We start from the raw sequence: 61768 nt of genomic DNA on the forward strand, positions 1-61768 counted from the left end.
AGTTTTCTGTCCAGTATGAATTCTGTGATGGCCAATAGGGATTGAGTGCCTGGTAAAGCCTTTGCCACACTCCTTACATTTGTAAGGTTTCTCTGCAGAATGAATTCTGAGATGTAGAGTAAGGTTTGAGTGCCTGGTAAAGGCCTTACCACAATCTTTATATTTGTAAGGTTTCTCTCCAGTGTGAATCCTGTGATGTCAGGTAAGGTTTGAGTGCTGTCTAAAGGCCTTACCGATTCTTTACATTGGTAAGATTTTTCTCCACTATGAATTCTGTGATATTGGGTAAGGTCTGAGTGCCCTTTAAAGGCCTTGCCACATTCCTTATATTGGTAACGTGTCTCTCCACTGTGGATACTGTGATGTCTAGGAAGGTAGGAGTGCCTGCTAAAGGCTTTGCCACAATGCTGACATTTGTCAAATCTCTAATATGGATTGTCCCATGTCTATTTAGTAACGAGCAGTCCTTAAACGTTTTACCAAATTCTTCACATTTGTATGATTTCTCTCCAGCATGCATTCGCTGATGTTGAGATAGTGCTGAGTGCCAATGAAAGACTATGTCACAGTCCTTGCAAGTGTACCTTTTCTCTCCAGGACCGATTGTCTTATGTATATTTAATCTTGGTGACTGACAAAACATTTGCCCAGGTTTATTACATGAGTATGCGTTTTTTCCCTCACAAATCGTCTGATGATCACCAACACTGGAGGACTGCTTCAGATCTTTCCCACATGCATTATATTTATAAGGATTTTCTCTCATATGCGTACTCTTCTGTATAATATGTTTAGATCTTTGAGACAAAACTTCCTCACCTTTATCACATTCAAAATGGTTGTCTGGCAAGTGAGTATGCAGACATTTGTTAACATTTGAGCCCTGGTTAAATTTTTTCTCAGATTCACTGCAAGGGGCAATTCTGTGTCCATTGAAAATACTCTCGTAGGTTTGTAGGGTTGACTTCTTTGTGATGTGCCCCTCAAATTGACAACCCTTAACACTTTGTTCTTCATTTTTAAATCTATGATTTCCAGAAACAGTTGACTGAAAGGTCAATCCAATCCTATTTTCAAATTGGTTCAAATACTTATTTTCCACCTGAATGAGGTAACTTTCCAGATTTTCCAAATTTGCTTTCAACAAATATTTGTATGAGTTTTTGTTTACTGAAACACACTGCTTTGTAGAAGTAGCTAACTTAAAGAGGGAGGTTTTGCAAAATGCTTTATACCCTTCACCATATAGGGAAGTGAGATCCTCCTTATGGGCAGTTGTCTCCATTTGGATATGTCCATCAAGGTATGTTTGATGCCCTTCACTCTCCCCATCGTTATCCCAGTCTATCATTAAGTGTAAACTCTCACGGGTACTATGTTCACCCATTGACACTTTTTGAAGAGAAGGTTCTAAACATGGCTTTAGCCTGAAACTCTGGGTGCATTGTGAAGATACAGCTGAAATATACTAAATAACAGAAAAGTAAAATCATCCTACTTACTACTCTCAGATGAATATACTGAATATTTCTATTATACAACCTTAAAGTCAATCAGAAAACGTCAGCCAAATGTTTGAGAAGGAATCATCAGGACTTCATTCCTCCATGGACACATAAACTTGCACACAACACACTGACCATATAGCCTAATCGATAATTCTGTAGTATTGTCAGGCTATAGTGCAAATCATTCTCCTATACCTCAAATAATCAGGAAAAGTACCACATGAGTCCCAAAATTACCACAGAAGGAAAGTTAAACATCAAACTGAAATCAACAAAATAGAATACAGTAAAACTAAGACCATGTCAACCATAGAAAGTGTTGGCTTCGGAAAAGATAAAAAAAAAAAATTGATAGTCCTTTCAATCAAGTAAGAATGAAAGAGAAAAGACCAACTGAAGTCGGCAGTGAAGTGACAGCAGACACATTATAACTGATACCGTTGAAATAAAAATAAGCATGAGAGGCAAAAATGGATAACTATATGCCCACAAACTGATACCAATAGATGAGAATGAATGCGCAAAAAGGTATAACCACCTACACTCCATCATGGAAAAAATGTAAAAAAATCACTCCTGCCTATGACTAAGTCTACTGAAAAATTAAAAACAAACAAGCAAAAAAAAAAAAAAAAACTCTAAACAAGGAAAAGTGCTATGTCCGATAAATTCAGTGGATCATTCAAACAAGCATTTCATGAGAAAGTATTTTAAATCTCAAGTATTTCCAAGGAGTGAAGATAAGGGAAAATATGAAAATACTCTCTGTGGTACCAGCATTACCAGGTTACCAAATGAAAGGAATAACTACTATAGAGAAGGCTACAAACTCCTAAAAAAAGTTATCTCTGTTCACAGATGACACGATCTATAGAAAACCCTAAAGGATCCTTATTTTTATTTTGTATCATTTTGGTCATCGCTTGAGTTATTTCTGCTAAGTTTTCTACTGCTTTCGAGTTTTCTATTTTTTAATGCCATAAATACTTCAGTTAAGAAAAACATTGAAATTAACAACATTACACAAAAGGAACTAGAAAAGGAAGACTTAGCTGAAATTTAGTAGAGGAAGAAATTACAAAGCAAAATCTGAAATTATTTTATTTAGAAGGAAAAATCAGAAGAATATAGAGACCAGAATAAAAAATAACATAACATTCAAAGTAATGCCCAGTTTAATGAGAAAATAACAAAATTTTTAATGCTTCAACTACATGTACAATTATATCCTAACAAATTAAATAACTTATAAAAGAAATCCACTGGTGTGCCTGGGTGCCTCAGTCACTTAAGCGTCTGACTTTGTCTCAGGTCTTAATCTCAGGGAGAGTGAGTTGGAGCCCTGTGTCTGGCTCTGTGCTGACAGCTCAGAGCCTGGAGCCTGCTTCCAATTCTGTGTCTCCCTCTGTCTCTGCCCCTCCCAGGCTCATGCTCTGTCTGTCTGTCTGTCTGTCTCTCTCTCAGAAATAAACATTGGGGCACCTGGGTGGCTCAGTTGGTTGGACGTCTGACTTCAGCTCAGTTCATGATCTCACGGTTCATGAGTTCAAGCCCTGTGTCAGGCTCTGTGGTGACCGTTCAGAGCCTGGAGCCTGCTTCAGATTCTGTCTCCCTCTCTCTCTGTTCCTCCCCCACTCACACTCTGTCTCTCTCTTTCTCAAAAATAAATAAAGATTAAAAGATTAAAAAAAAGGAATAAACATTAAAAATATTTCCACTTAATTGCTAAAAATGCACAAGTTACTAAGATTGAAATAACACCCTTACACCCAAGAATTCAGAAAACTTCTTATACCCAAAGAAGAACGAAGTTGAATTCAAAATCATAAAACTCTCACCACAGAAAAGCCCAAGATCACATGCATTCATTGGTCAATTCTAACTAACATTTAAAAAATAATAAAGATAATCTTTTCAAAATCCTACAAAGGGTGGAAGAGCAGGAACACATTCAAAACTATCCTGTGAGGCCAGCACTACTCTGACACCAAGCAGGATAAACACAGTAGAAGAACAAAAATGTCTGGTTTGTCTGATACAAGTATTGCCACTCTCACTTACTTTTGACATCTAGTTGTATGGTATGTGTTTCTTCATTTCCTCATTGTCATCCGGCAGGTATCTTTATGTCTATGAGTCCTTAGAAGTGCATACAGTTTTTTGGTTTTTTGTTTTTGTCTATTTTGATACTCCTGGATCTGGAGGTCTGTTTCCTTCCAGGATTATGGAAGATTTCTGCTAATATTTCTTGAAATAATGGTTCTTCCCTCTTTTCTCTCCCTTTTGCTTCTGAGACTCCTATCATGCAAATATTACATTTGATGGAGTCTCTGAGTTCCCCAAGTCAATACTGTTGCCTGATTCTTTTCCTGTCTTTTGCTTAGATTCATTATTTTTCTTTATTATTTTTCTTCTAGGTGACAAAGTCATTCCTCTGGTACTTCCAGCCTGCTCTTCACTGCTAAGTCTGTTTCCAATCTTTTTTTTCTTTATGTAAAACAAAAAACAAAAAACAATTTATTTTCTTAGAGAGATACAGAGAGTGAAAGCAGAAGAGAGACAGAGAGAGAGGGACAGAAAATCCCTATCAGGCTCCATGCAGTCACTGCAGAGAACAAGTTGGCACTCTATCTCCCAAACCTGACTTCATGACCTAAGCCAAAATCCAGAGTTGGATGCTTAATCGACTGACCCACCCAGGTGTCCCTCGATCCCCTTCATTGCTTTGTTCATCTCTGTTTGATTCTTTTTTAACTTCGTCAGCTCTCTGGTAAGGTTCTCACTATTCTTTTCTCAACCCAGAGAGTATCCTTATGAATGTTGCCTTCAATTCTCCATCAAGTGTGTTACTTATAACCATTTCACTTAAATCTCTCTTCAGGGCCATATCTTGTTGTTTAACTTTGGGTAAGTTCTTTCCTCTTGGCATTTTGTCTAAGACTCTGCCTTCCTCTTTATGTTAGAAAAGACAGTTATGTCTCCTGTAGATCATTTAGGCCAGTGGCCTGCAGATGTTCTCCTTGACTGTTATGCAGTGTAGGGTCCCTAGTCTGAACATGGTAAGCTATAGCTAGGTGTGCTGTGAACTGAGACCTGACATCAACTCCACCAGAACTGAGGCCCTGCAGAACTGTCTGGTCAGCAAATGTGGTGTGGGCAGCAGCTTGTGCAGGTCTCTTGGGGCAGGGGCAGACCTTGCAGGGAATGAGGCAAGCTTGACAGAGAAGGACAGCCCCAACAGAGCATAGGGAGGTGGGAGCTTGGAGTAAGCAAGGCGACATCCAGGGTCTCTACTGAGCTACTTCCTACAGGTGGCTCTGTGTTTATGCTGAGGGGCAGGGGAGAGAAGGGGCTCCAGCTAGGTCTTTAGTTCCTCTACAGGCATCTCAGTGAGCATTGCCTGTCAGGGCACTGCTTCTAGTGTAGTGAATAGTCTCCCGCCTTATGTGCTCCAGGCATTCTTAAGATGGCTTTGCCACATTGACTGACCTCAGGTTGTTTGCCTGTCTTGTGTCAAGAAGCAGCACACTACATTCTTGACACTATCCTGGCCAAGTCTGATGATCTTTAAAACTCCAGGCTTTATGACAGGCTAGCTGCCAGAACTCACGAAGTTCAGTCCTTCTCATTTTCCCAGCCAGTGGCTTTGGGGAAACTTTCACCATATGCATTCTCATGTGTGCTCCTGTCTCACATGACCTTCTCCTTGACCATTGCTCCCTGTCTTCTGCAGCACTGCAATCCTTCTCTCCTTAAACCATGTCTCTAAACTTTCTACCATTTTCAGTGTGGCCTCTTCTCACCCTTAAATTGGGGATTTTGTTCTGTCAGTGTTCAGGCTCATTTCTGGGATTTTTAGAATGATTTGTCAGTTACCTAGTCGTATTCATGAGATATGAGGAGCCTAGGGTCCTGCTACTCCACTGCCATTTTTCTCCTCTCTGAAGAATGCCTATTATAAAACACACACAGTTCACAAATTTGGAGAATACAAACACAAAACATAAAAATTAGCTGTGTTTCTCTCCAAAAATATGCTTACAATTCAACATAATGATCGAAGTCAAAACTAGTTTGATTAACACTATGAGATATTGTGCAGGAATTGAAGGAAGAAACAAATGGAGGCTTGTGGACTGGAATACTTATTATTATTGAGTTGTCAATAGTACTCAAAGTGCTCTACTCATTTAATGCACTATCAAAATCCCAATGTCATTTCTGGCAGATATATCAAAATCCATCCACACATTCACATGGATGACACAGGGTAACATATACCCTGAATAATCCCAGAAGGGCACCTTGGTGGCAAACACTTCCTAATTTAAGCATACTACAAATCCATAATTATAAAAATAACATCCTACAGATATAAAGACAGGCATAGAATAATGGACAAGTGATGCTGAGCTAGATGTGTACTTCACCAATGTTAATGTGTAGGACAATGAACTGAAGATCTCATTAAATTCATATTCTGACTTGGATTTCAGGCTGAGGTCTGAGTTTCCACATTTCTCTCAAGTTGCAAGTGATGCTAATACATTTATTTTAAAGACATGCTTTTAAATTCTAAAACAAAACAAAACAAAAGAAACAAACAATAAAAAACAAACAAAAGAAAGAAAACAGAGAAATCATGATGACTTTGAACTTAAAGATTGCTGGGGAAATTACAATTTGTAACCTCAACAACAGTAACAACAAGTGTTCTTGAACATTTACTACACACTACAAACCATTGTAACACTTTTTCATAAATTCCCCCATGAATCCACGGTGACTAATGAGAACGTTAGATGTGATTTTCATCTTTCCCAAGAAGGTCTTGGAAAAACTGTAGTCATAGTGGAGCTTGAGTTTTAGCTCAGATTTTCTGACTTTGCATTTGTCTAATGGAACACACTGACCACTATACAGATGAAACCCTAGAAGAAGGTTCAGAGCAGGTCTCAAAGTGAAAAAGGTAATAGAAACACGACCAAATCACACAACTCATCAACTGAAAGAGGGGAGTAAGGAAACACAAAATATGAAAATTACAAGTCTAATAAAAAAACAAATGTGATAGAATTAAACTGTTTTGGTCATTGAAACCAAGAAATGTTTTCAGGGGCTTAAAATGTACAGATCTATTTGTGGTGGAAGCTTTTTGTGTTCCCCAAACACACCACAGAGAACAACACTCACATTGATATAACCCACATAGCTATTGTTTGTGAATTCCCTAGGGTTTTCAAAGTTCTCGCCCCATTGATCTTTTCTGAATTATATTTTACATATTTAAGACAGTTGCGTATATATGATGCTTTTTTTTTTCTAGAGCAACAGAGAACTGATAAGGAACAATATATCTGTGACATGAGTATAGAATCAAATGGAAGCTTTCAGCAGCAAGGCCTGATTTACAATTTCCACTTCAAACACTAGTATCTCCATCAAACATAAGAGAGAGCCTTCATTTTCTAAAGAGACTAAAAACAATATGACATAGAAGCAAATTTCCAGATTAAATGGGGTGATTTATGCACATCTTTCAGTAAATCCTCCCAAGGAATTTAATGTTGTACGGGAAAAAAATATTAACCTATCGTGGAGGGAACTTACAGATAGCACAGAGAAAATGAAGTGCAGGGACCCGTGATGATTCACAAAGGTGTCAGGTGCCTAGCATTCTTGAAAGGACATATAATAACTGCTGGGAAATACATGTCCAGAGCCGCAAGTAAGTAAATCACAATCTAAAAGGAAACAGGAAAACATGTTGACAGGAGCCCTAGTCCTCCTGCTGACTGATGTCCTAACTTTTTTTCTTTCAAGGATGATGTTCTTGTATTCCTTCCTGAGAGTGCCCAGAGCAAGGTACCTCTCCATACAAACGTTATTCATCCAGTAAGGTAGAAGAGGGACAGGCAGAGTCCCCTACCCCATTTATCTCTAGGAAAGAATGATAAAAATGTGAATCCTTTCGAGGTGGTAGAAAAAGAGAGGGAAGAGGAGGCACACCTCAAGTGGGAACCAACAGGTTGAATCAAGTGTCCACAAAATCCAGCTTGAGTTCAGTCAGAGGCACTAAGTGTATTTACAAAATGAAACAAAACCACACAATACTTCTATAATCGAAAGCACACTGACCCTCCTAGGCTGTAGAACGTATGCCCCAGGTAAAATTCCAGGCCTGCATCACAGGAAATGAACAGTTTCAAAGGATGCTTAAACACGGGGAAGAGGACAAAATAGGTGAGCCTAAGGCCCTTCTCTCTCCTCTTTTCATTCAAGCTGCCTCCATCCTTGCATGGAGAACTTGGTCAACCACTTTTATTTCTCCTCCTTCTAGTCACCATGCCAAACATATTCTTGGAAATAGTTGCCTCTTGTACCTAGCAGTGCAGGTACAACAGCTTCTGATTGCAATGTTGCATTTCTTAGCTTGGAGCCCATCGATTCCATAGCCTTTAAAAATATCAAGTTTTCTCTGTCCTTTTAGTAACTCCCACAGCTTCATGCTACAGGATGTCTTGTGTTTTCAACTCAGGTTTCTTCCCAAAATCTGACTTTGACTAAAATGAGCATAGACATGAAGTTTAGTTGCTCTTTGGCATTTTCCCAAAAGGACCCACTTATACAGAAAAGCCTTCAGAAGACATGTACCCATTATTACAGGCACTTTAGGAGAGCAGAGATGAGACAGAGCACACGTCAGGGCAAGCAGTTTGAGAAGCTCTCACAGAAATGACTGTTCTTCATGTATCTCCTGGGCTGATCAGCCAGTGAGGACTCCAGACTCCTCTAGATGGTCCTATTCACCCTTCCACTCAGCTGCGCACAGTCTCCTCTCTCCCATGTCCTACCTTTCCTCCAGTAATTTACCTTTATCTCCATTTTGATAAAGATAAATTTGCCTTCCTAAGTCTGCATCTTACTATGAACACCTAGGATGAGCATGATTTGGAGAGTAGGTCAGCTTTCATTACAGGCAACTTCTTAACAAAATAGTTTAACCTATACATGTACATTTGGATTGGTATCTACTTTTTCTCTTCAAGTATACTTGACGCACAATGTTACATCAGTTCAATATACAACTTTGTCATTTGACAGCTCTACAGGGTTAATTATGCTCACCACAAGCGAGCTGCCATCTGTCACCATACACTGCTGTTATAATACCACTGAATGTATTCCCTGTGTTGTATCTTATATCACCATGACTTATTAATTCCCTAACTGGAAACCTGTCCTTCACTGTCCCATTAACCCATTTTGCCCACTCTCCCTCCCTGTTCCACCATGGTAACCAGATGTTTCTGCTTTTGTTGTTCTTTCTTGCTTTTGTAACAATGTAGATAGACTTAGAATGTATTATGCTATGTGACATAAGTCAAAGAATGATAGTATGTGATATCACATAAATGTACTAATAAATAACAAAACAAATGCACAAATAAAAGGAGAAGCCAACCCATGAATATCTACTTTATTTTGATAAAGTCCATGGATACTCTCAAGACCTATAAAAATTGTATGATTCTGCACATTCCATTATGTAACAAGTTGGTGTGTAACATTTTTCCAATCTTGGCTGAAGATAGGAGACTCCTAGATCAATATCCAATGATCTTATGGTTCATGACACGGCAAGTACCAAAACTTCTTGATCACTCTAATATCACTTGTCAGCCCCCATCCCCAACTCCTACAGGTAGATGCTGCACATACAGTGAATTTGTGAGACCCTGGACATAGGAAACCCCAGTATGAGTATGTTCAAGGAATATCTAGCATATCTGCTCAAACCTTTGCCGACAAAGGAGACACGTGTTTTTGTGTCCAAGAAACCAATCTGTCCTGTATCTAAAAGCAAGATACTATCACTATATTCCAAAGATTTTTTTATACACAAATATAAGTGGAATGGCATAGAATAAGAACTTTCAATGCTTGTATCCATGACATATGAAAAAACTTACACCCGTAGAGAATCATCTAACAATATTTTCAGCCAATTTGACCCTGGTTTGGCTCCTGCCTAATTTTCCCTTGTGTCCACCACCTCGTCAAAAGCTCATGAATCAGACACAGAAAATGGAATAAAATCAATTCATGTCAGGAAGTATTTCTAAGGCTATGATTGGCATGATTCAATGCAGAAAAATCAGGTGACCTGTAGCATTCACTTCTGCAATGTCCCTGGGGGGGGGGTGTCTTACACTCAACTGGGTAAAGAAATCCTAATACCCATGATGGTCTACCTTAAATTTTTATAGTGAACTTTCTAAGGGAGATGGGTGAAGACACACCTAAACTGTGCAAAAGCGTATGATATACATGTATTGGAGAGGATTGTGTACTCCCTACCCAGGCAAAGCAGGTCCTGGATGCCATGAAATCACAGCTCATTGTAATGAAAGAGCTGCTAATTGAGAAACGGGTAGGAATTAGGTATTCCAAACCATCAACAAGGCATATTTAAAAGGGCAACCCAGAGATAATAGATGGAGGAGAGTATATAAAATGAAACAGAGGGGTGATCACAAGGACAAAAATACTGTGGATGGCTCTGAACTTAAGTGAAGGTATGGAGGAAACATTGATCTTATGAATGCATGTGACACACTGCTTGGGCCTGTACTTGATGAAAATCACAGAAATTCTGGTCCAGATCATAAGCTGACACAGTGATCTCAAGAAATAGTAACAATGCTGTGTAAAGCAAATGTATGATTTCATTTGGATATCCAGAACAGTACCCAAAATATGTGTGCCTTCATGACGTTTTGCTGCTCATTTAGCAATGACATACAGAGGAAAATTAAAAAATGTATCTAGAAGCTTTTAGTTTAAGCTCCTTCCATACAGGGTCCATGGGGCTAATATGAATGGTCTGGAAGTCACCAAAGATGCACATTGTACCACAATGGATATACCCCTGACCATTCTACAAAGAACCCAAAATTTGTGTATCTAAAGTCGTGGCAGAAATCTTTTTACCTAAAAGCTATCACTGTGATTGAGACTCCTTTAGAGACAATGACCAGTTAGTTGGCTATACTCATGTGTTTGGCAAAAAAATAAAAAAATAAATAAAAAATCTGTAGAACTTACCCTACACTCAGTAAAGAGAGAGATAATGGGAAACAGCTATCAGCTTGCCAATATTCTACATATGCTACAGTCTGTAATATGAAATTATTGCTATTGCCAAGACCCTGCAGGCCTTTTTGCTATAGAAATAGAGGAATAAGCATTCATCTGAGCACAGAGGCACCTTGAAGGTTTTTGATATCAAAACTGACATTGAGGGTGTAGTCTTGTGAGATTTCTCAACATCACTAGAGGCAGAAAAAGAGAACTGACATAAGTCTGTTCCAAGATAACAATGAGGTTAATCCATGTGAAGAAATGACTTGTTCAAGCAAATGAAAAGAAAGCATGCTAAAACATTTTCAGAATACACTGCAATTTGTTAGCCATGTTGGGAGAAAGATAAAGAATAGAAATCTCTGTACAGAAACCACACTAGGCAGATTTTTTAAATACATTTCTGATTGGAATTGTAAAGATAATGTTTTGAAAAAGAAAAAGTTTTGTGCCTGTGGTCTCAATATAAGAGAAGATTTCTAAAACAGCCATGAAAAGATAGTATAGAGGACCAGCATTTGTGTTTCGTGATCTCAATGGCTTACCGAGATGTGATCAGTTTGTGAAATTCCATTGAGATGTTCCCTTATGACCTGCACATGTGACTTCACTAAACAGAACGAAGTCCTCATAAAAAAAAAAAACAGCAGTAAATAAGTATCTATGTACATATAGTGACAAATGGAAATTAAATGTAGAAAGTAATGTCATGCCATGACTAGATTTTAAAAGCATGCTTCAAAAAAAAGTATGTTTTAATTTCTACCTAAAGAAATATGTTACTGAGTACACAATGTCCACAGAAATAGAAAGAAATGTACAACTTCTGAATATGAAGACGGAAAAACACAAGAAACAAATAAAAAATAGGTAAGGCATAAGGAAAAAACAAACATGGTAAATCCAAACCCCAATAACTTCATTAGAATATTAAACATAAAGAAAAATTATATTCCTGGTAACACGAAACTTTGCTTGAAGATAATACTTTGGAATTTTTCTAGAACTCTACCTAAAAGAGGGTGACAAAACTGGAAAAACAAAAAACAAACAAACACCATGTAGTCATAACCAACCAAGCAAACAGCATGGCAATATATCATATAGAATAATCCTTAAAAGGAAGGACTTAATGTTATTTTTTTCAATATCAAGTTACATTATTTGAAAATTCTCCATGGATAACAATTTTAGTGTGTGTGAATATTTATACGCACACATATATTTGTATATAAGTACCCAAATATAAATACATGTATATAGGGAAAACTTTCTTTTTTAGCTCGTGAGACATAAAAACATTCATCATGGAGGATTGACAGATTGGTATCATAAAGATGAGAACAGAGGTAGTTCCCACTTGGTACTTCAGAGTAAGCTCAACTGGCAACTATTCATATTAGACATCACTGGGCAAATCTCAATACCCCAAAATAACAAGTAGTGAAAATGAATTCTTCTCCTTCCATTGAACCAATGTAAAATGTGAGTAGATCATGCCACCCTACTTTATCTTATTGGGTTCTACAACTGATAGAAATCCTCTTCCCACTCAGGTCCAAATGGGTTTAAGGACAGCCTAGGCCATGAAACAACATCGGGACATCTAGCCTAAAAACTGGGCAGGCTGTTTTGAGCAGAAATATGCTCAGGGCCCATGACTGGTGACCAGATTCCAAGGAATCAGTGCTGTGCACACAGTTCAGAGCAGAGGACTAGACTTATCATAGGGCTGTGTGGATGTGAGGGAGGTCTCTGCCAGCTGTGGAAGGTCACCCATCAATACTGGACCAGACCTATGTTGGGCTTATATTCCTCTGATGCCAGTGCTTTGAGGAACTTCCCATACACCCTGCTCATTCTATCAGTGTCCAACAGCCTTCTTCACCTTCAACCCCAACTCTGTCATGTGACGCCTTCAAGCAATGCCCACAATATTCCCCTCCCCATCAACTTCCACAAAACTGGTCCTGGGAAAGTACAGATATCTATGGCATCCAACAACATCTGGTCCACAATATCACTAGGGAATTTAATAAATCATGAGAAAAGGATCTGACTTCCCTCGATCCCAGAAAACCACCAGGTTGGTTCCCAAGTCCCCATCTCTGTCACATTTGTTTATCACAAGAAGTTTTCAAAGACCTTGCAGTGACCAAAGGGAGCTTCTTGTCAGAGCTTTCATCACATTTCAGGAGTGTCCCATATTTGCTTTCAGTAAGACCTATCTTCCTCTCAAAGTGAATCATTGGCATGTCTTCAATGATAGTAAAACAGGAAAGTATTCATTAAAATCATCCATAAAAGTGGGAATGCAAGCTGGTGCAGCCACTCTGGAAAATAGTGTGGAGGTTCCTCAAAAAACTAAAAAACACTACCCTACAACGTACTAATTACACTACTAGGCATTTATCCAAAGGGTACAGGTGTGCTGTTTTGAAGGGACACATGCACCCCCATGTTTATAGCAGCACTATCAATAATACCCCAAGTATGGAAAGAGCCCAAATGTCCATCTATGGATGAATTGATAAAGAAGATGTGGTGTATATATACAATGGAGTATTACTTTGTAATCAAAAAGAATGAAATCTTGCCATTTGCAGCTACATGGATGGAACTGGAGGGTATTATGCTAAGTGAAATTAGTCAGAGAAAGACAAAAGTCCTATGACTTCCTCATAGGAGGACTTTAAGAGAAAACAGATGAACATAGAGAAGGGAAAAAAAATAATATAAAAACAGGGAGGGGGACAAAATATAAGAGACTCACAAATAGGGAGAACAGAGCATTACCAGAGGGTTTGTGTGTGTGTGGGGGGATGGGCTAAATAGGTAAGGGGCACTAAGGAATCTACTCCTGAAATCATTGTTGCACTATATGGTAACTAATTTGGATGTAAATTTAAAGAAAATTAATAATACAATTTTAAAAATGTAAAAAAAAAATTAACCATACAAGGCTTTAATGAAAAATTTTACAATAAGCACTTAAAAGATATTAAAAATATATTATTTTCTTAATATATTCCTCCTCTTACACAGAGTGTAAGGGTATAATCCAATCTTTAAAACCAAGCTAACAAAAAGCTTTCCTTTCTGAATAAACAAACAGTGCCAAAGTAAAATATACTGACAATCACTTTATAAACAAATAAATACTTGGGATCAAATTCAGATACGTTCTAAGCAAAGTAGAATGATCTTATGATTAATTTTTTTCCTGAAAAATTACATTTATGAACAATCCCTTATTATATATATGGAATTTTACTAATTATCTACATTACTTCCTTCTTTTAAAATGTTTATTTATTATTGAGAGCAAGAGAGCACATGGGCAGAGGAAGGACAAAGAGAGGGGACAGATGATCTAAAGCATGGTTCCACCTGACAGCAGAGAGCACTATACTAGGCTCAGATTCACCAACCGTGAGGTCATGAACTGAGCCAGTCCAATGCTCAATTGACCGAGCCACTCAGGTGCCCCTATACCTCATTTCTTATAGGGCACATACACATGTCATATAGAAGTTTTGATTCAAAACAGAGATGCATCTCCTATACAATTAATAGAGAGTGAAACACATATGAAAAAGTCACAGGAACTTCCTACAAGATAAAATTACAAAATGATGCAATTACTAGGAAATAAAGGTAATGATGGAGACTTTATTATAGGTTGTGAAATCTAACTTCTAAAGGTTCTAGCTCCCTTATGGCATTAATATGTAGGAATGCTAGGATACACATAGATACATTAAATTATTTCACCATTGAGCAATGGAACACATGGAGTGGAATTTTCAAATTTAGTTAATACAAAGACAAATTAACTTTTGATGTGAAAAAAAAGGATTATATTTTCTCATTTGAGGGACGTGTTCTGTGATCTTATGAAATTACTGAGCCTCAATTGTGCACAATTCAGATAAAATCCTCTGGAACTTTGGAAATCCTAAACCAGAAAACATGCGATCTCTGTCTCCAGTGTTCCCAGGACTTCTGCATCAAACCCCAATGTGCCCACCACTACGTTGACACAATTGTCACAAGAAGCAAAACAGAATTTAGAAATGACTTAGCATAGAGTTCCTCAGAACTACAGAGAGATCCTCTAGGGCTCTCACAGCAATGGAGAAGCTCTCAGATTATGGAGGTCCTCACCGTGGATATGGCAGACCTTCCCTGGAGCTGAGGGAGAATCCTTGAAGAATCAAAAAGCATGATGTGTTAGTTAGCAGATGTCCCTCTGTGAGAGGGAAAGACATAAAACTCGGCTTCACAAATGAATTTCTATTCAAGGAGAGCTACATGAACAACACTTTAAGATCTATCTTCCTCCTTCACATTTGGACCTCACCTGTGTCATGTGCTTCACTCCCACCTACCTGAGTGTGAGGCTACTGTCTCCTTTCTCTTCACACCCCACAGCTCCTTCTCTTGCTCCAAAACGATGACCAGGTCTGGTTTTGATACAAGGAGACCTGTTTATCAGAAGAAAGGAATAGAAATACTGCTGGAGAGTCTACCTTTCAACTCAGTATTGTACTCAGCAGACAAGAGAGGACAATGAAGAATTCTAAAAAACGATTTCCCAAACACTGTTGCGCAAGAAAGAGCCCCTTTAGAACATTCAGGAGGAGCTTTAAATATTCACATCGTGACCTGCCTTCCAAGTGCTACCAACAAAATAAGCAGTAAAAGTTGGAGTTTAAGATGTGGGCCATACTGTCTTCTGCCACTCAATGTTTAGAATTGCCATCAATCTACAGAAATGGTGATGGTATCTTAAAAAAAGGAGGCTGAAGCTGAAAAGGAAACATCCTGAAGATATTTCTCTATATCTACAAATCCCTATTTCTCTCCCTTATTACAGGTATATGAATACCAGTCATACAAAGAGGAAGCTTCCAAGAGAGACTCTTCAAGGGAAGGAACAAAACCCGAGCAGGGTTTGGGAAATGTAGAAGGAGATATCCTCACCCACGAAGAGGAGGTGCCCATAGGTCTCTAATATCACATCCCTGAACAGTTCCCTCTGACTGTGATTCAGGCATCCCCACTCCTCCTGAGAGAATTCGATGGCCACGTCCCTGAAGGTCAGCAGTGTCTGCAATGAAAACCACAGTTATGAAGTGGCCATTGGCAGAGTTCATAATGGTACCTAAGATGCAAGAGGGAGTTAATGTCACCAGCTAGACTCCAAGAGTTGTTCTTCACCGCTTACCTACTTGTACCCACGGACCATACTCCATCATTTTACTTCACCTCTTTTTTCTACCTTATCTTTTACTTCTGGCAAAACACCCTATGGGCACAGTCTCCTGTCATGGAAACAGAAAACATACAACAAAATGTAACGACCGCCCTAAGGAAGAGCTTGGGCAGGCCAACTTTGCGCGTAACCCCCGACTCATACCTATGCAGATGGATGACTGGGTTAACTCATGGAGTGAGGACTGTTACCTTGACCCCCGTGTAATACCAAAATCTCCACCCAAGGGGGAGCACAAACCTCATTTACATAACACACAGCCTATGTACGGAAGTGTTTTCTTAAGGCACGTGTGCCACCTTATGCCCAGTTCAGAGAAAATGACATGGCTCCACTTCCTAATTGTCCACCCAAATCTTAAATAAAAGGAAATGATCACGCCCCTCCCTCTTGCTCTGTGCATCTCTCCTTTGGAAGTTATTCCCTCTGATCTGCTTATTGGCTGCAAATCAAGGTTCCTGTGTGTGACAACCTCAGGTGCTGCACTTTCTATCTACGACTCTATTACATTTGAGGATTTTAACACACAAACATGTCAAGTATGTGAATCTTGTTTTCATTTTCTGAAAATATAAAGCAGTAAATAGAAGGGTATTTCTGTGACCAAAGTGTGGAGGTAAATACAAACTTCCTTGGGCTTTCTTTCATTTTTTGTCATTTTATCATGTTTTGCTGTTTTCTCCTTTTTTTCTCCACCTGGTGATGAGACCCTTTCAGTGGCAGAACTTCAAGGGGACAGATGACTCTTTCTAATCACAGAAACTCCCACATGTTACCAACTCTAAAGGCAGCTGCCTTGCCTTTCCAACTCCTACTAAATTCTCAACTGGCCAACCTTCACTCATCGGTAGGAACCGATTCAGCAGGAAGAAACTACTGAAGAGGAGACCTTCCATCTTTAACAACCTTAAAGATGTAAGGGTGTAATTTGTTCAAGCGGGAAATGTAGCGTCAATTAAATTTCCTTACACCTTGCAGCCAATGATAGGCACCTGAGACATGCAGAATATGCCCTTCCTCAAGGAAATAACTGCTTTCATGCCTCAAAGTTTACTTTTTATTAAATACTTGAGACATGCAGAATATGACATTCTTTCATCAATGAGCATCAAGGTAGGTGTAAGGATATTTAATTGACTCTACATTTGTTTTGGCTTTGTTCTCCTCACCAGAAACTACAAGCAAAGAGAAACCCAGAAGAATGAAGTTTCCAGCTAAAATGTGGTGGCTTCTGCACATTACTCAGTAAATCTAAGATCCTTAGCAAAGATAGGGGGGAAAAGGATGAACATTATAAGGGAGAGATCTGGCAGAGAGAACCAGGCCAGTTAAAGAAGTGAACACGAAGTATAAGGAAACAAACTGCTATCAGTGCCTAAGACACACCAAAGGACACATGATCCCTGGTGTGTTCTGTTGGCCCCCAAACAGTGAATCTGATTGTCAGTCTATGAGAGAATACAGTGGATTTATACAAACTTCAATCACATATACTTTCAGTAGAGGCTGCTTTGAGGCAAACAGGCTTGAGCACCAGGTAGTAGAGGAGTCCACAGGGCCCACCTGGCTGAAGAGAGGCAGGCCCAACAGGTGACCTGCCTTAAAATATCTATAGGCCCTAACGAACTAACAAATGGGTACTTACAACCAGGCAGCATTATCACATGAGGGAAAATTCCAAAAGTCACCATACAAACTCATCTTCCCCCAGCAAAATCAGCCCCAAGTCACTGCCTCAAGGCAGGAGCCTCTCCTCTGCTGTGCTTCCCACCACTCCCTTGAGGTGTATTCATAAATCTAATGTCTTATTCTGCTAGAGGTGAATTCTTTTCACCACTCATGCCCTCAGCTTCCACAGGACCAGTGACCCATATTTGGAAGCCCCCATCTGAATGGGAGAAGCACCACATTTAGACGGCTGTTTCCCTGTCCTGTATGTCTAGTATATTTTAAACAGAGTTTCTTTTTCACATTTTAAAAACCAAGACTTCCCCCCCCCCCCCCCCCCCCCGGTTTTTAACTTTCCAAGTTGTTCTGGGCCTTGTATCAAGGCTGTGTATTTTGTATTTATTTTTTAGTGCAAAAAGTTGGTTTCATTATGGCATAAGGAGAGGACCTGTGGGCACCAAGAGCCACAATGGGGTTATGAAGAGTGGCTGGTTATATACTATGGAGCTGGGGGAGGGAAAGGCAAAAGGGAGACTCTCATATGGTAAAGAGGACTCGTAAGATACTGGGGGCCTTGTATTTTTCATTTTCTTAATCCTGCTCTCCAGACAGGTACTAAATGGGGAAATAAGGGGAACAGTTCTCCTCGACTGAAATCCCACCACCAGACCCCATCAGCAACAGGAATCTTGGACTCAACACCTTCCCCTTTGGATCTGTGCTAAAGGGAATGTTTGAAATACTTTCAGTACTTTAAAGTAACAAGTGTTGATGTCCTAGTGAAAGCCTGGTTGGAGAATGTAGAGAAGACTCCTGGTTATAGGGGAGAAGAGTTCTAAAGACCTAACCTTGAATATCGTTCCTGAGAAGGTTTTAAAGCTTTGGTGAAAACATAAGGCAGAAACACCAAACACATAAATCAACATTTGCGGTTTCTAAATGCATGGAATTTTAGGGGGAAAAGATGACACGGCCTATGACCGGGAACACCAGGCTTACCTGAGAGCTGGCCATTTCTACTTCTTTCCCCTAGTCCTCTAGATTTCTTTCTCAGAAGGTATCGGTGGAGAAATCACAGCTGGATCAGGAGAAAATGCCCTTAAAGGCACCAACAGAACGTCTTCACCAGAAAAGTGCTCACTGGTAGGCGGGACTTTGAAATGCAGGAGGACCAAACTTCCTAGTTTTTTGTGTCAGGAGTTTTTCAGAAACGGAGACTACGTACTTGGAGCCCAACCTCTGAGTTTTCCTTCTATAGTTTCAGTGGCTTCTACTCCCACAGACACCTACAAATTCTGCTATAGCAGAACTGTAGGAAACTATAGGAACAGTGTGCTGGGTGGACCTAATCCTCCCACACTCATGTAGAGGAGACCTTGTTACCTCTCCTTGAGCAAAAGCCTGCACTCAAATCTCATAAATTAATGGGAAGCCTTGCCGACTGACTCTGGCCTCAGGGAGAATCACCTGGAGCACTTAATTAAGTCGACACTGTTGTTTCAATCCACACCAATCGACAGAATCTGAGGAGGGGGGCAACAGCATGGGTGGGTTTTGAAACTCCACACGGGATCCCTTTGGGAACCATTTAGAGCAGTAAGGAAGGCTTCGGTTATTAGCCAGGTTTAAACCTATTTCTTCTCCAGTGATCAGAGTTTCTGGACATTGGAAAAAAGAGACTTACAAATTTAAGAGCCAAACACACCTTCAGCTCTTTAGCCAGCCTTTTCCATGTCTTCCTAATTCCCAATGACAGAGCTCCAAGGAACCACAGGCATCTTCCTAGTCCCCCCTGTCAATTGGCTTGGAGAAACTACTCTGTGCCTTGGGCATAAACCTGTCTTTGTCCTTATTGACATTTGGGCTACACTCTTAGTGCTCAAACCCAGTGTTACCAGCAGCCCCTGCCTCAGAGAACTAAAACAGTTAAAAAAAAAACATGGGTCTCCCATAAATAGCAATGGGTCCCAGTCTAGGAACTTATTTTTTTTATCTAGGCCTGTTGAGCATTACACACCCATTTATCCTTAGTTCACTTGCCCCAATTCATTTACTAGACTGAGATTTCTTTGGAAAATGTCATGCCAGAAATTCTTTTTGCCACCAAGGGAAAATATCTAGAATTTGACAGTAGTAACCACATTTGGAAAGAAGGGGAAATAAATGACATTTCAACATGTTTTCTAAGCTCTGTCTCTGATGGCACTTTAGCTGAGATTAGTGGAACTGATCATTTAGTCCTATTGGATGAGCTACCAACCTTCTTGTGAGGAAGATGTTCAACTGATATTGGCACAATCCACAGTGCATCACTCATCAAGTTTCAAATAGGTCCTTCAAAATCTCTGCCCCGAATTACTTCATGAATATGGAAACCCAACAGGACATCAAGCACATAAGAGAGGAATACAAGGCTTAGGCCCTAGATCAATGGTCACACTCAAGCCATCTTGGGCCAGAGCTGCATCGAAGGCCAGGACTTCGGACCATGGCAGCCACGGGGGTCAGGGGCTGGAGAGCACAGGGTGGAGGTCCTGGGGGATAGGAGGTTCCTGGGAAGGAAAGTCCTGGCAAGGGAAGGGGATACCAGTCCCTGTATGACCCCTATTGTACCTGTGAGAAAACCCAAAGGCTGAGGATGGAAGTTTGATTAGGACCCTTGAGCAATAAATAACATTGATATCTATCTATATCTTTTGTTCCCAACATTCATGCCCTAGTGATGTCTATTCCCATTGAAAACCGATTTTTCCTTGAAACACCCATGCAGTCCTTTTCAATATAGTCCATTTGATAAGGATAGCCAGTATCTTTTTACCTTCTCTTGGGAGGAAAGGCAATACACCTGGTCAGTAATCCTCAGGGTTCCACAGAGGGTCCATCCTGTATGTGACAACCTTAAAGACTATATTGGATGATAGGAAGTTTTCTGCAGTGTCTCCCATGTTATAGTATGTACATAATTTCATTCTCTGCTCCCCTTCTGAAGGTTCTTTGCATGACACCAGTATACACCTGTGAAAACGTGTGGCTTTAAAGAGACATAAAGTGCCCAAAGAAAAATTTCAGTTTGCTCAAAGCCAGCCTAGATATTCAAGGCATCTGCTGTCAGAACAAGGACTACATTTCAAGACATCCTGAAAATCAAAAACCTAAAACTAAGTACCAATTTTGAGACTCTCTGGGACTGTTTGGTCATTTCTGAAGTTTGATTCCAAAATTCTCTCATATAGTTGAAAGTGCATATGCTTTATTTAAACAGGACAAACCTTACCCTATTATTTGGAAAGAGGGATGACAGAGTAATTGAGACTTGAATGCAAAGTCTAAATCTATATAAGCTTCTCAAAGTCAACACCCATAAATCAAATAACACAGTTAACAAATGGGCAAAAGACATGAATAGACAGTTTTTGAGAGAAGATAGCCAGAATGCTAACAGACGCATGTAAAGATGATCAACATCTCTCATCATCACAGCAACACAAATCAAAACACTGATGAGGTATCACTTCCCACCTGTCAGAATGGGTAAAATTAACAACACGAGAAACCACAGGTGTTGGTGAGGATGAAGAGAAGGGAAATCCTGTTGCACTGTAGGTGGGAAAGCAAAGTGGTGCAGCAGCCATTCAGGAGAACAGTATGAGGTTTTAAAATAACTAAAAATGGAATTAGAGGTGCTTGGGTGCCTCAGTTTGTGGAGGGTCTAACTCTTGATTTTGCTCAGGTCTTGATCTCAGAGGCATGGGTCAAGCCCCACATGGGGCTCCAAAGTGAGTATGGAGCCTCTCTTCCTCTCTCTGCTACTCCCACACTCACACTTGCTCACAATATCCCTCAAAAAAATAAACATTAAAAACAAAGAAAAACTTTGTGTCAGTCCATGGTGGCCAAAATAGGAAACTTGTATGATTTAACTCTTCCTAAATTTCTTAAGACGTTTTTTTGCAGACTTGGCACATCATCTATACTGAATGATGATCCTTATACGTCAGATGTTTTGCGTTTAGCACTCATTGATGGTTTCAGCTGTGCATGCACAAGCTGAGGGACCAACCTACTGATAGGAAAAGTATCACAAGTAGATAGTCTCCTGAAATAGCTACCAAACATCCTTGTCCTAGGGAGTGTCCTTTATACCCGGTAACTTTTTATACCCTGTATTCCATCATTACAATTTTTCTCTTTTTCAGTAGGCCACCTGGAAGCAAGTAAACAACTGGGGCTTAATCAAGGCATTCCCCCCAACTGTCAGGACATTTATCTTGAGAGACAATCACTATGTGTTCAGGGTTTTCTCTGTAGCCTGGAGAAATTACAAAACCTCCCCATCTCATGAGGAAAATATAGTCTGTTGTTCTTCCTGTCAGTGATTTATATATTCATGCCTCCAAGAGTGTTATGTTCAATTACACATCAGTGACCTTGTAAGTAATACTGTGAATAAAGTAATCTATTCTAGGGATGCCTGGGTGGCACAAGTCAGTTAAGCCTCAGAGTCTTGATCTTGGCTAAGGTCCTGTTTTCATGGTTTAAGTTCCAGCCCCACATCAGGCTATGTGCTGATGGTGTGGAGCCTGCTTGGGATTCTGTCTTCCCTTCCCTGTCTCCTCCCCCTCTTTGCGCTCGCTCTCTCTCTCTCTCTCTCTCTCACACACACACACTGAATAAATTAATTAAAATAAACAAAAAATGTAATCTATTCTAGTAATAAATAATAAATTACAGGCATAAAATAAAACCTTTTATAATTATCCTATAAACAGCTGTTCTATTATGTTGTTGATGGTCCCAGAAATAAGGCCAGAGTCTTATCAGTAATATAAGAGTTTGTCCTGTAATAATGAAGAAATACTTGAAATTATCTTTGAATGCATAACTTTCAATATGAGAGATTATAGTTGCCCAGCATTTATCTGGGCATGGGGTTTGAAGACTGTTGCACAAAGACACTTTAAGTGTCCTTCAAGAAATACGGTTAAGGGAAACTGTTTCTGAATTTTAATGTGACTGACCACAGGTGAAGGTGTAGGGAAAGCTGGGTTTTAGGGAATGCAGGCATTCAAGACCAAGTGTTGAACATTGTGCCTTGTGTCCTAGGAGAAATGTTGACGTCTTGACAGAAGAAATACTTAAGGAAATCCATTAGCATGCTTAAGTGTTTTCAGTTATAATTGTAATAGTGAACTGCCTAGGACAGAAGAAAATGCAGGTGATGTGTCAGCTGATACATATAAAAAGAATGGTGGTAGGTAGTCAGTAATGAATAGACATTTCCAGTCTGAGGAACTGAAATGGATAGATGTGCTGAAGTTCACTTGGTCTATATTGAGCTTTGATGTCAATTGACTCTTTTGAAAATAAACAGGTTACAAGGATTGTGTTTGCCAGTCTCAGTTTTATTAAAAATATTCACTTACTTGAAAGAGAGAGAAAGAGAGGAAGAGAGAGGGAGCGAGAGAGCAAGAGAGAGAGAGAGAGCAAGTGAGAACCAGGGAGGGGCAGAGAGAGAGGGACAAAGAGAATCCCAAACAGGTTCTGCGCTGTCAGAGCAGAGCCTGATGTGGGGCTTGATCTCACAATCCCTGATCTCACAAACAAAATCAAGAGATGCTCAACCAACTGAGCCACCCAGTCTCATGTCAATTTCTTAGTTCAGCCTGAACAACCGGAAAGGGACAGGAATTCTGACACCCCCAAAAGGGGATAGGACATTCTTGCTCCATGGGAGTTTCAGGAGCCAACCGATTCATCACCCTGCTTTCCATTTCTGAACATCTAGAAGTCAGTCAAGTTTTAAAAAGTAACTATACATAGACTTTGTGAAATGGAAAGAGGACCCAGCAGTGCCTTCAACTGTCTCTCTTTTGACCTTCGTCTGTACTTTCTAGCTGATTCCATTCTTCTTTCTAGGTCAGCATTTAGCTCAGGAAGAAGCCCCAGCAGGTAAAGCATCCCACGATGGGAAAGGAAACTACCCCCTCCAGCACCAGGCACTGCCCTGAGCCAGCAGGACCCCACATGCCTCACAGCAATGCAGTGATTGGCCTGACCTTCATCACCTGCATGTACCACCACCCTTCCTCCTACATTTTCTTTATATAAACCTGGAAGGATTTTCAGCAGGTTGGGGACAGTGTTTGAGATGTTAGTTACCTGTCTTCTCAGTGTTGGCCTCCGTGAAGAAAATCTCGTTTTATCACCATTCATCTTGCCGGTGTTCTTGCTGGCTCCGGGGGTCCCACACAGACCAGGTTTGGCCACTTGCCACTGACAAAATCCAAAGGCAGAGAGATGAGAGGTGGTGAAACATGAGAGGAAGTTATTTCAGGGAGGCTGACACTGCAAAGATGGCTGAATAATATCTCAAGGCCTGTCTCCAAAGTGCTGGATACACTTCCAGGTTTATGGAAGGGAAAAGGGGAGAAGTGGGTGGAGGGGCAAAAGGAGTCAGTATCAGCAGGTAGACAGTGAAGTCTGTCATTGTCCTGGAGTCAATCCAGGGTGGGGTCTTTCTGGCTCAGGGCAGTCCTTGAGGCTTAAGGGGTAGTTCCAGTTCCCCTGAGGGATACTTTGTCCTCAGGGTCTTCCTCCTGGGCCAGGAGACAAGCTGGAAGGAAGCCAGTGAGGAAGTTTGAGGTCAAAATTGAGGCAGCAAAAGTCCTCTGTCTTGCCCTTGGATTTGGTCAGCCATGAGTGGCAGAACTGGGTCTGTCTGGGGCCACTGGAATCAGGTGCTCCTGCACCCTTGGGTCTTGCTTACAAAGTCATTACCACAATCTATCCAATAAACATATCCCTCATCTCTCATAGTTAAGATTGTGTGTGTACGTGTGTGTGCCAAGAACACTTACAATAGCCTCTCTTAGCAAATCTTAAGGGTATAATACACTAGTATTAACCATACTCACTGAGCTGTAAACATTCACTGCTTACACATCCTGCATTATTAGTGCTTTTTGCTACTTGACCAACATCTAAACATTTCCCCCATTCTCAGCCCCTGGCAACAAACATGCTAATCTTAAATAATTTGCCTTTTTTAAGATTTGCATGTATGTGATTTCATACAGTATATATTTTTCTGTGTGTGGCTTATTTAACTTAACAAAATATCTTCTAGCAACCTCTAAGTTGCTGGAAATGGAAAAATGTCCTTCTTTTCTGAGGCTGATACATATACCAAGAATAAATTAGATGAGGGACCTCTACTAGGAAGGAGTTAATAGCAGAGACAAACCTTTAATTTTTATTTATTGTAAATTTTATTGATTTATTTTGAGAGAGAGAGAGAGAGAGAACGAGCAGGGTTGGAGCAGATAGGGAGACAGGGGATCTGAAGTGGGCCCTGTGCTGACAGCAGAGAGCCCGATGTGGGGCTCAAACTAACCAACTGTGAGTTCATGACCGAAGCCAAGGAGGGACACTTAACTGACTGAGCCATTCAGGTGACCCCAGCGATGAACATTTTATAGAGTTATCTGCCTGGCAGGGCAAACATATGTTTGATAAACATTTGCTCTTTCCTTTTTCTTTGAATGCACTTCCTACTTTTTGAGATGTAAATCCCTATCCCCTCCTCCTTAATTCAAAATGGTATATAAGTATCAACTGCCTGACTTTGAGTCTCATCATCTTTAAGTTTCTCATAACTAAGAAATTATTTTTTTTTTTGTCTTGTGACCATGCCTTATATCAGTTTAATTGATAGGCTGGCCAAAGAATAGAGAACAGATGAAGGAAAATGTTTTATTCTTGTACACATTCATTCTGCTGTTAAAAACGACCTCTGTTCTTCAGAGCTAAAATATAATGGGAAGACAGAGTTTGGGCAAAAGAGGAATAATAGCTTTATTGTTTTGTCAGGCAGAAGAGGCTGAAGTAGGTTAAAGCCTTCAACCTTGCAAGCCCACCCAGAAGAGGCTGGGGTGGGGGGCGTTTATAGGGAAATACACGATCCATAGATTTTGACAGGAATTGTGTTTGTGTTGCCAGCCTTTGTCATCATATTTCCAGTGTGGGCCTTGGTTCCTTAAAGAAAAAAAAAGGGGGGCGGGGCGTAAGAAGGGATAAGGAGGGGTTTCTACAAGAGAAAAAAAAAAAAACCCAACAGCAAGGCTTGCTGTTGGTTTCATGCCACCATTTTGTTCAACTTGATGTTTCTAAGGGGCTTCAGTTTCAGGCAACAGGACAAATGAAGTTAGACCACTTCATATTTTACTATGACAAACCAGTCAATATTTTCTAGGATGGCTACAATAAAGACAACAGGATAACACCAAATTTCAGTGAAAATAATGAAAAATTAGAAATCTCATATATTGCTGTAAGGAGTTTGAAAATACATTCACTTGGGAAAACTGGCAGCGACTTGCAAAAATAAGCTTTGCTACTGAAGGGGAGGGTTTTATCCTTCCAAAATGTGTCTTTTTGGCCTAAGGATTACTTTAAAGGAACAGACAAAGGAAAAGCTGTGGACCCAGTAGAGGTTTGCTTTTGAAAGAGCCATTTGCTTTTATAAAGAAAAGCTTCATTTGTGAGGGTGCCTCCCTCTTTTGCAGGGGAAAGAGGAAGAATGTGTAAATCTCCAGAAACTCTGGTCAGTGGAGAAGGCATGGATTTAAATCTGGAAAACGACCATAGCCATGATACTCTTTTTTTTTCTGGTCACCTCCCCAAAACCTTCCCAATAGGACCACTTGTGGAATTTCAAAAAATGATCAGATCTGGTGCCCTCCCCCTCAGATTCTGTCAATTGGGGTTTGTTGAAACGATGATGTTTTAGTTAAGTGCTCCAGATGGTTCTAAGTGAAGCCAGGAAGAAGCACGAAGATTTCCCATTAATTTAAGAGAGGTGAGTGCACGCTTTGACTCTAGGAGAGGTACCAGAGTCTGCTCTATGGGAGCTGCAGAGGATCAGGTCCATGTAACAAAGTGTGCCAATGCTGTAGCAGCATTTGTGGGGGTCTGTGGGAGGAGAAGTCCTGTGACAACAAGGAAGGAAAATTCAGAGATTATTCTCCAAGTTGGAGCTCAAAGGTTTTGAATAGCTCCTGATACAAAGAACTAGGAGGTTGGGCCTTTTCTGCATTACAAAGTGCTGCCTGCAGGCGATCAGTTTACAGGTGGAGAGGCTGTGTTCCTGGCTTGGAAGACATTTTCTCCTGATACAGCTGTGAGATCTCCAGCAAAATCTTCGGAGAAGAAATCTAGGGGACCAGATGAAAGAAGAAATGGCCAGTTCACAGGTAAACTGTGCGTCCGAGGTCAGAGCCCGTGCCCTCTTTTTCTCTTGAAAGTCCATGCTAACTGAAATTGCAAGTGTTGGTTTTTCTAGTTCTGAGATTTCTGATCTATTTTTTCACCTAATTTTTAATCTTTTCTGATGATACTCAAGATGAGGTTTGTAGAACACTCTTCCATTGCATCGCTGAGCCTTCTCCCCCTTCTCCAACTCCAAATTAAAGTTATGCAAGTATTGAAAATATTCCCTTTGTGAACCAACTACAGGGGAAGGTGTTGAGTCCAAGATTCCTATTGCTGATGGGTCTGGTCCTAGGTTAGCACTCAAGGAGAATAATTCCCATTAGGTCAGATCTGGATGCTTTATCACCTCTCTGGAGACCAGGAGGAAGAAAGTGCACAAATACACAGGATGGATATGAGGCCCGGATTAACTCCAAAGTTGTCTGATAAAAAGAAGACTTTTGCTCTTTAGAATGTAAAAAAGATACCCTATTTTCAGTTTATTTCATTACAGTTGATTTCATTATTGCTGATATGAAATGCTTTAACTTGGCTTTGTGCTTTCTACTAGATTTCTCCTCTATAACGTGCAAATTTCCCTTCTCATTTGTAAAGGTTTTAGGTAGATTTCCTGAGTGGTGTTCAGAAACCATCCTATTTCAGCTGGAAACCTCTTTCTTCTGAGTTTCTCTTTGCCTATAGTTCTGATGAAAGGAACGGAGGCAAAAGAAATGTCGATAGGATTAAATTATCTTACAGCTTGCCATCCATTGATAAACACTAGATATAGGCAGGGTATGACATTGCTCAAGGAATTCACAATTGCCTTCGTGTGAATGCTTTGCTAGAGGCAAAAGGGAAGCTTAGCTTGAGGAGAGTCAGACTGGCAGTATTCTGTCTTCTTGACTATCTGGAAATGCTTTAGAAACTTCTTTTATCTCTATGCCTCCAACTTAAAGCATATCATCAGTGTCTCCTCACAATCCTACTGCAGCCCTTGGTGCCACAATTCCTTTCTCTGTGCTTTCATGAAAACAGCTTTTTTGACCAAAGAGGGCTCCAGAATCCTTTCTTGACCCTTTCTCCCAACCCACATCCCAGCAGTTTCCACTGGACAATGAAGGCCCTCACCTTTGTGTAATAGAGATATTGACTTCTGGGAATGGAGGTTCTAAATCACTCAAACCTCCATCCTGTAGATTGTTAGTTTACTCCACACTTTTGATGCAAATCTATTCATCTATTTACTTTGTATTTTCAGAACAAGAAAAGAAGAATCCCATAGTTTACATGCTTGCACCTTAGAATACTGAAGTAGAATAGAACAGAAATGAGGATTGAAACAAAAGCTTTTAGTGAAACAGCATATGGTGAGATCATCAAGCACAATGGTCAAGAAACTATTCAGATGTTGGATGATGCAAGACAGTTTATTGGAGTAGCACAGAGTCTGGACCTGTGGGCAGAGAGAGCTATACTGTGGCTTCATGAAGCTTATATGTCCTGGGGAGGAGGGTACATGCACGCAGTATTAGATCACAAATGTTCCTTTGAATTTTTTTTAAGTTTATTTACTTATTTTGAGAAGGAGATAGTGCACGTGAGGGGGGAATAGGGAAAAATGGGGAGAGAAAGAGAATCCCAAGCAGACTCCACACTGTAGCAGCACGGAGCCCTATTCAGGGTTCGACTCAAACTGTGAGATCATGACCTGAGCCAGAACCAAGAGCTGGAGGCTTAACCCATTGAACCACTCAGGTCCCCTTTCCTTTGAATTTCTAACTGTAACACTGTTTCTGGAGGATTTCTCTGGTGATTACCGTTCACTTCAATGTTAGTTATTGAGACATGTATAGGCAGTCAGGAGACCCCTTCAGAATGTAGCAAGCAGCAGTTACTGGATGCTTATTAAAACCATGCAGGCTGTAGGTCAATCTTCTGGGCTAAAGGTGAACATTTTTCTGTTTGTATCCCTCATCATACTAGACTCAAATAATAGCTGTTTTATGTATATCATTCAACATGTTTGTGTGAATAAAATACCTAAGCATCAGTATCCAAAACTAGATTTATGAGTTTAATGTCACTGAAAATGTTTCTTAGTTACCATGACCATTTTCTACTCTTCACTTTTTTTTGTTGTTGTTTATTTATTTTGTGTATGAGTGAGAGTGAGATCGAGAGAACACAAATGGATAAGGGGCAGAGAGAGAGAGAGAGAGAGAGAGAGAGAGAGAGGGAGAGAGACACAATTCAAGCTCCCTGTTATCATTGCCAAGTCCAGTGTAGGGCTCAAACTCAGGAGCCTTGAGATTACAACCTGAGCCAAAATCGAGAGTCATATGATTCACTACCTGAGCCACCCAGGTGGCCGTCCACTCTATCACTTTTATTGTGTATGTAACTACTTTCTAAATGTATGGATATGTGCATGAAGTGTAAAAAGATCAATTTTGTGGGGACACATTCTTGTTTCCATCATTCTTTTCAGCTTTGACACCTGGTATGAACATTGCTTTAGGATCCCATCTGGATATCAGCCAGTGTGCCATTTTAGATCAACTCTAGGTCAGAGAACCCGGGTTAAAACCTAGTCTCTAACATGTACTGGATGCTTGACACAATACTCAGAGAAATAGACGAATAACGTGTTTGCTCTCATAGGTGATAATTCTTTATAATTATCATTTATTTTCCATTAACATATGAAAAATGGGTAGGTGCCTTCTACTAAGTAGGAAATGCTCAGAAAGGCTTGTTTTTGCCTATTTTGCTATTCTAGTAGAACCTGTGTTTGTTATAAAACCTATTTCGTTCCAAGTATTCCAAGAGTTCTTGCCTTTGAGTTCCTGCTCTTTGTTACTTAAAGATCTATTCCCTGGCCAATAGGCTAATACCTTGTTAGAAGTGCAGAATCTAGGGACACTTGGATGCCTCAGTCAGTTAAGCATCTGACTCTTGATTTCAGCTCAGGTCATTAGCTCATGATTCCTGAGATGAACTTCCAAGTCAAACTCTGCCCTGACAGTGGGGACCCTGCTTGGGATTCTCTCTCTCCCACTCTGTTGACCATCTCCCCTCTCTGTCTGTCTGTCTGTCTCTCTTTCAAAATAAGTATATAAACTTAAAAAATAAAAAGCTTTCCAATACACTGTTGTGAAATTGTAGTTCATATTAGAATATGCTACGTACATTGTAACACACCTTGACTTTCCATCTAAGAAAGAGACACCAGGTATACTATGTGATGTGAATATAGTATTTAAAAATGTGGATGCCTTTGTTGATGCCTTCATTTTATGAATTCGCTTGAATAAACACAATATTCATACTGGTTCTTACCTCAAAGTTAGAAAATACATGAAAGCATATTATTGTGTTGAAAAAGATCTTTCTGCAGAAAGCAGGAAACCCCTCTAAGTCAGAACCAGTTTTCCTAAAGTACCTGAAGAAACAGGAATTCACTTCTTGGTGAGTCACAGATAGATTCTATACCAGCTGGGGTTGTCACACAAAGGAAATGTGAATTTTAACAATTAAGGAGATCACAGGGAATCACTTCCAAAGCAGAGACCCCGGGAAGGGAATGGTTTCATATATAGTCAGGGTGGAGAATTAGAGGGAGAGCCCATCATCTTATGTAAAGGTGGGGATAAGGTTGCACTTGGGCCTGAAGAAAACAGTTGTATACAGGGGTGCCTGGGTGGCTCAGTTGGCTGAGCATCCGACTTCAGCTCAGGTCATGATCTTGCAGGCTGTGTGCTCGAAATCTTGCGGTTTGTGAGTGCGATCCCTGCATTGGACTTTGTGCTGACAACTCAAAAGCCTGGAGCCTGCTTCTGATTCTGTGTCTCCCTCTCTGTCCCTCCTGTGCTCATGCTCTGTCTCTCTCTCTCTCAAAAATAAATACACATTCGAATTTTTTCTTTTTTAAAGCAAACACTTCTTTACATACTCTGAATGTTACATAGTAAATGAGGTTTGTGCTTACCCTTGGGTGGAGAGTTTAGTATTATAATGAGGTCATGGTAACAATCCTATTCCCTTGGTTGACACCACTGTCTACCTGCTTAGGAGTGACTCAGGGGATGAGCTCAGACAGGGTGGGTATAAGCTCTTTCTCAGAGGACATTACCTTTTGTTGTATACCTTCTGTTTCCATCACAGGAGACAATAGCCCTGGGGTGTTGTTGCCTGAAGTAACAGATAAGGTTGAAAGAAGAAGTGAAATAAAATGAGGGCCTAAGGGCAGTGGGTATCAACAAGTAAGCAGTGAAGGTTAGGTCTTGGGGTCCAGCTGGTGACATTAACTCCCTCTTGCATCTTAGGTACCATTATGAATGCTGCCTATGGCTACTTGGTAACTGTGGCATTTGTTGCAGGGACTGCTGACCTTCAGGGATGTGGCCATAGAATTCTCCCAGGACGAGTGGGGATGCCTGAACCAGAGTCAGCGAGAACTGTACAGGGATGTGATGTTAGAGACCTGTGGACACCTCCTCTTCTTGGGTGAGGATAACTCCTTCCAGACTTCCCAAACCACACTCGCGGGTTTGTTCCTTCCTTGGAAGACTGTCTCTTGGAAACATCCTCTTTGCATGACTGGGATTCAGATCCCGGCAGTCAGGGAAAGAAGTAAGGGTTTGTAGATACAGAGAAATATCTTCATGAGGTGTCCTTTTCAGCTGTAGATTCCCCTTCTTTAAGGTTAGGTAAGAGCATCATCATCTATAGATGAGTGGTAATTGTAAACATTGAGTGGCGTAAATTGGTACTGCCCACGTATGCTCCCAACTGCTACTCATTCCTGTAGTGGTAGTACTTGAAAGTGAGGTCATGATGTGAACACTGGAAATTCCTGTTGAGTGTACTAAAGGGGCTGTTGGGCCATAGCATTTGGGAAATCATTTTCTAGAATTCTGCACTGTCCTCTCTTGTGTACTGAGCACAATATTGGGTTGAAAGGTAGAATCTGAGAAATAGTTACATTCCTTTTTTTTCTGATAACCAAGTGTCACTGTGTCAAATCCAGACCTGGTTATTTTTTTTGGAACAAAAGAGGGAGCTCTGGGATGTGAAGAGAAAGAAGACTGTAGCCTCACCCCTAGGTTGCTAGGCATGAATGAAAAAGATGACAAAGGTGAAATGTAAACAGGGTAAAGCTAGACCTTAAAATGTGGTTGGAGTAGCTCTCCTTGAATGGAAATTAGTTTGAGATGCCTAGTATTGTGTCTGTCCCTCTCATGGCAGGACATCAGCTATCCAACACATCATGCTCTTACATTCTCTAAGGATTCTTTCTTCAGTTCCAGTGATGGTCCATCATCTCCACAGTGAGTGCCAGGAGACTCCCTTGGAGCTTGAGGGTCTCCAAAGTCTGAGAGCTTCACCATTGCGTTGAAGAGCCTGGGGAATTCTCCATATTTCTGAGACATTCTATCCTAAACCATTGCCAATTTCTGTTTTGCCTCCTGTGAGACGGGTGTCAGGGTAGTGGTGGACATACTGTGTTTGGTGCCCACATCGCAGGAACACTGGGGACAGGGATCACGTGATTTCTGGTTTATGCTTTCCAATGCTACTGGGGCTTTAATTCTTTTCTTAAATTTTTATGTTAGTTTATTTTTGAGCGACAGAGAGAGAGAGAGGGAGGCAGAGCCATTGTGGGGGAGGGGCAGAGAGAGAGGGGCACAGAATCAGAAGCAGGCTCCAGGCTCTGAGCTGTCACCACAGAGCCTGACGTGGGGTTCAAACTCACAGATCATGAGATCATGACCTGAGCTGAAGTCGGATGCTCAACCAACTGAGCCAGCCAGGCGCCCCACTGAGGCTTTCATCTTCATCGTACAACACTGAGATTGAGTAGTTTCATCAGATAAAAAAGCACTTTCTAAAATGAGAAAATCTCATCCTCTGTTTCACTTCAGAAGTTCATTTTTCTTATGAACGATAAGAAATTTCCACTCTATGTGTTCCATTCCTCAATGGTGAACTAGTCTATGTGTATTCTCGCATTCCTACCAACATTAATGCCACAGGGGAACTAGAACATTGAGAACTTAGAACTCACAATCTGTAATGAAGTCTCAATGGTTACATTATTTCTTAGTAACTTCATCATTTTCAACTTTTTTTCTTGTATAATAGCAAATTCCTGTGTCTTTGTCATAAACGTTTTTACTTTCTGAGGGTTCTTCATGAGATTCATTTCTGATTCATTAGATCGAAATTCTGACATGGCATGCACCTCATGAGGTATGAGGTAGATCATTTGGGTTGACCTGTTGGTCCTGCAGAGTTTTCCTGATATCATTTAGTTACGTGTTCCCTCTTCTTCCTCCAGGAGTCTCTCTAAGATGATCATTTGAATTGTTTGCCATGCTTTATTGGCTTGATATTTGAATAAAATGGATATTTTCATGTTGGCATGTAGACACTGATTACATATTTGTTCTGGACGTTTATTTCACAGCTGTCATGATGTGTCCTTTGAAGAATGTTAGGCACTTGATCCCAATGTGACCCATTACAGATTCCTTATTTCCTGTGTGCTCTATGCTGGATCCCTCCACTAGAAGGTGGATATATTTTCTCTGTTATCATTAAGTATCTTTACAGGAAGATGTACATAATCATCTCATTTATTCTGGAAGCTACCTCCATTTCACTTTGTTTCTTGTCTGATTTGGAAAATGAAGGATTTCTTTTATGTGTGCTGTAGGAATTGCTGTTTGAAGTAGAGATTGTGAATCAGGGCTCAGTCCTGTAAATTTCCATTGTATTCTGCCTGTGTGACCCATAGATACTCTTCCTTACCTCTTTTCTGTTGCTCCAGAAAAAGAAAATATGCATCATATATGTTCAAATGCCTTCAAATTGTAAAATGTAATCCAGCACAAAAGAGAATTGAGACCTAGACTTTCAATGCTATAAAAGACTCAAAAACAATACCTATTTCTATTTGTGAGTGTGTATGTTTGTGGTGTTAGCAAGTCACAAAACCCTTCTCCCCCAATAGGTGTATAAGCTTTAGTCATCGAAAACATTTCTTAGTTTTAAGGAGAGTAAACATTTTATTCTATCAATTTTATTCTTTTGTATTCAATTTGTAATATTCGTATTTTATGTGGTATCCTCACTTTTCGCTTTATGTTACTTAGTTTGGTGGTTTTATCGTATTTGCGTTACCGTTGTCATGTTGAAACTTTCTGTGAACCTTCTTATAGGATTATCTCTTTATAATGGTTGGTGTGTTTCTCTTAGATGAATTAAGTCAGATAATCTGGATAAAGACACATACTATACTATTACTGCAATATTGCCACATATTCTTTTGAAAGATGAAAAACAATATTATTGTTCTCATAAGTTACTGGGATTGGTGTGTGAATTTATGCAAAACTGTTAGAATGGTCTGTACTGTGTAGTAAGTGTTCAAGGAGAATGGTTGTTTCTGTCCATGATATGAGGAGTAGTAATTTCCTCATTATTCTTCAAGTTCAAAGTCCTCCGTGATTTCTTCTTTTTTTTTTTTTTTTTTTTGTTTCTTCTTGGAATATAGAAGTGTGGCTCTTGAAGTGAGGATGTTGGCATGAGTTTCAGGCTTGTGAGAAATGTAGAAACTCAGGCCCCACCTAAAAATCCAAATCAAAATGTGAGTTTTAAGAAGATGCTCTGTTTGTTTTCATACACATTGACATTGAAGTGCACGTGTAGGTCACCATCACTTTTTCCTTATTCTATGTCTCTGTTTTCTTCTGTAGTACATTATTTTGATAAGTGATTTTATAGTATGTTGTAAATCAGGAAGTGTTGTGCCACCAGAGGACTCTATGTTTCAAGATTATTGTGGGTATATATTATCCTGCAATACCCATGTGAATGTTCCATTTGGTTGTGATATTTCTGCCAAACATGTCATTGGGAATTTGATGGAGGTCGCAAGAAATCAGTAGATCACTTAGAGTGTACTGACAGTTGAATAATTTTAAGTATTCCCATGTAAGAACATGGATGTGTTTTCACTTCTTTCGATTCTTCACAATATTTTATAGTTTTCATTTCACTAGTTTTGACCTCTAGCATTATTATAAGTCTTAAGAAGTTTAATCTTTGTGAAAATAATGTAACTGTAATTGTATTTTTGGGGGAATTGTTCTTTGTTGTGTATAAGGAATGAATTTTTGTGTGTTGGGTTTGTAATCTCCAATTTTATAAAATTTGTGTGAGTTTGAATAAGTTTTTCAAAATGAGGAATCTTCAGGGGCACCTGGGTGACTCCATTGGTGGAGTTTCTGACTGTTGATTTTGGCTCAGGTCATGATCCCAAGGTCATGGGATCAAGCCCTGCCTCAGACTTCACACCGCATGGAGCTTGCTTGAGAGTCTTGGCCTCCTTGTGCCCCTCTCCCTAGTTGCACAAACTCTCTTTCTCCAATAAAATAACTTAAAATAAAAAAAAAAATAGGGATTCTTTAGAGAAAAAGAAGATAGTATCGTGACAACTAGGAGTACCCTACCCTCATCACATCCCACACACACATTTAGATAACCACCAAGGCATCCTAAGTATCCCAAAAAGCAACCTTAAGACTGAAAGAGGAACTACTCAGCTAATGAGAGAGAAGAGGCACATCGAAGATTGTAGGAAGTATAGAGATTTGGTTGGGGGAGCAACAGATTATAGAGCTGCTGAAAGCAGGAGCTGTGGTTCTGGAGTAAGGTAGGAGAGTGGAGCCCAAAGGAGAATGCACAAGGAGAACATTTCCCTAGTGTCATTGTCTTGGAAAATGAGAAGGCCTGCATTTTTTGTGTTCTTGCAAGCAGTGTGGCTTCAAGCCTCGAGTTTTCAAGATCAGCAAGCTTGGCTGAGAAAGATCCTAGAGGGCACTGCACTGCTCCTGAACAGAAGGTAGGCCCACAACCTGAGGGTAGACAGCATGGAAACAGCAATGTGAAGAGCACTTGGGGCACACATGAGTGAGATTATTTGATATCCTAGGGGCCCTTCAATGAGGTGCATGATGGGAACAAATGAGCTGGCTGGTTCTATTTCCTTCCCATTCTCCTCAGCAGGAACACAGAGCACCCTGAGAGAAAGGGCACAGTGGGGACACTGGCTGTCTGCCTTACTTACAACAAGCCCAAAGCCCCTATCCTCTGGTGGGACTGCCCTTCTCAGTCAAGCCTGACTCAATCCCAGCAAGGCTGTCCCCTCCCCAAGAGATTTGCTTAAGCTGTTTCCCACACCTCATGTGACCACACAGTTCTGTAGAGCCTCAGTTCTGGTGGAGGTGATGTCAGTTCTCATCTCACAAGCAGCCCATAGCATAACTAGTTAAATTCAATCCATTGAGGACAGGGTCCAAACCCTGGAAAGGAGAGCCTCGGCAGACCACTGGCCAGAACGATAGAGCAGGAGACATAACTAGATGTTTTAACATACAGAGGGTGCCAGAGACTTAGACAAAATGCCAAGATGGAAGATTTTATCCATAATGAAAGAACAAGTTATGGCCACAGCCAGAGTTCTAAGTGAAACCTTTGTCAGTAACATTCTCAATAGTAAACTGAAGGAACTACATTATGGATACTCACTGGGCTTGTAAAAGACAACAGCAGTGAGACTCTTAACACAGACAAGAGGCTCAACAAAGGATGAGAGATGCAGAATGCAATAAATGAGATGAGAAACACATTGATTCAATGAACAGCAGGTTGGGGGAATTAGAGCAGCAAATTAGTGACCTTGAAAACAAAATAATGGAAAATAGTGAAGCTTAAGGTGGATAGAGTGACAGACAGACAGAGAGAGGAGACTTAGGCACATGTAATAGACTTAGGAAATCGGGCTCCATCAAAAGTGATAACATTTATATTACAGGGGTCACAGAAGAAGATGAGAAAGGGGGTTAGAGAAGTTATTTAAGGGAATAATAGCAGAAAGCATCCCTAATCAGTTGAAGGAAACAGACCTGCAGACTCAGGAGGCACAAAACTCCATTGAAATCACCAAAAGGAGGCCAGCACCAAGACATCTTGGAATCAAGTTTGCAAACGATGAGAATGACAAAATCTTAAAAGCAGCAACGTGGAAGAAGTATTTCACCTACCATGAACAAACCATAAGGTCAGCTCAAGATTTCTCAATAGAAACTTGGCAAGCCTGATGGGGGGACAAGGTAGATTCAAAATGCTGAATGGGGAAAATATGCAGCTAGGAATACTGTATCCCGGAAGACTATCATCCAGACTAAAGGGGAGAGAAAGCGATTTCTAGTCAAACAAACTAAAGGAGTTTGTGGCCACTGGAAAAGCCCTCCAAGACACGTTCAAGGATAGTCTTGAAATGCAGAGGAGTCAAAGGGGCTCAGACTCACAAAGTGTCAGATCAGGAGCCACTTGAAAACCAAGAGTCAGACAATTAACCGACTGAGCCAACCAAGCGCCCCCAATTTGGTCTCCTTTTATGTATTTCTTCTTGCCTAATTGTGAAGAGTCCCAGTACTGTGTGGAATGAAAGTGGGAGAGTGACTTCATTACCTTGTTTCTGATCCTATAGGAGGAGCTTTTGGTCTCCGCATTGAGTATGTTAGATTTCAGCTTTTCACACACACATGATCTCTATTAGGTTAAGTTTCCTTTGATTTCTCCTTTATTGAGTATCTTTAATCGTGAAGTGGTGTCCAATATGCTCACTTCCTATCCTGTATCAATTGAGATTATCCTCTCTTTGTGATCTTTAGTCTGTAATGTGCAGTCCCAACTCAATAGTTTGCCATATGGTGAAACGTCCTTGAATTTCAGGAAGAATTCCCAGTTGATTATGTTGTAAAATAGTAAAATGTGATTTTGATTCAGTATGTTTTTTGTTTATTTGTTTTGAGAGGGAGAAGGAGGAAGAGGAGAATGGGAGGGGCAGAGAGTGAGGAGGAAAGAGGATCCCAAGCAGGTTTCGCAGTCTGCAATGAGCTGGACATGGGGCCTGATCTCCCAACTGAGATCATGACTTGAGCTGAGGTCAAGAGTTGGGTGCTTAACTGACTTAGGCACCTAGGTTCCCCTATTTGCTTATTTTTATGGTGGACTTTGCATGAATATTCCCCACAGATAGTAATTCATATTCTTGTATACTTGTCACATCTTCCTTTGGCTTTGATAACCTGTTAATGCTCATATGATCAAGTGGTTTCATAATCTCCCTTCTCTTCCCTCCCTGGAAATGTTTGGGGAGATTTCTAGTACGTTGTCATGTGTGTCTATGAATGATCCTGTGAATTCATGTGGCACAGGACTTCCTTGTTGGGAGTTTATTTATTACAGTTTTAATCTACTTAGTAGTTGTAGATCTGTTGACTTTATTCTTTTTTTTCTTTTTTTTGAGTGTGAGAGAGTCAGTGAGTGGGGGAGCATCAGAGGGAAAGAGAGAGAGAATCTTAAGCAGACTTCTTGCTTAGGGCAGAGCCTGATATGGGGGTCCATCACATGACCCTAATATCATGACCTGAGTCAAAATCAAGAGTTGGACACTCAACCAATTAAGCCAACCAGGTTTCCCTTTCATCATGTTTTTTAATCCATGATGATGTCACGTAGGTTATACCTTTTTTGAAATAGGTACTTTTATATATTTTTTGGATACGTATTTGTTAGCATGTTATTATCCTTTTCCCCAATTATAATTACTTTTATTTCTGTGATATCACATGTACTGTGTCTTGTTTTACTTCTTCACTTCTGATTTTAGGTGAACTTCAATTTTTCATCCTTAGTTGATGGTGGTATAGGTCTGTAAAATTTTTGGGTTATTTGTAAAAACAAACTCGTCCTGTTGTTTTATTCCTACTTTTTCTATATCGTATTTTCATCATTTCTGTTTGAGTTTTAAATTAAATGTCCTTCTAAATTTTGGATCATAAAGTACTTTCCTGATTCTTGTGGCATAGGAATGTGATTTGTGCTACACCATTAAACAACTACAGAAGGATCTATTAGGCTATGTCTTCAGCATGTTGTGTGTAAGTTTCTGTGTCAAGGAAGAATGAAGTCCTGATGAATCCTTCTCAACCATCTTCCTGACATTCTCTGACTGATTTGAAGGTTGTATATTAGAAGTTGTCAGTACATTCATGTGAGAGTAGTAATTGGAATGATGTTCCTTTTTTTGTTATTTGCTATCTTTCAGCTATATCTTCACATGGCACCCAGAACCTTCTGCCAAAACCATGCATAGAAACCTCTTCACAAAATGTGTCACTGGGTACAGGGAAACATCATGCCTTTGAGAATTTACACTCAATGATAAACTGGGACAGTAGTAGAAAGAATGAAGTGCATCAGAAATTTCATGAAGGACGTGGTCCAATTGAGAGGACTGCCCATAACAAGAACTTCACGGCCACAATCAGTGAAGGACATAAAACATCTTGGAAAACCGCCCTTTTTACATCCACTATTTGTGCAAAGCAGTGTGCATCTGTAAGCAGAAGTTCCAATCAAACATGCAAACATACATATTTGTGCAACGAAAATTTGGAACATTTGGAAAGTTACCTCGTCCACGCTGAAAACAATGCTTTGAACCATTGTGAAAGTGGGATTGGATTGACCTTTCAGTCAAATAGTTCTAAAACTCAAAGATTCAAAAATGAAGATGAAAGGCCTAGGACGTCTCAATTTGGGAGGTGCTTCACAGAGGAGGTGACCCTACAACATTACCAGTGCGTTTTCATTGGAGATACACTGGCTCAATACAGTGGATCTGAGACACAGTCTAACCAGGGATCCCATGTTATCAAATGTCTGAGGACTCCTCTGCAAGAAAACCATTTTGAATCTAATAAAGATGAGGAAGTCTTTTACCCAAACTCCAAATGTACCAATAGTAATAGTACACAGAGGGGAGAAATTACTTCTAAATATGATGAATGTGGGAAAGCACTGAAGCAGTCCTTCAGTATTGCTGATCATCAAAGGATTCGTGTGGGGGAGAACCCATACACAGGTAACGAATCTGGAAAAATGTTTAGTCAATCATTAAGTCTAAATACCTGTAAAACAAGTGGTACTGGAGAGAAAAGGTACATTTGCAAGGAATGTGGCAAAACCTTTGACAGGCACTCAACACTATCTCAACATCAGCAAACACATACTGCAAAGAAAATTGACAAATGTGAAGAAGGTGGTCAAACCATTAAGGATGGGTCATCACTTCACGCACACAGTCAAATACATACTGCACAGAAACCTTACAAATGTCAAGAATGTGGCAAGGCCTTTAACCAGCAATCATCCCTTACTCAGCATCACAGAATCCACACTGGAGAGAAACCTCACAAATGTCAAGAATGTGGCAAGGTCTTTAGCCAGCAATCATCCCTTAGTCAACATCACAGAACGCATACTGGAAAGAAACCTCACAAATGTCAAGAATGTGGTAAGTCCTTTAAATGGCACTCATACCTTAATCAACATCACAGAATTCATACTGGAGAGAAACCTTACCAATGTCAAGAATGTGGCAAGGCCTTTAGCCAGCAATCATCCCTTACTCAGCATCACAGAATGCATACTGGAGAGAAACCTTACAAATGTCAAGAATGTGGCAAGGCCTTTAGCCGGCAGTCATCCCTGAGTAAGCATCATAGAGTGCATACTGGAGAGAAACCTTACCAATGTCAAGAATGTGGCAAGGTCTTTAGCCAGCAATCATGCCTTAGACAGCATCACAGAATGCATACTGGAGAGAAACCTCACAAATGTCAAGAGTGTGGCAAGGCCTTTAGCCAGCAATCATCCCTTATTCAACATCATAGAATGCATACTGGCCAGAAACCTTACCAATGTCAAGAATGTGGAAAAGCCTTTACCCGTTCCTCACTACTCACTCAACATCACAGAATTCATACCGGAGAGAAACCTCACAAATGTCAAGACTGTGGCAAGGCCTTTAGTGAATACTCAACCCTGACTCGGCATCACAGAATCCATACCGGGGAGAAACCTTACCAATGTCAAGAATGTGGCAAGTCCTTTATCCAAAACTCACACCTTAGTAAACATCACAGAACTCATACTGGAGAAAAACCTTACAAATGTCAAATGTGGCTAGGCCTTTAAGGTGTATTCACAGTTTACTTGACATGAGAGAATTCATGCCAGAGAGAAACCATACAAATGTCAAGAATGTGGCAAGGCCTTGAGTGAATACTCAATCCTTACTCGACATCACAGAATTCATACCAGACAGAAATCTTACCAATGTAACAAATGCAGCAAAACCTTGTTTTCTGTTCTAGCCTTATTCTGCATCACAGAATCCATACCTGAGGGAAACCTTACAAATGTCAAGAATGTGGCAAGGCCTTTAGGTTGCAGTCACCCTTATTGACCATCACAGAATTCATACTGGAGAGAAAGCTTACCATATAAGGCATGTGGCAAGGCCTTTACCAAACACTCAAAACTTACTCGACATGACAAAATTCATACTTGAGAGATCCTTACCAATGCAACGAATGTGCAAAAGGTTTTAATCACCAATCACCCTTTATTCAATATCACACAAATCATCTTGGAGCAAACGTTTAAGGCAGAGTTTAAGACTGTGAGAGAACTTCTTTTTGTTTTTAAAAATTTTTTTCTTAGAATGAGTAGGAGGGAGCAGAGAGAGAGAGGCATGCAGTATCAAAAGTAGGTTCCAGGCTTTGAGCTGTCGGCACAGATAGCTCGGAGCCTGAGGCAGTGTTCGAACCCACAAGTCGCGATATCATGACCTGAGGTGAAGTTGGATGCTTCACCGACTGAGCTACCCAGGAGCCCCAAGACTGTGAGAGAACTTTTAAGGACTGCTCAATGCTACTCCACATCACAGAATCCACATTGAAGATAAACGATTCACAAGTAAACTATGTGGCAAGAGTTTAACCAATGCTGATCCCTGATTTCTTGTCAGAGAATGTGTTATAGAGATGATTTTACACATAGAAAGAATCTGGGAAGCCCTTTAATGGTGCTTAAGCCTCATTCCACACCACCAACTTCATACTTGAGAGAAACTTTAGAATTGTAGAGAATGTGGTGAAACGTTTCACATGGCTCAAGCCTTACTCACCATCACATTGTTCATACATAGGAGGAACATTGCAAATGTGATGAATGTGGCAAACCCCTAGGTGGAAGTCCTAGCTTATTCAACATCAGAGTTCCCATATCAGAGGAAATCTCTAAAATGTAAAGAGAATGACAAAGCTTTCATCTGGAATTCAAATGTTTAGTCAATATCTCCAAATGCATGTTGAGTTGAAACCATACAAACCTAATGCATGAGGAAAGCCCTTCTTCATAAATACGCCATTTGGAAAACAGCAGAGAGTACCAAAAGGAAAGTAAGTTGAAAGAAGTATTTAAAAATATATTTAACTGAACATAACATGTCAACATGTGTTACCGGATTCACAGCAGAAAGCAATAAGTCAGTGTGCTCAGACATTATATCAAAATACTTATTATGAGGAATAATACAAAGTTAAACATTTAGATAATGTATATGCTATTATGCTTTAAATGATAAAAGGGATGGAGTTTGCATAGGTATAATCTCAATGTTTTTACATTAACCTTTTTAAGATTTGTGACTAGTAAACATCAATATACTTCTTATTCTCAAATCACTTCAGGAAATTCATTTATTCCTAGTGGGTGTTTGAATGTATGTGGCTGAGTGTTGCTACATCAGTGATATGAGTTCCCTTCTTTCTTAGGTGGGACTCATACATATGTAATTTTCCATGGAAGTTGAAGGAGAAGAGTTGAATAAAATCTATATGGAGATACTTTCTATGCCTCTAACCTTGCTGTAATTATCATGAAAGAGGTGTTCAGGACACCATTGTCCATTTATTTCAACTAAAAGTGTGTATTACAAATAACATGTTGTACTAATTGGTCTTTAAGGAAAAAGAGGGTCAGTCCACTCAAAAACGTGAAGCAGCTTCATGATAGCAATAGCTACAAGTACAGAATATCGACTGATAGGATTGAAAGGAAGAAATCTTCACAGATATCAGAAAGAGAATAGCAAAACCTTCCTAAAATGGCTGGGATTCTACATTCACATTTTTGAAGAGTCAACTCAGGCCTGGAATAAGTTCAGTAGGCAAAATTAAGCTGTACATAACTTAAAATAGACTGTCATGTCTTCTGAATCCTCATGGTAACCACTGAGCAAAACTGGTAATTGATACCCAAAAGATAAAGAGGAAAGAATCAGGGTTTACTATTCTTGAAACTCATCAGATCACAAAGGTAAAGAGAAAATGGATAAGAAAGGGAGCAAGAATTCTAAAGTAGCAAGAAAACCATGAAAAGAATGACAACAGAAACTCCTTGCCTGTATCAATACTTCCTTTAAATATAAAGGGATTAAATTCCCCAATCAAAAGATAGACATTGGCTGAATGGAAAGGAATCCAAGATTCAGTGCTATGCTGCCTTCATGAGACTCACATCAGCTCTCAGAACACACTCAGCCTGAAAGGGCAGATATTCAAAACGATATTGCATACAATCGTAAACCAAACGAAATGGGGTAGCTATGCTTCAGACAAAATAGACTTGAGTGCAAGGACTATAATAAGACATGGCAAGGGTCAGTATTAAACAAAGGGGTCAGTTTGTGCAGGGTTTTTAGTTAATGTTTGGCATTTAATTTTGTTTGGCAGAAGGCAATAAAGTTTGCTCCCGTTTTGGTTTTGGAGGGCAATAATAGTATGGTTTTTTAACTCATGTACTGACCACATTGAAAAGAAACACCTTTTCCCATAAGTGTTGGTGATGTTTGTGCAGATGCCTGAATTGTAGTTTGTGTAATGTTTCTGAACATCGGTATCTTATGACTCCTCTAAATGGCTACTTGATTTTCAAAAACCGATTGCTCTGTTTAGAGGGTTGCAGAAAAAAAAAGAAGGCTAAATGACAAGTTGGAAAGGCTAATACTTCAAGATTTTGATGTGTGTGGGAAAATACTGTTGCAATGAAAATCTTGGTAATTTACTGCAAAAGCAGCGAATAGTTGATCGAAACCAACTTGTACAGGCTAATACATCCTTCCCAGAGTATTCACTTTTTGAACATTGTACTATTATACCTTGCAATTATTTTCACTCACATATTATTTAATTTTCGTTGTTATCTGTTCTTTTAAGCCATCAAGCAAGTTATTTTTTGTTTCAGGCAGGGTACCATAATACCTCACAGTAAGATTTCTGATATTTCTGGGCAGTTGTTTGTGTACATTTGCAATGATGGGTTTTTTATGGATCACCGTGTCAATATAGTGGATTTATTTAAGTTGAGTTCTTTCTGAAATGTGCATCTTCCCATAAGGTAACCTTATGGTTACCTTATGCATTTAATTCACTTTGTTCACACTTGGTTCACACTTTTTAGACTACCCTATATGTGACAAAAGTTTTTATACATTCTATGTCTATTTACTACATAGAAGACATTCAGTCCTTTAATGTAGGAGAAAGGTAGCTATCCCATGTACTTAGGATTTGTTTGTGTTGCATTACAGCTGTAGGTTTGTATATGTGTGTAGCATTTGTATTGACAAAACATTTAGTTGTGTGTTGCTTTTTGTTCCATGAGTTACATAATACTCTTATTGTGCATTGAATTGTTGTGTTGATTTGGTCACATTTGGATACATACGCATCACTTTTTAAAATCATTTTCTTTTATAGAGATATAGTAAACGTTTATAGTTTTTTGAAATAAATATAAGCTGCTTTTGCTAAGAACAAAACTGAAAAAATAAAGGAGTCAATTCCACCAAAGGAAAGAACTTGTATAAATATTTATCCTCCCCCCACCCCCCATAAAAGCAGCTATGTATGTATACAGCATGTATTAAGATGTGCAGGACTTCAGCACTGCACTTTCAATAATGGATTGAGTATTCAGACACAACATCAATATAGAAACATCAGACTTCAAGGACATTCAGCAGACGGACTTACAACGTTGCATCCAACAGCAGCAGAAAACACATTCTTCACACATGCACACGGAACATTCTCCAGTATAGATTATATGTTGGCACACAAAACAAGTCTTAATAAATTTATGAGTGAAATCCTATCAAGCATCTTTTCAACCACAATGGCATGAAACTAGAGGTCAGGTAACAGGACAAAACTAGAAAACTCACAAATATGCAAAAACTAAGCAACATACCCCATTATTCATAATAACTAAGACATGAAAATAACTTGTGTCCATAGTCAGTTGCATAGATAATATGCTGCATATATACAATATAGACTGGCTAAAATGAGCAATGCTGCAGTGGTCTCTTATTCTAAGCACACTGAGGAATTACTGTCTCACAGTTCTGGAGGTTCTTAGAAGTCTGAAGGGAGCTGTTGGCAGTTCAAGAATTGAGTCTTTGTTCTTTCTAACTCCCGGGGACTGTCAGCTGTCCCTGGCCTGGCTTGGCTTGTCGATGTATCTCCATCATTGCCTTCATCATCACACCTTGTTCTGTGTGTGTCTTCATTTTTCTTTTCTTATAAGGATACCAGTCATTGGAGTAAAATTGACCCATATCTAGCATGACCTCATTTTAATGTAAAGACATCTGCCAAGAGCTTACTGCCAATAAGGGTACAATTACAGGTACTGAGGGTTAGCACTCAGGCATATTTATTTGACGCACACTATGTAACCCACACTAAGGCTAAAAGGCACTAAGTTGTGAAATGTGACTGAGGGGTTAAGGTGCACTACTGGTTTTAGGTTGGGAGTGGAGTGTAGGCAGGGAGAGTAAGGCTGGGCTATATGTGTTGCAAGAATAAGATGGTAAAAGAAGTCCTAGGAAGGAGGGGAATAATGGATGACAAATTAATTGGCAAATGGAGTGAAGTGACAAGGTTGTGTAGAGAGCATAGAAACTTTTTGCCAATGAAGGATTAAAGAAGATAGGGATGGAAGGGAGATAGTTGCCTATGACTGGAGTCCTGGGAGTATTCAGTGCTCCAACCAGAGAGAAAGAGTGGAAAGAAAAGATAATGCCTAGGAAACATAATGGGCACAGGGATTTAGCATGGGTGGGTGGGGACCTTGAGAGCTGGGAGAACGTTGGGCATCAGGAGGCTAGAGGGCTCACGAGAAAGAGTAAGGAAGTGTAGGGTTGGGGATAGTAAGTGCAGGGTCATGAGGAAACTAAGGACTCCTGATAAATGTTGGCTGGCATACAAGAGCAGTGGACATAAAAGACACAAGAAGTGGGCTGACGTATTGGAATGGGGAGGGAGCAAAGAATGGAGAATGGAGTATTTAGGGGCAGTGGAAGGGGAGGAAATTTGGGATGAGGGCTCTGGGATCACGTGAAACATGCTTTGTTGGTATAGAGGTCTAAATACACCTGATGGCATAGGGCTCCCTGCTGTCATGCAGAACCAGCTTCGGATCCCCTGCCACTCTCTCCTTTTGCCTCTCCCTTGCTCATGCTCTCCCAAAAGCAAACAAACATGCTATTTTATTTTTAAAAAGAGAAAGAAATACATGTGTCGGGGTTCCTCAGTAGGCGGAGTGTCCAACATCGACACAGGTTTTGATCTAACGGTTCACGGGTTTGAACCCCACATCAGGCTTGCTGCTGTCATGCTGAACCCACTTTAGATCCTCTGTCCCTCTCGCTTTCTTCCCCTCCTCTGCTCAAACTTTCTCAAAATGAAATAAACACATACCAATTAAAAGAAAGTTCACCTGAAGGTCTGAGAATAGCAATGAAGAAGACTAGAAGTGTCATTTGCAGGGAAAGAGTCAGGTTACATGGATATCTATAGACTCCAGGAGTAGAGAGATTGAGGTCACAATGTGGGACACAGGAGAAGAGGGGTGGAGCTGGGGGAGATGACAATTGCAGGGTCCCTTTGTACATCATGGATTCATTCTCATTAAGTCTCTGATTTGCACTTGATTCACAATTGTGAACGGTTTCTAAGTTCAGCCCACGAGACAAAAACCTTACTTCTATAAAACACCCAGTAATCCTTTCAACTGAATAGACAATAAAGGACCACAGTTGATATCTTGAGTAAGCAGTGAGACTCAACACTTTTTCTCTTCTTCAGACATAATACACATAAGGTGTGCCCATGGAGATCATGTGGAAACCATGGTAACAAAATGGATTCTGCCAACAACTTGAATGGTCTTGGAAGTGACTGCGCTTGTAGAGGTTCCCAAGTAGATCCAATGCCTCATGAACCTTGATTTTATTTTATATTTTTTTATTTTTATTTTTTTAATATATGAGATTTATTGTCAAATTGGTTTCCATACAACACCCAGTGCTCATCCTAAAAGATGCCCTCTTCAATACCCATCACCCACCCTCCCCTCCCTCCCACCCCCCGTCAACCCTCAGTTTTGAACCTTGATTTTAACATCAGAGTGCCCTCCACAGAAAGGTGAGCCAAGTCCACTGAATTTCAGACTTATTAACGACAGAATTATGTTTTTATAGTTCCTAAATGCATGCAATTGATTGTGGTAGTGGTAGAACACAACTACACCTAGACATGCCATTAATTGTAAAATGAAAATGATAAAATCATAAAATATTTAAATCAAGTAAAAATCTCCATTAATTACCTACATCAATAATAGATCGATCTTCAAACATAACAGTTTCAGGTTGAGGTGGATCCTGCCTACTGTGCAGTTTCACAGTGTATGTAAATTGCATTTGCAATTGTATAACACAAAGACACTAAAATAGTTTGCACTTGGTTCAATGTTTACATAAGTATTGTCACATCGACTTAATCCAATGCTTTCCTTAACCATGCTACATGAAGGTGACATTTTCACACAGGTAAAAATGGATCTACTGCAACACAGAAATACCTCATATCCCAAGGTAATTGTAAAGACAACCTCCATGTGGAAACATTCTTTTTTATACAACTGCATGGTTGAATGTATCTGTCTTCTGTTATCACACACATCTTGAAATGTGGATGTTTGCTTTGTATATATGTGAATTAATTGGGTGGTTCTGGGACATGGGATTGTTGTACCATAAGAACCATTCTTATAATGGGTGGACAATTGCTAAATCACACTGGCAAATGGATTTAAAAACAAACAAACAAACAAACAAACAAGGTGCCCTAGTGTTTCAGTCAGATGAAAAACTCATTGGAATTTGGAGCCCAGCTCATATTCCCAGGGTTGTGGGATCCAGCCGTGAGTTGGGCCCCACTCTGAGCATGGTGCCTGTTAAGACTTTCTCTATCCTCTGCCACTCTTCCGCTGCTTGCACTATCTCTCTCAAAAAAAAAAACAAAACAAACACAAAAACAAAACGAAAAAAGAAAAAAGAACAAAAAGAAAAGAAAAACAAAAAACCACAATGACAGCAACAACAAAAAACATAAATCTGGTAGTATCCTACCAAATGTGTTTCCACTGTGAAGTAAATTAAATAGGGAAGCCATAACCTGAGGAGGCTCTAATGCCATGGAAGCCTCTGTAATGAAACCACAACTTAATTCTCAGTTATTGCACTTGAATGGAAAAAAAAAATATGAGCAAATAATTGCAGTCAGTTAGGACTCCCAAAAAGAAGGGAAATGCCTAAGATATATCCAATCAACCACTGCCCTTGCTTTGTTTCCACATGGTCTCTGTAAAAACCTTACTACCATTTCCTACAGATGGAGCATGTCTATTTGCATACAAATAAGAAAGACAAATTAAATGGTCAAATTAAGTCTTGAAAATTGGAATGTACATCAGTTCATCTTTTAACCCTACACAGTACCCCTTTTCATTTTGATCGCTTTCCCCACATGGCTTGAACACCTTGCCCCCTTGCAACTTGGGCAGAAGACTCAGCATGACACCTTTCCCAGCCTCTCACCATCGTCTTTGCACGTGCACCTAGGACACCAGTGTGACTCTGCCCTCCCTTGCCCAGATTTCACCCTTGGGTACCTCCTGCACAGACAGAGTTTCCCCAACAAATGATGCACACGCGCACAGAGGATGGTTGGCACCAATAGATCCTCCAGGGCCAAAACCTGCATTCATGTGCTCCTTTTCCCACCATCCCAGGTCTCCAGGCACTAGCCTTGAATCCCATCTCAACCAAGCCCACACACCTGAGTTCACATTTTTGATAAACTGACACCAGAGTCTGTCCAGACCAGTCCTCCCTCTGAACAATGTTGTAACCACATCCAGACTTTTTCTTCTTCTTCTTTTTAATGTTTATTTATTTTTGAGACAGACAAAGACAGAGTGCACGTGGGTTAGGGGCAGAGAGACAAGGAGACACAGAATCTGAATCAGGCTCCAGACTCTGAGCTGTCAGCACAGAGCCCCAAGCAGCGCCCAAAGCCACAAACTGCTAAATCATGACTTGAGTCAAAGACGGATACTCAACTGACTGAGTCACCCAGACCCCCTTAGCATACCAAGAGTTTTTGATGCCCTCTCCCAATTCTGTCTTTCCTGTTGCCAAAACTTCCCACATGTTCACAGAGAGAATGCAGGTGAAGCCCTCCAGGACCCGGATGAGGCCCTTCCCGCAATGCACAGGACCACAGAGAAGAATGGGGAGTGGAATCTGGTTACCCAGGACCACATTGTGTAGTAGAAACTCATGAGCCAACCGTCAGTCCCACCTCTCCAGTGGAACTTCTCACGTCCCCAGTTGCCAGTTTCATACTTCAGGCTTAATGTTGTGGGTACACAGCTCAGCTGCCCCAGATTATGAATTGGGAATAGTACCTCTGCCTACATGGGGCCTGAAGACCCTAACAGAGACTTGTCCCTTCAGATTCTGTCAAAAATTACCTCTTACGCCACAAAATTGTTCTCCACAGCTCCACTGCTAGTCTCTGATCCTCCCTTTTGAGAACAGATTTCCTGACTTTTCTACCTACTGGGCCGCCCAAGTTGGCATTCATACTTTCCTGACATTCAGACTCACATAAAGGAGAGAAAGGACTTACAGTTTGGGGAGGCAGTTTCACCTTTCTGGTTCAAACTTTGCTCCCAAGTTAATATGTTGCATCTCATCTTCTGGTTCTGGGCTGTCCATTGACAGTCACACATTCAAATTGACCAAATACACAAATGCAAATGATTGACCCATCAAATTTTCCTCAGAGCCTCTATTTCAGCCTTCTTTACTATCTCCCACTCTGCTGTGTATACTTGTGCCCTCACCTCCAATATTATTTGTAATATTATTTTTAAGATAATGCAAAAGAAGAGAAACAATCTCTACTCCCAGGAAGGCTCACCCAGCAACCAAACCCTCCTCGATAAATGAACATACCATACTCATTTCCCAGGGTTTTAGAAGGAAGAACTCACATAAAATAAGATTACCAACCCAAGGTAAAAAAAATTACCTTAAATTCAAAAACCTGTTTGCTTCTCAAAGAGAATATAAACTCACCCACAAATAGGTAAAGACAAGAATACCATATGACAGCCTACCCAGGGTGAAACAACCTTTGACAAATTACCATGAAAAGAAACAAACAGGGTATGTCATATACCAAAAGTGTACATTTAATATTGACACAACAAATACGCATATAATGTTATTGACAATTGACATATGACTGATTCCTATTTGGATTAAAACTGATACAGTCTTCTGGGTGCCTGGGTGACTCAGTTGGTTAAGCATCCCAAGTCAGCTCAGGTCATGATCTTAGAGTGTGTGCGTTTCAGATCCACACCTGCATGCGTGCTGAGAGCTCAGAGTCTGGATCCTGCTTTGGATTCTGTGTCTCCCTCTCTCTCTCAAAAGTAAATAAACAACAACAGAAAAAAACCCTACAGTTTCTTCAAAAGCACTCAGTTGAAAATTGTTATCCAAAAGCATAAAAAATAGTTGAAATCTAAAAATACAATTAATTAGTATAGTGGCTACTATCATTAAAAAGGAAGGTTTATAGAGAGCATTTGACAAAATATAGCATCCTTTCTTGATAAAAACCTTCAAGAAAGTAGGGATAAAAGGAACATACTGTAACAATCAGAGAGGCCATATATGAAAGGCCCGCAGATAACATCATCCTTACTGTAGAAAATCTGAGAGCTCTCCCCCTAAGGTCAGGAACACAACAGGGATGTCCACTCTCACCACTTGTTCAACATAGTACTGGAAGTCCTAGCCTCAGAAGTCAGACCACAAAGAGAAATACAAGCCATCCAAATTGGCGTGAAAGAAGTGCAACTATCACTCTTCACAGAAGACATGATATTCTATGTAGAAACCCCAAAGACTCCACCAAAAAACTGCTAGAACAGATACATGAATTCATCAAAGTTGTAAGATATAAAGTCAAAACACAGAAATCATTTGCATGACTATACACCAGTTATGAAGCAGCAGAAGGAGAAACCGAGAAATCGATTCTAGAGCGCAAATGTCCATTGATGGATGAATGGATAAAAAAGATGTGAGGTATGTACACACACACACACACACACACACACACACACAGTGATGTATTACTCGTCAATCAAAAAGGATGAAATCTTGCCATCTGCAACTACATGGATGGAACTAGAGGGTATTATGACCAGCGAAATTAGCCAGTCCGAGAAAGGCAAATATCATATGACTTCACTCATATGAGGAATTTAAGATACGAAACAGATGAGCTTAAGGGAAGGGAAGCAAAAATAATATCAAAACAAGGAGGGGGAAAACATAAGAGACTCTTAAATGCAGAGAACAAACTGAGGATTACTGGAGGGTTCGGGTGGGGGCATGGGCTAAAATGGGTAATGTGCATTAGGAAGGACAATTGTTGGGATGAGAACTGGGTTTATCATAGAGGATGAATCACTTGAATCTATTCCTGAAATCATTAGAGCACTATGTGCTAAACTGGATGTAAAATAAAAAATGAACTTAAAAATAAAGAAAGAGATAAATTCTATTTAGAAGTACACCAAAAACCGCAATAAACCTAGGAATACACTTAACCAAAGAGGTAAAATATTTGTACTCTAAAACTATAGAAAACTTCTGAATGAATCTGAAAATGACACAAAGAAATGGAAAAGCATTCCATGCTCATAGCTTGGAAGAAAAACTATTCTTCAAATGTCTATACTCTGCAAAGCAATCTACGCATTCAATGCAATCCCGAACATAACAACACTGATATTTTTTTCAGAGCTGAAAGAAACCATTCTAAATGTGTATGGAACCAGAAGAAAACATAAATAGCCAAAGTGTTGTTGAAAAAGTAAAGGAAAGCAGGAAGCACCACAATTCTGGACTTCAAGCTATGTTATAAAGCTGTAATCAGCAAGACAGTATGGTATTGGCGCAGAAACAGACAAGTCGATGAATGGAACAGAATAGAAAACCCAGAAGGGGACCCACAGCTATATGGTCAACAAATCTTTGACAATGCAGGAAAGAATACTCAAGGAAACAAGACAGTCTCTTCAATAAATGGTGTTGGGAAAACTGGAGAGTGACATGCAGAGAAATGAAAGTAGACCATCTTCTGGGGTACCTGGGTGGCTCTGTTGGTTGGGCATCTGAGTCTGGATTTCAGCTCAGGTCATGATCTCGTCGTTCACGCGTTGTAGCCTTATAGCCCTGTGTCAGGCTCTGTGATGTTGGCGTGGATGATTCGTTTGGAATCCTGTCTCCTTCTCACTTTCTTTCCCTCTCACCGCTCCCCTGCTCATGCTCCCTCTCGCTCAAAGTAAATAAATAAACTTAAAAACTGGACCCCTTTCTTATACCATACACAAAGATAAATTCAATACAGAAGAAAGACCTAAATGTGACACAGGAAATAATCAAAGTCCTACAGGAGAACACAGGCAGCAACCTCTTTGACCTCAGCCACAAAACTTACTAGACGTGCTGGCAAAGGGAAGGAAGACAAAAGCAAAAATGAAGTATTATGACCTCATCAAGATAAAAAGCTTCTGCACAGCGAAGGAAACAATCAGCAAAACTGAAAGACAACCTAGAGATTAGAAGAAGATACTTGGAAATGACAGCTCAGATAGTGGGCTAGTAACCCAAACCTATACACGTTATCAAAACCAACACTCCAAAAATAAATAACCCAGATAAGAAATGAGAAGACACGAACAGACATTTTTCCAAAGAACCCATCCATAAAGCCAGCAGACAAATGAAAAGATGCTCAACATCACTCATCATCAAGGAGATACAAGTCAAAACCACAGTGAGTTGACACCTCACACCTGTCAGAATGGCTAAAGTTAACAATTCAGGAAACAACAGATGATGGTGAAGATGCTAAGAAAGGGGAACCCTCTTTCACTGTTGGTATGAATGCATTTGGTGCAGCCAGTTTGGAAACAATATGGAGTTTCCTCAAAAAGGGAAAAATAGAACCCCCCTACGACCCAGCCATTACACTGCTAGGATATACCCAAAGAATACAAAAATAGAGATTCGAAGGAGCACATGCACCCCCATATTTATAGCAGCACTATCAACAATAGCCAAATTATAGAAAGAGCCCAAATGTCCATGGAGGGTTGAATGGGTAAACCAGATGTAGTATATATACATAATGGAATATTACACAGCCATCCAAAAGAAGGACATCTTGCCATCTGCAATGTTGTGCATGGAACTAGAATTAATTAGGATAAGTGAATTCGGTCAGCCAGAGAAAGACAAATGAATTCCCTCATATGTGGAATTTAAGAAACAAAACAGATGAACATAGAGGAAGGAAAAGAAAAGTAAAATACAGTAAGAGCAGAAAAAGAGGCAAATCTTAAAAGGCTCTTAAGTATAGAGAACTGAGAGGTGCTGGGAGTTGGTAGCGGGCTGGGCCAAATGGATAATGGCATTAAGGAAAGGACCTGTAATGAGCACTGGGTGTTGTATGTAAGTGAGGAACCACTGAATCCAACTCCTGAAACCAATACTATACTATATGTTATGTAACTTGAATTTAAATAAAAACATGGAGTAAAAAAAGATATTTTAAAATAAAGCTATTTTCCATTCCCAAAAAAGGAAGCTTTCTTATTGAATCACAAAGCAAGAATAAGGGGAATTGTAACAAAAAATCTGAATAAAACATATACTATTTTAAAAGTATCCTTTCATATAAGTATAGACTGAGACTGTACACTCAAAAAACCCATGCATTTGAGGCACTAGCATATGTTATATGACGCGAATTGCTCAGAATGGGGTGCCTGTGTGGCTCATTAGGTAAAGTGTCCAACTCTTGATTTCTGCTCAGGACATGACCTTGTGGTTCTGGGAATTAAACCCCACAGCAGGCTCCTCACTGAGAGGCTGGAGTCTTCTTGGGATTCTCTCTCCAACACCCTCTCTACCCCTCCCTGCCCTCTCTCTTAAAACAAAGAAACATTAAAGAAATAAATTTCTCAGACAATCCATTATTACTGAGCAATGGGTTGTAATAACTGAGACTGAAATTGGAAGTAAAGAAATGGGTGGTAAGAAAATTTTTATGATAAGCCTTTAAATGACATTAGAGAATTTTTTATTAAGAGATAATCTCACTGTTACACAAAATGCCAAGGGTGTTATTCATCCTTTGCAAGCAACAGCAACAACAGTAAGAAATTTCTGCATAAAGAAACACTATGATTGTTGTTAAATATGCTGAGTAATATATATAGAAGACAGTCACAGGAACTTCACAAAATAAAACTAGAATATACTACTTGTTAAGAAATACGGTAAAAAGCAACTTCTGTCGCTTTTGCTGAGGGCAAAATGGAACTTAGAAAATGGCTAGTGTAGAGTTCCTCAGAAAATTGCACAAATTTCCCCAGACCCCCAAGAGCCATAGAAAAATAGACAGATCCTGCCAGAGGCCCTCACTGGTTGTGGAAAGTTCTTTGCCCCTCACTTTGAATATGATGGAAAAGCAGGGGAGAAGAATGAGAATTTCATAGGATGTAAAAGCTAGGTGAGTGTTAGGATTGTCTGTTGGTGACAGCAAGATCAATGAACGGAAGCTTCTTGAAAATCATTTCCATTCAAACCACATGGCAAGGTGCAGTCTCCTCCTTTGCCTTTGGACCGAACCTGTGTCATCTGCTGATTCATTCCCACCAATCTGGATGTAAAACACTTTGTCTTTACATCCCAGGGCTCCATCTTTGCTCCAAAATGGTGACCAAGTATGGTTTAGATAGAACAAAATCCATTTATTTTAAAAATAGGAATATGAGTTGTGTTGGAGAATCTTAAATTTCCAGCCCAGCATTACCCTCGGTAGATAGAGGAGAGAGGGCAATGTAGAATTCTGGAAAATTATTTCCTAAAAAAACTATTACTTGAAGAATTTGAATTGAATGCTTTCATGGCAAGTACAAGTTCTCCTGGTATCTGAATTATGACAACAATCCATTTTAAACATTAAGTAGTCACTAGACAGCCTTGTAATAATTCTTTATAAGTTAATACAAAACAATAAATACGAAAATAATTTGAGACCAAATATATAATTCCTTTGGCTTTTATGACAGTATTTTGCCAAACAACCAACAAATGGAAAACAAGCATTTACCAAGGTTATCTGACCTAGAGTTTATTTAACATGATACACAGCTCTGTATGCAGAGAATACCTTAAAGCAATGTTCCCTAGGGGCCGAGGATAGGTTGCCCCAAGATGAGTAACTTTGGCATAAAGGTTTTTTTGGCCAAAGACAACTGATACACTGTAGGCCCAAGAGAATTTTTTTTTTTTTTTTTTTTTTTTTTTTGGTGTTTAAGTAGATGCCCAATGTGTGGCTTGAACTCGCCACCCAGAGACGAGGACCGGAGCAGAGAATGCACACTACAGGTCATATGTGGCCCCAGTCCCAGCTGTGCCAAAGAATATGCAGCCAAAGCTCAAGAGATAGCAATGTAACCCCACTAGCTTACAAGCAGTTAATCAGCACTACCCTACAGATTGAGCTACCAGATGCACCTAATAAATCCTTAAAGAAAAAGAAGAGAGATAGGTTTGCAATTCAAAGTCTTTTGAGATGGAATACACCTCTGGGGTATCAGGTAAAGTGGCAGCAGAAGTTATCAAGTAACATCTGCTAACATGGCCTCACGGGTCTCCAATCAAGGACATCCAGTTTCTCAGTGTTCCTCAACCAAACCATGCCCTTGAGCCCTCTAAGCAACAGAAATTGCTAAGAAACAAAATCAAAGTTTCAGGCAGGTTTTTTTTCCTTAGTGTCAGCAGGCTAGGATTATTCTGTTTCTTAGATGTTCTTGAAAAGACTTCATGTTTTCCCAAATATTCAAGAGAAATGTATTGCACCTCTGAGCTCTACACAAGCATGTATGTGCTTTGCTCTTGAATGAAGAATGGTCAGAGTTGAAGATTTATTTTACATATTTATGCCATCTGGACAGCAATGGCCTGAAGAGAAGTCACCAACCTAAACAATATTTGGTATTAAAAATGGACTCAAGAAAAGTAACTACGAAATGCTGACATACTTTATATATACAGATTGTTTTTTAAATATATCCCATTATATTGAGAACCAGAAATAATGCATTTATAATGCAAGGAGTTTTTAGGACCCTAATAATTGTGACTCTTTTACATTTGTTGTGATATAGACACATCACAAATGTCACCTGTCCAAAACTTTACGCATCTGGTTTCAACCTACAAATATATATGTCAGGAAAATTGATGTGAAAACAATTGTTCTATATTAAAGGCACACAAAAAAATTTAGAATTAGGTTGTTATGAACACACACAAGGGTAGTTTATTTTTATTTTTATAATTTTTCTAAGTTTGTTTCTTTATTTTGAGAGAGACAAACAGTGCAAGATGGGGAGGGTTTGAGAGGGAGAGAGAGAATCCTAAGCAGGCTCTGTGCTGCCAGTGCCGAGCCCAACTGGGGATCAAATGCATGAAACTGTGAGTACACGACCAGAAATGAAACCAAGACTCAGACTCTTAACTGACTGAGCCACCCAGCTGCCCCACAAAAGGTTAGCTTAAAATGACGGAGCCTATCAAAAAGTTACCTTTGAGAAGACTATGAAGGAAAATGTGAAATGTCTCTTGACTATGGTGCTTTCATTTTGGAGAGAAATAAGGAATCTGGCTGGAAGGACTGTCTTGGTAAAGAACTTTTTTAATTACTTGGTTGTTGTTTCATAATCAACTCATTTTCCTGAGGACTAGTCCTCTTCTGTTTATAGCAGGTTTAAGAATCTGAGATGTTTTCTCCTTCTGGTTCTCTTTGTGTGATGTTTCAGTTGCTTCTTGGGTAGCAATGGGGAAGTGTTGCTGATCTAGCTCTCCTTGTGCAGCCTGTGAGGCTGCATGTTACACAATTGACTGGTGTTCAATTAAGACCCTACTAAAAGAAAGATGATTTTCCTTTGTAATAGTCCATGGCCACAATACACTTTACAATCAGGAAAAGCAAAGATTGCAGGTCTGTGGCAGAAATGACTTTTCCTCCTAGAAACTTAACATTCTTCACAGTGTTTCCAACATAAATGCTTGATGCATTCTGTAGATGAGATTCTGACTGAATACAAAGACAAAGGACATTAGCTCCATCATTAGACGGGGGCAGAGTCAACACTACCCAATAGCCATCCCACAAGAATTCCCTTTCACAACACAAATAATTTAGTTGCACTCTCACAGGAAGGAGAGACGAAAGAGCCCTTTAACATACATAACACTGTGAATTTAGGCTGGCTAAGTCCAGAGAAAACCAAGACACAAAATACAATCAACCGACTCCAGAAAGATACCTGAGGGAACAAGATAATTCACAGGTGAAAATCCTTAAGTAGTGCTGAACATCTAATTGCACTAGGATTCAAAATAAACCATCACAATGGGGAAAAAGGATGGGGAACCACCTTCCAACAATCTGGTGGGACTCGTGTTTAACACACACCGAGGACATGTTTGCAAAAACTAAATAAATAGAAAAGGATCCTAAGGATGATTTCAATGCTCAAGTGGCCTAAGTGAGGTCCCTTGAAATACTTAATCTGTGTACTTATGCAACCCACCTTCAGAGAGCCATCTAATCAGCTAGACAAATGGAGCCAGATACATATTTTGAGTGCTCCTTAGAAGCTTTTAAGGAAAACACTGACAAGATAGTATCCACACAGGTATTAAATAAGGAATCTGCTGAAATAGTGACAAAAACTTTCCTCAAAAATATCAACCCCTGTGGAAGTACTTTCTACTGCCCCAGCATCTTTTTATATGTGAAATGGAATGACAGGAAATGAGGCACTAACGTCAAACCCTGTGTCAGAGAACAAGAATTCTTGTCTCCCCAAAGGTCCTTCTAGCTGGATGAGAAATCAAATGGACAGGAGACAGATTGACAGGAGAAAATCAAATTTAATACACATATGTACAGGAAATCCACACAAACATGGAAATTCCAAAGACTGTCTAGCAAGATGAGGTCCAAATATCATGGGGAACTAAGGAAAAAGGGATGGGGGCCTGAGGCTTTAGAGGAAAGCAGTGCACTTCACGGGGCGATCAGAAGAGCACATACTGGGTAATTAGATGTTTGTCCCACCTTACAGATGGGTCACTGAGGTAACTTTGGCTCTGTTAATAACTCTTTTTCTGGGAAGACTCCCCAATTTAGACTCTTCTGGGTGGTTAAGGGGGAAAAGCTTCTCCTGAACCAGCAGGCTCTCAAGTACCTTCATGTCAAAGTATCTGCATGACAAAGTGGCCATCCTGGGGGTGAGGGGACTGGAAATGCTGTCCTAAACCCCTTCCATTCCCCCATATGAAACTTCCCTGGAAGCTGCACATATTAAAATTGGCCTACATTGTTTCACGTCACTCATCTAGCATTTTAGTCCTGACGATGGATCTGTTCAGTCAAACTCGTTTTAGGAAGCCACGATGAAGGTGCCTTTTCAAAGTCAGCCCTGTGGTTCATGTAATGTTATTCAATGAGCCATTTCTATGAAAACCAAAGAAGACAACCATGCTTCATGATGACATCAACTCTTAAGCCAGTTTCTGACTTCTCAGAGTAGCCAGAGGCACAGATGTCTAGATGTCAGACTTGAATCATCTTCAGATACAGTGAGGGCAAGTAGGAGCAACCTGAAGGATCTTCCTGGTTTATAGTTCGAATGCCTCTGGTAATCTTTTCAGTGGCTCATACAGCCACAGCACAAAGATTCTCTATACATGAGCTATTATGACGATTTCTTTCCATCAAGTACTTATCTGAAGTTTCCAGAGCTTCAGGACAGAAGGCAGTTTTGTCCTCAAATGATTCCAAGACAGAAAGGTAGGAGAAAATAAAAATGTTACTTTAGGGGGTGGCGGGCGCATGGGTGGCCAAGTCCATTAAGTGCCCGAATCTTGATTTTGACTTGGGTCATCACTGCACAGTTGCAGGGATTGAGCCAGCTTTGGGCTTTGCCCTGACTGACAGCAGGGAGACTGCTTGGAATTCTCCCTCTCGCTCTCTCTCTGCCCCTCCCTCACTTGTGCATCCTAACTCACTCTCTCTCTCTCTAATTCAACACAGATTTAATAAAATGTTCTTCTCAGTATTTGTAGCCAGGCATTGGAGGACACAAGAAGAAATCTGGATCTGGTACAATTTATGATGAATACTATTAAAGTCTAAATCTACAAAGATGTGTTATTGAAACATTTTTGTCTATAATCATTCTCAGTTTACCAAGTAGAGCCAAATTAACAGTAATGGGATTGCAAACTCAGTGTATTTGGAGAAAAAAACTTGACCTCCTTATTTATATAAGTGCAGCCACAATAGAGGTTTGACCGATAGATTCTTTAAAACCAGCTTTCCTGGAATTTTTCATAGGAAGTCACTACATTAAACTTTTAATAGCCTCTCAAGGGCAGAAACGAAGCCAAATACTTGCCATCGGTTTTGCCTGCAACACTTATAGATTTGGGTGACTACTATATTCTTGAGGTCTCCAAAACATCCCAAGACTATCGAACCTATTAGGGAATAAAGTTCTTGATTCACCTGGGAAGGCTTCCAGGGATTCTGTAAGCAAGGAATCATGCTCATACTTCCAAGGGGGCTTGATTGGGTCCATGGAGTCCATCAGAGATCCTTATAGCCATCTCCTCATTTCTGAATCGATTTCGGATTTTCTCAGCTATGACATTCTAGTCAAAGTCTTGGTTACCTAACAGTGTTTCCAACTGCGTCTTGTCATACGTAGAAAAAGATACTTATTGAAATTACGCAAACACATGTATTGGAATAAACATATAAGAATAGGCACCGAGAGTTTCTGAGATCTGAAAGAACCAGGTAGGGAGAAAAGATTAATGTTTCCATTTGTTTACCAAGTTATATTCTGTGCACTTGCTGAAGTCAGTTAACCTAAGAGGAAAAGTTTCCTCAATCAATAAACAACAAAACACTTCCCAGAGGTTTTTCTTTAACTTCCAGGTAGTTAACATAGAGTGTAACATTAGCTTCATGTGGACTATATACTGACTCAACAATTCCATAGAACACCCAGGTCTCAACTCACAAAGGACCTCATTATTCCCCATCGCTTATTTAACCCATCTGCCTACCCATCTCCACTCTGGTAACCATCAGTTTCCTGTCTATAGTTAAGTGTCTTTTTCTTGGTCTGTCTCTCCTTTTTGTTATTTTTCTTTTCCATTGCTCACTTGTTTTGTTTCTTGATTTCCACATGTGAGTGAAATCATATAGGATTTGTCTTTCTCTGACTCTTTTCAATTAGCATAACACTCTGTAACACCACCCACTCATACAAAAGGCAAGATTTCTGGGGTGCCTGGGTGGCTCAGTTGGTTGAGCTTCAGACTTCAGCTCGGGTCATGGTTTTGCACTTCATGAGTTCATGCCCCGTGTTGGGCTCTGTGCTAACAAACAGCTCAGAGCCTGGAACTTGCTTCAGATTCTGTCTCTCTCTCTCTCTCCCCCTCCCCTACTCATGTTGTCTCTCAAAAATAAACAAATGTTAAAAAATGTCAAGGTTTCATACCTTTTTATGCCTACTAACATTCACATACACACTAAACATTTATTCATTTAGTCAGTGAACAGTTGTGCTAGACTGTTGGAATCAGAAAAGCTCACTGCCTGTCACTGTTGAACTGCTGCTCCAACAAATCTGGGCCACGGACAGAGCAAGAGTACAGGACTATACTCATCATGGGGCTGACTGACGACATGAAGGTCCCTCACAACAATGAATCGTCTTTCTTGAAAGGTCGCCCATCTACACTGGATCTCACTTTCATTGGAGTTATATCCTGGGATATTAGTGCTTGAACAACCACAGCACACGTCCCACTGATCCCATTACAACATCTAGAAATCTTCTTCATCTCCAAAATCTACTGTGCCATGTGACATTTTAAAGCTACGCCCAAAACGTTTGCATCATCTAATACCCCTCCTCCATCCACTGCCTCTGATCTAGGCCTGGGCAAACCAGTAATCATTGTCATCTGACAGCTTCTGGGCCTCAGTAAGACAAAGGAATTCAGAGCAATCATGTAGATAAAGGAGGACATCCCCAGTCTTCAGAAATCTACCACTTTTGCCAATTCCTTATCTCTGTGACACTTATTCATCCAATGACACCAGCAAGAGCTTCCTGGGACCCTGGGTGACTAAAGGGAAACACCTCCAGGTACTTCCCTGCATTGGAAAGAGTCCTTCACATTTTCTTTTCATAGGTCTTATCTTTCTCTCTGAGGATGATGGCTTCATCATGTTTTACTTCTATTCCCATCCCACATTCCAGCGCTACAGGTCTGAATATCCACAGCCTTACATCTCTCTCATCTCAACTAAGCAGCTAGTGAGGACACTCT

General features: G+C 40.0%; 1 protein-coding gene across 2 annotated transcripts; it reads left to right on the forward strand.

The window, feature by feature from the left end:
- Positions 1–29984: 29984 nt before the first annotated feature.
- On the forward strand, positions 29985–41050 carry LOC125915499 (zinc finger protein ZFP2-like). Of its 2 annotated transcripts, XM_049621391.1 has the most exons (3): positions 29985–31356; positions 39032–40203; positions 40372–41050. In XM_049621391.1, the coding sequence occupies exons 1-3, from the start codon at positions 31323–31325 to the stop codon at positions 40963–40965; spliced, it is 1800 nt and encodes a 599-aa protein (XP_049477348.1). In that variant the 5' UTR covers positions 29985–31322; the 3' UTR covers positions 40966–41050. The 2 variants fall into 2 exon arrangements, with proteins under 2 accessions (XP_049477348.1, XP_049477347.1); XM_049621390.1 differs by having other exon boundaries at positions 39032–41050.
- The last annotated feature ends 20718 nt before the right edge of the window (positions 41051–61768 follow it).

This window comes from Panthera uncia (assembly GCF_023721935.1).
Source record: "Panthera uncia isolate 11264 chromosome E2 unlocalized genomic scaffold, Puncia_PCG_1.0 HiC_scaffold_19, whole genome shotgun sequence".
NCBI classification, from domain to species: Eukaryota; Metazoa; Chordata; class Mammalia; order Carnivora; family Felidae; genus Panthera; species Panthera uncia.

Coding starts and splice junctions, on each gene's coding strand:
- LOC125915499 (XM_049621390.1), top strand. CDS start 31,323: ATGTTAGAGACCTGTGGACACCTCCTCTTCTTGG. Junction 31,357..39,031: donor TGGACACCTCCTCTTCTTGG/GTGAGGATAACT, acceptor GCTATCTTTCAG/CTATATCTTCACATGGCACC.